Here is a 72,089-nt window from a genome sequence, read left to right on the forward strand (position 1 = left end):
GCCCCACCAATTTGGATAAAGTAAGAAAAAGATATAAAAAAAAGTTGCAGAAACTTGAAGGGTTAAGCTAAGTTACTGAGAGAGTTAGTGTAAGTTGCAGAGAAAGTAAGGTTGAAGTGCAGTTCAGGGTGAAAAAAAAAGAAGGAAAAAACAGCAGGAAACTAAAGAAGAAAAGAGATAGAAAGAAGAGAAGGCTAGAGAGCTAAAGAGAGATTAAAGGCAGGGGAGGAAGAGAGCCTAGGAAGACAGTACCTGGCAACAGAAGAGAATTCCTGGCTAAAGATCAGTGTGCCTATTGTAAGAAAAAAGGGCACTGGGTCCGGGACTGCCCCAGGATAGAGGGGAATCCTACCCAGTGTTTTGTGGATACAGGGGCCTAACACTCTGTGGCCAATGGCCAAGTGGACCAGTGTCCATCAAAAGACCTTGGGGTCAGGGGGCTAAGGCAATAAACAATATTTATGGACTACCCAAAGAACAGTGGACCTTGGCTTGGGCCGGGTAACCCACTAGTTCATGGTCATCCCTGACCTTGCTCATGAGAAATTTGCTCTCCAAAATGGCTTGCATGGGCTAAAATGTCTGGGTGAGGCCATGTGTATGCATATCTGTAGACTGTGTATGTGGAGTTTAAGATCCAGACTGACTCTGTCTCAGTGCATCAGTACCTGTTAAATGGAATATCCCAGAGGATGGGACCACTGGTCATCTTACATGAACTAGATTCTCCACCGGTTGGGGGCAATCTGGTCACCTTGCTGCCCAATCCTGACCTGGAGCCACGATAGCACAAGTATCAAGATCTGATAGAAGCCCATGGGTGGAGGGAAGACCTCTGCAACTGACCAATTGACCCCTGCTGAAAGCCAAGGCTACCATGTCTACAGACGGGAACAGTTCTCTTCATGAAGGTCAGAGATGAGTGGGTGCTGCCATGGTGAACAATACAATGTCATCTGTAATGGACAAACCTCTACCCCCACAGCACAACAGCACAGATGCCTTTGCCATCTCTTGGATGCCCTGATGAAGTCAACAACTGTTAGTATTATTCTTTGCCCAGGACATCAGAGGGAAGAGATTCAGTGGCATGGGGTAATAACAAAGCAGAACAAACGGCTTGAGAAATCGGTATGCAGGAGCCTATCCTGGTTGCAGACCTGCAAGAGACAGCCACTGGGAACTGATATTGGACTAAGGGGTGGCCTCATTTAGCATGTACAACAGAATAAAAGACCCAAATTTCTTAGAAGAGAAAGGACAATGGCACACTTGAGGGAAAGTTATACTCCCCAGAGAACAAACTTTGCCAAATACACAAACGGACTCATTAAGGAGATAAGAAGCTTATCCAAATATATGTAATGGACTTTAAGATTTTAGCCAGAGAGGCAGTAAAAAAGTATAAGGTATGTCAACAAGTAAATGCTTATCAAGCAAACAGGGCAAAAAGACCTAAAAAGTTTAGTGAGGAGGCAAAGTAAAACTTCACTGAGAAAATATGGTTACAAGTATCTCCTAGTGCTTGTAGATACCTTTTCAGGAATAGATAGAAGCTTTCCTCATCAAGCAAGAGATGGCCTCAGTAGTTATCAAGAAGGTACTGGAAGAAATATTCTCCGGTTCGGTGTGCCCAAGATAATCAGGTCAGACAACAGCAATGCTTTTGTTGCCAAGGTAAGCCAGGGTGTGGCCAGATATTTAGAGGTCGATTGAAAATTACATTGTATCTACAGACCTCAAAGTTCAGGACAGGTAGAGTAAATAAATAAAACTCTAAAAGAGACTCTGACCAAATTAAATTGACCATGCAGACTGGCACAGATTGGATGGCACTCCTTCCCTCTTGCTTTCTTCGGAGCAAGAAATATTCCTTCCAGATTCAGTCTTACCCCCTTTGAGATCTTACCTGGGGCCTCAGCTCCTCTAACTGAATTAGATGATGTTAGTGAACCAACATGTCATAGTAATAATGATTTATATGCCAAGCAAAAAAACCTACAGGTGATACAGAAAGAAGTCTGGTCCCAGCATGCAGCAGCCTATGCCCGAGGACCCTTGAGACATCTCACCAGTTTCAGGTCGGAGACTCAGCTACATATGACAACACTGAGCCCAGACACTTGAGCCTCACTGGAAAGGACCATACCTGCTGCTGCTGACCACCCTGACAGTCATCAAGTCTCACCCCTCACTAGTCAAGTACTAGCTGTTGGGGATGGGAGCTGGGACCTAGAGAGACACTCAGATCTTCAAAAAGCTCCCTGGACCTGCACGTCAGATAAGTGGATACATCAGAGACGTGACTGGTGGGGTTACTATAATGCTTCTTGAGGAGTTTGCTTTAAAAACAAGAATTTTTATGTTTCCCCTGGGTTCCATCGAGATAGGTCCCCCAATTGCAGGTGTGGGGGTAGGCTTGATTTCTATTGCAAATGATGTAATATTGCATATGTTACTACTCATAACACTTCTTGGGACTGTGCCTCAGGGATCACAACCTGTATAAGTTTAGAAGTTCTAAAAGGCAGTCATGACCTTGGGGTATAGGTTCAGATAGTGTCCAGATTGGAATCCTGAAGCTAAAGACTTAGTAAGACCCAAAAAAGAGTTGAGAATTACTTTGACAATTATCTTAGGACTGAGTTTAGGTACTGCAAGGTCTGGTACAAGGATATCTGCTATTGCCCTACAACTCAAGGCTCATAGAGGATTCAGAACTGCCATTGACTTAGATATAAGAAGAGTAAAAAAGACTTTTTAGCTGACCTCCAAGAATCCCTAAACTCCCTCTCAGAGGTAGTCCTTCAGAATAGCAGATTAGACCGATATTCCTTAAAGAAGGAGGTCTGTGTGCTATACTAGAGGAAAAATGTTGTTTCTACCTAGACCATCCTGGGGTTTTAAAAGATGGAGGATTATGTGCTGCTCTCAGAGAAGAGTGTTGTTTGTATGTAGACCATTCAGGTGTACTTTTATAGGCTCCATGAGTAAACTTAGAGAAAGGTTGGACAAAAGAAGAAGAGACAAAGAACAACAAAGATGGTTTGAGAGATGGTTTAACAGATCTCCAAAGCTGACTACTTTAATCTCCTCATTAATAGGGCCCCTTTGATTTTACTTTTGCTTCTTATGTTTCGGCCATACATCCTTAGTAAGCTAGTTACCTTTATTAGAGAAAGAATGAGTGCTGTTCAGATTTTGATGTTATTCCAACAATATCATGCTTTACAAGGTCAAGAATATCAATATTATAAAGATACTAAAATTTAGTTCTATGTGTAGAACTAGCCACTAGAAGAAGTGGGGAATGAAAGAATTAAAAAATGCAGCCAAGAAGTCAGAAGTTTAGAAATGCTAAAATACTATCTCACCCCTAAGAAACCCTAAATACCTCAAATTCCAGACTCTACTCTCTGCCAGTAAGTAGGTAAAAGGTCACATTTCTTGAGCCTGCTCTCTGTATGGAACTAGGTGAAAGGGCATAAGATAGGCCCTTAAGTACTAGATCCTGGCCTAGTAAAATAACAGGAAGCTGCTGCCAGGAAGATAACAGGAAGCTTCTCCCAGGAACTAGCTGACCATAAAGTTAGATTACAATTTTGAGAACAATCTTGAGAAACAGGGAGCTTCTCCTTGTGATTTTTCATTGGTATTCTGGATATTTTCCAATGACGCCATCCCTACTCCATTGGGTTGTGGTTTCTTCCTTTAAATACCCCTTCTCCCAGCTACTCAGGGTCGAACTCCTCTACCTTTGTGTGGGATATGAGTCTCGACCCCAGTGCACTGGTTCCTATCAATAAACCTCGTGTGATTACAGCAAAGACGGTCTTTCGTGAGTTCTTGGGGGTGGGGGTCACGTCATCCCGAGACTTGAGGATCTCTGTGCTCCGGGGGTCTTTCAGATGCTCTACCTGTCAACAACTGCCATTACTGAATGAAAGAAACAGTACTGAGGGCAAAGTTTGCAGATCTTTTTGATTCTGGTATTTTGTTCAGAATAGCTTCTAGAAGTTATAGATTCCCACTTGGCTCCAAGCCTGGAACTTGAGCCGTCATAACTCAAACGGAGAATTAGCTAGTAGCAACTTGCCTTGATGAAGATTTCCTGCAGGCAGCAAGACTCCAAATCACAGCTCTTTGCTTCCTGCCATCATGGGCCATATCCTCAGTTTCTAACTCTTTCCCTTCCCCATAATTTTTTGTCACCACGTGACTTTTTCTCAGTCCAATATTTCACCTTATTTTTCACTTTGGGAACCTTAACATTACCAGGGATGTTACCACTGTTTGTAACTCTGAATCTTTCCTGTGCTCTGATGTTCAGGAAGCTGAGACAGCTGGACCCGGTTGTTGATGTAGTTGAGAAAAAGGCATTCTATTGGAGAGGTACCTTTGAACAGAATAAAGATCTGAAATGACAGCCTTTCAGATGGGCATGTCTATCACCTGCTGAGGCCTCTACCAGTTCACTATCTTCCTTAAAAGTGGAATTCTATCAACTTCTGCCCCAAAAATGACAAAATGAAAAAGAAGCCACTTCATCTCATGTCCTGCTTATCTTCAGCCCATTAGCCAGGCACTGAACATTAGGCACTGCATAGCAGTTAAGCAGCACTGGTAGTTGGTTTGCCATGCAGGTGATGCCTGCCATGCAAGATCTATCCCAGGTGGGCACTGTAATGTCTCCCAGAGTGCCACTCACAATACTATTAAACAATAAAAGGTGCTGTTCAAAGTTACATCCATTTTCATCGGAGATTTTAAAAATGTTTTATCTCGGGTTGGGGATTTAGCTCAGTGGTAGAGCGCTTGCCTAGCAAGTGCAGGGCCCTGAGTTCGGTCTCCAGCTCCAAAAAAAAAAAAAAAAAAAAAAAAGAAAGAAAAAAAGAAAAAAAATGTTTTATCTCTTGGTCCACATGCAACATTTCTCCGTTTTCCAACCCTAGCGCCTAATTCTTCAATTTTCTCGGCTGCACAGTGAGACATTATAGGATATCTTAAGCTTCATCAAGCCATTGTCCTTCATTGCTCCTGGGACTCAAGAGGAATTTGTTTCTCTGCTGTGAGCTTCCTGTCTCGATCAGTATAGCCTCACACAGGCATTATGAAAATGGAGACCAGAACAATTCTGACTGGCCATGAGCTGTCTCACTTTCTGCTGTGTGGGTGACCACATAAAAAGGCAATTTTAGTGTATTAATCCTAGATTATTATAGACTTTAAACTTAAGGGCAAAAAATTTATTATAATGTATCCTTATTAAAACAAAAGGCTGTATAGTGTTCATGAACTGTGAAAATAGTGTAAGAACTGTACATTGTGAGCTCTGGTTATTGTTTTCTTATACCTTATGAAAGTATATACAAATTATTAAAAACCTCATGTGCAGAGATTTGCCTTATTTGTATGTAAAAATGTAGATCAGTAACATAACTGTTTCTTGGAGCTTTGGAATATGTTATTCTGTATTCTTGTTTAATTCCTTCCTCTGATTTTTTAAAAATTGGATATTTTATTCATTTACATTTAAAATGCTATCTCCTTTCCTAGTTTCCCCTCTGCAAACTCCCTGTTCCATCCCCTCTTACCCTGCTTCTATGAAAATGAGCTTCCACCAACCCAGCCACTCCCACCTCATTGCCCTACCATTTCTCTACACTAGAACATCAAGCCTTTACAGAGTCAAGAGCCTGTCCTTCCATTGAAGCCAGATAAGGCCATTTCAGTTCCTCCAGTCCTTCCAATAACTCCTCCATTGGGGTACCTGTGATCAGTCCAATGATCGGCTTCAAGCATCTGCATCTGTATTGGTCAGGATCTGGTAGAGCCTCTCAGGAGCTAGCTGTATCAGGTTCCTGTCAGCAAGGATTTCTTGGCATTAGCAATGCTGTCTGGGTTTGGTGTTTGCATATGGTATGGATCCCCAGGTGGGGCAATCTCTGGATGGTCTTTCCTTCAGTCTCTGCTCCACTATTTGTTCCTGTATATCTTTTAGACAGGACCAATTCTGGGTTAAAATTTTAATATTTGTGGGTGGTCCCATCCCTCAACTGGAAGATAAGCCTAATCTCTGAATATGGACTCAACAGGTTCTCCCTCCCCTTTGTGGGGTATTTCAGCTAATGTCTTCACAGCTGGTTCCTGGGAGGCTCTTGCTTTCCTGACTTCTGGGACTTTCTGGTTGCTACACTCACTTCCCCATCCCCTATTGCCACACAACTTTGTTCAATTTCCTGACCTTCTGTACCTCTTCTCCATCTCCTCCCATACCAGATTCTGCCCCTCTTTCCCCTCCTCCTCCTTAACTCCTACCAAGTCCCTCCTCTTCTCAACTTCCCATGAGTATTTTGCCCCCCTTCTAACTAGGACTGAAACAACTAATCTTTGGTCTTCCTTTCTCTTGAGCTGCATGTGGTCTGTGAGTTGTATTGTGGATATTACAAGTTCTTTGTCTAATATCCACTTATGAGTGAGTATGTGTGTTCTTTTGTGACTAAGTTACCTCACTCAGGTTGATATTTTTTAGTTCCATTCATTTTCCTAAGAATTTCATAAAGTCATTGTTTTTAATAGCTGAGTAGTGCTCAATTGTGTAAATGCACCATATTGTGTGCATCTATTCCTCTGTTGAAGGACATCTGGGTTATTTTCAGTTTCCAGCTGTTATAAATATGACTGCTATGAACATAGTGGAGCATGCATCATTATTACATGTTGTAGCAACTTTTGGGTATATGCCCAGGAGTGGTATAACTAGCTCCTTAGTGGTATAACTATGTCCAATTTTCTGAAGTACTGACAAACTGATTTCCAGTTGCATATACCAACTTGCAATCCTACCGGCAGTGAAGGAATATTCCTATTCCTCCACATTCTTGCCAGTATCTACTATCTGAGCCATTCAGACTGTGTGAGGTGGATCTCAGGCTCCTTTTGATTTGCATTTCCCTCATGACTAAGGATGTTGAACATTTGTTTAGGTGCTTCTCCTCAATTCTCATTTTCTCAGTTGAGAATTCACTGTTTAGCTCTTTTTCCCACTTTTTTTTATAAGGTTATTGAATTCTTTGGAGTCACACTTCTTATGTTCTTTGTATGTATTGGATATTAGCCCTCTGTCAGATGCAGGGTTGATAAAGATCTTTTCCCAATCTGTTGTTTGCTGTTTTGTCCTATTGACAGTTCCTTTACCTTACAGAAGTTTAGCAATTTTATGTGGTCCCATTTGTCCATTGTTAATTTTAGAGCATGAGCCATTGGTGTTCTGTTCACGGAATTTTCTTTTGTACCCATGTATTCAAGGCTCTTCCCCACTTTCCCTTCTATTAGTTTTAGTGTATCTGACTTTATGTGGACGTCCTTGATCCACTTGGACTTGAGATTTGTACAAGGATGTAAGATTGTACCAATTTGCATTTTTTCATGCTCACCACCAATTGAACTAGCTGTCTTTTGAATTGGAAAATGCTGCCTTTTTTCCACCGGAAGTCTTTAGTTTCTTTTCCAAAGATCAAGTGAGCCTGGGTGTGTGGGTTCATTTCTAGGTCCTCAATTCTATCTACTTGGCTATATCTGCATCAATATCATGCAGTTTTTTTTTTAAATCACTGTTGCCCTATAGTAAAGTTTGAGGTCAGGAATGACGATTTCCCCCAGACGTTCTTTTATTGTTGAGAATAGTTTTAGTTATCCTGGGTTTTTTCTTATTCCAAATGAATTTGAGGAATGCTCTTTCTAACACCATGAAGAATTGAGTTGGAATTTTGATGGGCATTGCATTGATAGCCATTTTTACTTATTTTTTTAATCCTACCAATCTATGAGAATGGGAGGTTTCTCCACCTTCTGAGGTGTTCTTTGATTTCTTTCTTCAGGGACTTTAATTTCTTGTCTTCCAGATCTTTCATTTGCTTAGTTAGAGACATCCCAAGATATTTTATATTATTTGTGACTACTGCAAAGGGTGTCTTTTCCCTAATTTCTTTTTCACCCTGTTTTTCCTCTGAGTAGAGGAAGGCTACTGTTTTGTGTGAGTTCATTTTATATCCAGCCACTTTGCTGAAGTTGTTTATTAGCATGGATTAAGACTGGTCTTCAACAACAACAACAAAAACAACAACAACAACAACAACAACAGCAACAAAAGAACAAGAGAAATATAACATAAACATAGAAGCTGAACAATGTTATACTTAATGATAACTTGATCAGGGAGGAAAAAAGAAAAAAAAATAAAGACTTTTTAGAATTTAAGAAAAATGAAGGCACAACATTTCCAAACTTATGGGCTACAAGGAAAGCAGTGCTAAGAGGAAATATCATAGATCTGAGTGCTTTCATAAAGTAATTGGAAAGATAATACACTAGCAGCTTAACAGCACATGAAAGCTCTAGAACAAAAAGAAGCAAACATACACACAAGAGGAGTAGATGGCAGGAATTAATCAAACTCAGAGCTGAAATCAACCAAGTCAAAACAAAGTGAACTATACAAAGAATCAACAGAACCAGGAGCTGATTTTTTGGGAAAATCAATCTGATATATAAACCCTAAGCCAAAATAACCAGAGGGCACAGAATCAGTATCTAAATTAACAAAGTCCGAGAGAACAGAAACTGAAGAAATTCAAAAAATTATCAGTTCCTATTATAAAAGCATATATTTAACAAAACCGGAATCTAGATGAAGTTGATGATTTTTTAGATAGATAGCAGGTACCAAGGTTAAATCAGCATCAGATAAACCATTTAAACAGTCCCATAATCCCTAAGGTAATAGAGGTAGTCATTAAAAGTCTCTCAACTGAGAAATTCCCAGGATGGTTTTAACTCAGAATTTTATCAGACCTTCAAAGAAGACCTGGTACCAATATTCTTCAAATTAGTCCACAAAATAGAAACAGAAGCAACACTACCCAATTTGTTCTATGAAGTCACAGTTATGCTGATGACAAAACCACACAAAGGCCAACAATGAAAGTGTATTTCAGACCAATTTCCCTTATGAGTATCCATGTCAAAATACTCAATAAAATTCTTTCAAACCAAATCTGAGAATGCATTAAATGATTATCCATTTTGATCAAGTAGGCTTAATCACAGGGATGCAGGGATGGTTCTGTTTTCTTAACAAATAACAAATGGCTTATGGTCTAAGATTAAGAGGAACATTCTCCCATTGCCGGTGGGATTGTAAACTGGTATGAACAGTCTGGAAATCAGTCTGGTGGTTCCTCACAACATTGGAAATAGCTTTGAGGGATAAGTTATATCACTCTTGAGCATATACCCAAAATATGCTCCAGCATATAACAAAGACACATGCTCCACTGTGTTCATAACAACCTTGTTTAAAATACCCAGAAGCTGGAAAAAACCCAGTTGTGCCTCATGGAAGAATGTATATATAAAATGTGGTACATTTAGACAATGGAGTACTATTCAACTATTAAAAACAAGGACTTCAGAAAATTCTTAGCCAAATGGCTGGAATGTGAAAATTTCATCCTTTGTGAGGTACCATGGTCACACAAGAACACACATGCTATGTATTCACTGTTAAGTGGATATTAGCCAAAAAGAAGCTCACAATACCCACAATACAGCTTACCAGACCATTTGAAACCCAAGAAGAAAGAAGATGACAACAAAGTGTGCATGCTACAATACTACTCAGAATCAGGAAGAAAATAACCTTGGGACACAGAGAAACAGAGGGATCTGAAAGGGAGAGAGGATAGAGAGCAATAAAGTTCAGATATGGGAGGAGAAAGGTGCTGAAGTAAAGAGGGTCAGGTATTTGTAAGGATGAGAGTAGCAGTTGGGGAGGAAAAACTAGGTACAGCCACTAAAAAGTCCCAGATGCCAGGGACTCAGGAGGTTCCTAGGATGCAATAGGTAGGACATTAGCCAAAATACCCAACAAAATTAGATAGAACCTGTAGATACCATGTCTAGTGGATAGGCATGACTCCCAGTTGATGAATGGGATCACCCATTCACCTCAAAAACATTAATCCAGAATTCCCCCTATGTAAAGGAAGTGTAGGGACAAATAGTGGAACAGAGACTGAAGGAAAGACCATTCAGAGACTGCCCCACCTAAGGATCCATGCCATATGCAGACCCCAAACCTAGACACTATTGCTGAGGCCAAGAAGCACTTACAGGAGCCTAGTACAGCTGTCCTTTGAGAGACTCTGCCAATCCCTGACCAACAAAGATATGAATGCATATGGCCAAACTTCAGATGAGCATGGGGACCCCAATGGAGAAGTTAGGGAAAGTACTGAAGGAGCTCAAGAGTTTGTAACCCATAAGAAGAACAACTAATATCAAGTAACTAGACCGATAAAGCTCCCAGGGACTAAATCACCAACCAAAGAGTACACATGGGGTTGCCCATGGCCACAGCTGGACATGTAGCAAAGGATTGTCTTATCTGACACTACTGAGTGGCATGTTCCTTGGTCCTGAGGAAGCTAGATGACCCAGGGAAGGGGAATACTAGGGTGCTGAGGCAGGAGTGGGTGGGCAGATGGGAAAGTACCCTCATAGAGGCAGGAGGGAATGGGGAGGGTTAGTGGGTTTATGGAGGGGGAACTTGGAAGAGGAATAACATCTGATAAAATAAAAAATGAAAAAAAAATAGGGTTAGGGTTAGGGTTAGGGTAAAAATAAAAGAAAAAAATAAATATAAAAAGAGAAAAAAAGAAAAGAAAAAAATGAAAAAAAAAAAGAAGTAGACTTTTGATATAACCAAAGTAGCTTTTAAAAATGGGATACTGTTTCCCTCTGATTTTTGGAGTATGCTTTATGTGGCTCATTATGTAGGTCCAAGTTTAAAGTCACTTCCTTTAGAATTAAAAAACAACAAAAAAAGAACAACAACAACAAAAAACCCCTCTTCTTTACTCCCTTTTGGTTCCCCAATGACAAATATGTGGAGAAAATAACAAAGCTCTTAAGTTGCCACATACATTTAACATGGTGTGAAAGAGATACAGTTTATTACACTCTAGAGAAAGCTATAAGGTTTAGCATTTTGAATGATAATGACCCATTATAGACTCACATATTTAAATATCTTGCTTAGTCTGATAGAATGGTTAGGAAATATGAAGTAGTTTGGCATTGTTGGAGGAACTGTGTCACTGTGTGTATAGATGGGAAGAGGGAAATTTGAGGTTTTAAAAGCCCCCCTAAAGACTAGTAATTCTCAACTTTCTCTCTATGAACCAGACTGTAAAGCACTTAGCTATTACTCCAGCACCATGCCTGCCTACCTGCCCAGACTTCCTTCCATGATGACCATTGACTAATTAACCCTCTAAAACTGTAAGCAAACACCTAGTTAAATGATTTCTTCTATAAACTATATTGACTATGGCACCTCTTCACATGAATAGAACCGTAACTAAGGCAGGTGCTGTAGAACAACAAGGCTTACTTCTTGTGTGCAAGCAGATATCATCAGTAAAGGGAAAGCTGCTCAGGAAGAAACCAAAACAAAAAATTTGGTTCCAGTCTTGTTAGGCCAATTCTTTTACTTCTTAATATCTATTATCATACATTTTATTATCTGCTTGTAAAAATCCCTAAACTCGGTCATTTCTAATCCTACACATTACTATCTCAGGGTTATTTGTTTTACTTTTCATCTTTAATGTCTTTTATCAAGGGCAAATATATATATTTAAACTTAGAAAGTAATTGTGTATATTTAGGACTATGGCATCATAGCTTTATTCAGTCCCTACAGTTGAGTCCTAACCTTTGAAGAGAGCTTGAAAATAAGATCTGCTTTAGCATTGTGCCCTTTCTTTTTCTTCTATTTTAGCCATAATCTTACCAGATATTTACAATGCACCACAACCACTGCAACAGTCCTGATGCACCAAAGAATGATATACCAGACTCAAATAGTATACAACAGCAAAGGACATTCTGTATAAAGTAACATGGAAGGGTCTACCATTAACCAAGATGGTGATACCCAGGTGAGCTAATAGGCCCAATTTAAAGCAGATTAGAACAATTCCTGGGAGATGTAGGTAAATTTTATCTCAATTGATTGGCTTGATCTCTAGGGATATGGAGGTCTTTGGAATTGGCTAGGGCTCTGGGGACATTCCAGAATGCTTGCTGGAGTGGTAGGGGTTATTGTGGTTGAGGGAGGGTCAGAAGCTGTTTCTGGGGAAGCCTGGAAACTGTTGCTGACTCCTGGCTTTTGCCTCAGGCTAAGTGGCAGGGCAGCTTTGATTCATTGGCTGCAGTCTGTTGTTTTCTAATAACTGAGTTGCCTGGACTTGCCTATTTCTTGGAAATAGAGATCTAGGCCTCGTCTCCTGTACTGCTAGTTTGAAATCTGTCATGGAGCAAGCCTGTCTCAGTCCTTTCACTACCTTGAAGTCTTTGGTATCTTGGCCATGAATGTACTCTCTAAAATCTCCTTATTACACTTGTCTCATGTTTTCAATTTGTAAATTTTATGACCACTTGATTATGCAGTTATTGAGTCATTTAGTTATCTAATCATGTAGTAATTTAGTTATTTATTCCCCAACTTCTGCAAGATTCAAAAACTGTTTGTTTTTTTGTTTGTTTTATTGCTGCATCTAAGAATACTTGGCATATTAAATGCTTTATTCTGATTCTGTCTGTTTAAAGTGTTGGTACTTTCTACATTGTGTCGAGACCTGTGCTATCTCCTATAATCTGAAATTTGCTCCAGTTTGTGGAGCTTATTCAACCTTTACGTAAAAATTTCCAACAATTTTTTCTACCTAGTACAAAGTAATCCATTCTTTAAACTTAAACCTCACATGATATTTAAACACTGCATACCTCTTATTCTTTACATTCTTCCATAAGTCACTTGGCTCCTTAGATGACTTGCTCATAAATCACCATCTAAAAGCTGTAATTTTGGATATGTCAAATTTAAAAAAATTATTTAGTTTTGGCTCATAGTTTATTCTAGGTGTGTTGTATGTAGTGAGTCAGCAAGTTGTAGCAGAACGAATGGTAAATCTGTCCACTACCTTCGTAGGGCTCAAAAGATGAAGAGAATAGAAGAGATTGAGCCCCTTAGTGCCTTTAAGGTCATGCCAACAATAATTCAAGATCTTTTACTAGATTTCACCTTCTAATGTTTAACCAATTTCAAATAATGCAATATTGCACACAAAGCTGTTAATAGATACCATATGGATGGTGTTTCATATCAAAGCTTAAACACACTAAGACAATTTTTTATCTGCTTAGCTATAGTAGCTGGTACAAAAGTTTTTGCATAGGAGAAAATAAAAATATTTACATGCTCTAGAACCAAGATTTCACAAATGTATTGGCAGATGTTTTATGTTAAATATAAAATCAAGAGTAATGTAGTTTTAATTTGATAAACCAAATTGCTATACACAACAAGTTTTACATTTTTCTGAGAATTATATTTAGAGATATATCCTTATATTTGAAAATCATTAATGTGATTAGCACTTGAAGTAGCCAGTCACATATGGTGATTATTTTGACTTAAGCCTTCAGTCACTGAAACAGGAATTCTTGTTTCAAGACTGCATTATCACATTCCACAACAAAAACAAACACATTGCTATCAATTACAGAGCAAATCTATGTTGCTCTCAATTTGCTTCCTTCTTTAATATTGTACTTGTCTAGAACAGTATTTATTCATTCTCCCTTTCAAATATTGTTGTACATTGGTACTTCTAGATATTACTTATTATACCTAGTGTGGTATGTGCCTGTGTCAGAAATTATTACATTGGCTATTGATGAGGAAAGACTGCTGTTTTTTTCTTTCCTTCTTGTCATTTACATAATTTGAAAACTAGAGCTTGATTCAATCCTATCATTTCTACCCAAAGGAAATTACCCATTAACAATATTCTACTCCATTTTTCTGGTTGAAACTAGCTAATCTTATTTTAAAAAAGTGTTTTCACCAGTGTTTCCTAAATAGCTTTTCCAGTAGCAAAACAATTCATGAATGCAGGGTAGATTTTTCTCATTAGTTATTGCCACCAATGTTATAAAATTTGAAAACTTTTCACAGGATGAATTGTAGAGCTCTTTGATTACCTGAGAGTCTATTGTTTTTGGTTTTGTTTAAACCACTACTTTCCAAAAATGACTGCTAGATCCTAAACATACCTTGTTTGCAATGTTCCTACCGTCCTGATTTTATTAGGAACAGACAGTTTTCTTCCAATCTAAGGCACTATTTCAGGTACTACCATTTCCTACAGGTCCCAAGCCTTTACTGGACTTTAATCCAATGATACACAATTTTACCTTGCTGTCACATCAAATGTGTATGCTTATGTCCCTATTAACTTTCTTGGGCTACCATTTTCATTTTGTTATATGTCAATATCAATTCACAAATCTAAGAGCTGAAACATGTCATACACTCATTACTGATAGGCACAATGTTTTGAATCCAAAGTCTTTCTCAATACAGCAGAGCTGAGGACTACTGTGAACACATTTGCAGCTGTGCATCAATCCATGGCAACATTCCATAGAGAACTAATCAGTGCAAGCTGATCATTATGTCTATATTCAGCTCACAGTCATCACTCTTGTTTATACCTCTTGAAACAAAAATGGATCTCTTTGCCTGGAAACCTATTCAGGAAGTGAATTATTTATAGGAAATAAATTATTTTTTCTGTAATAAATCCAGCTGACTCCCCAATGCATCCCTAAAGTGCTTTTTAAACTTTTTTCTTCTCAACTGATTTTAAACAAGCAAAAGAAAGAAAGAAAGAAAGAAAGAAAGAAAGAAAGAAAGAAAGAAAGAAAGAAAGAAAGAAAAAAAGAAAGGAAGGAAGGAAGGAAGAAAAGAAAGAAAGTCTTATCAAGTCTTGTTTCTTAGGATGTCATTCATCAGAAATGCATAGATTCAGAGCTCAGAGGCAGAAAACTGATCTCATGGAATCTGGTTTTATGAAAAAAGCCAGAAAAAAAAGAGATGTCATTTCCCTCAGAAAACAGAGTATACTGAATTTTTAAGACTTTAGCTTCTGTCTATATAATATAAATTTAACTGCTGATCTTTAGTCCATATCAACAAAACATATAACAATCAAAATATCAACTTCAAACTTTCAGAAATGTTCACTTCTTTTATTTTTTTGAGATTATATTATAATTATATCATTTCTCCCTTCTGTTTCTTCCCATTAAACCATCTTTGCTCTCATTCAAATCCATCATCTCATTTTCATTAATTTTTGTTACACACACAGACACACACAAACACACAGACACACACACACACACACACACACACACATATATATATATATATATATATATATATATATATATATATATATACAGTCTGCCCAATCTGTATAATGTTACTTGTGTATATGTTTTCTATAATGACTATTTCACATTAGGTTGTTGGGAGTGATGCCTTAAAACTCTCCATGATTGATGTTAATGTTATAGTTAGAGTTAAATATGACTGGGTTCATGGAAAATCCCCATCCAGCTGTAGAAGACTAATACAAATCTGGTGGTCAGGATGCCCAGTGATATGACAAACCTGTGACCCTTCTGAAAAAACAGCATGCTGTTGACATCAACTGACCACAAGAGTACTGTGTCCTTGGCTTTCATAGATGCTTCCCACTTCCTCCTCCCTTTATTATGCCTGCTACGGTATAAATTCAACCTTAGGAAAAAATAAAATTGTAACCTTGATCAGAATCTTGGCGTCCTTCTTCGTGTCTCTTTTCCCCCATTCTCTCCTAGGTGGTCCCCAACCTCTGCTGACTGCCATGCATTGGGTGACCAGAGCGTGTGCTCCACCTGAAGAAGACTATGCCTCTCCCTACTTGTTAGTTGTTTCTAGTTCTCTGTGTAGGGTTAAGACCTCATGGGTTTTCCCATTCCACTTTACCTGTATTCTTGTCCTTGTTCAGACTATGTTGATTATTGGGAAAATTCCAATGAAAATTAATTTCTGGAACAGTGAGTTCTGCTACCTTCCTGTTGCCTAAGCAGTTGTACTTTCTTCCATCCTCTATCTCCCATTCTCTTTTTTATTCTCAGAGCTTCACTTCATCATATTTGTTTTTTTGCTGTTCTGAAATGGCTACTTCAAAGCTCTATCTTCAATTAGCAATCTGTATTGCCTTATTTTACATCATGTGACAATCGCACTGTGACCAGATAGATGGATATTACAGACTGCCTAAATCTTCCTCTGGGGTTGTTGATTAACATGGGTATTATTCAATGCAAATGGGCATATTGGATCAATAAATAAAAATGGAATTGTATGATAAAATATTGTTTAACTGACAAATAAATTAACGAATATTCTTAGAACAAAATAATTATCTGACTACTAAAAACTTACTTTTATGACAGATCTCTCAAAAATATTCTACCACAGGAAAATATCTATGAATTAATAAACAAATGACTAAGTGAAATAAGCCAGAAGAAAAAGACTGAACCATGACATCCAAGATACTAATATGTAGAAAAAATCTCAATTTTTTTCCTTAAAACTACTTTCTTCATTAACTTACACTTGATTGCTTCAGCAAAGAAAAATTCAATGATATTTGTAGATATACAACCTTTTCCTTGAATGTAGTTTAACTTTCCATTCTTTTAATATGAAAAGTCACATGACTAGCAGAAGGGCTCAGCAAGTAAAAAGACTTGGATTTAAATTCTATGCACCAAGTTCCACTCTTGGAACCCCACTTATTGGAAGGAGAAAACAGATATGCAAAACAGGTTTTTCTTTTTTTTAAGTTAAACAAAACTTGTTTAATTTTTTTATTCAGTACATTTTTGCATAGTTGCGATTACATGGTAAATATAAAATTTCATATTCTGGTTTCTTAAATAAGTTAAAAATTCCTTCCACTCAAATCACATAGGGAGGAACTATTACTTAAAAATCAATCCTCTGGAAAAATATTCTTTTTATTTGGGTGCTTTTCTTTTCCTTTTTAATTAGGTATTTCTTATTTACACTTCAAATGTTAATTTCCTTTCCCACTTTCCTGTCCATAAGTCCCCTAACCTCTCCCCTTCCCCTTCTATAAAGGTGTTTCCTTCTCTATCTACCACCCTTACTGGCCCCCCAACCCCCTAGACCAAGGGATTCTCCTTCCATTGGTGCGCAGAAAGGCCTTCCTTTGCTACACATGAAGTTGGAGCCTTGGGTCAGTTCATGTATACTCTTTGGGTAGTGCTTTAGTCCCTGGAAGCACGGGTTGGTTGGCACTGTTGTTCTTATGGGGTCGAAAGCCCCTTCTGTTCTTTCCATCCTTCCTCTAATTCCCCAAAGGGGGTCCTGTTCTCAGTTCAGTGGTTTGCTGCTAGCATTCACCTCTGTATTTGCTCTAGATGTGTCTCTCAGGGAAGATCTATAGCCTGTTCCTGTCAGCATATACTTTTTAGCTTCATCCATATTATCTAGTTTTAATGGCTGTATATATATGGGCCACATATGGGACAGGTTCTGAATGGCTGCTCCTTCAGTCTTTGCTCTAAACTTTGCCTGCTTATCCCTTCCTATGGATACTTTTGTTCCCCTTTTTAAGAAGGAGTGATCCATCCACATTTTGGTCATCCTTCTTCTTGAGTTTGATGTGGTCCATGGATAGCATCTTGGGTAATTTGAGCTTTCTGTCTAATATCCACTTATCAATCAGTGCATACCATATGTGTTTTTCTGATTGGGTTTTCTCACTCAGGATGATATTTTCTAGCTCTATCCAAGTGCCTATAAATTTCATGAAGTCATTGTTTTTGATAGCTGAGTAGTACTCCACTGTGTAGATGTACCACATTTTCTGTATCCATTCCTCTCTTGAAGGGCACCTGGGTTCTTTCCAGATTCTGGCTATTATAAATAAGGCTGCTATGAACATAGTGGAGCATGTGCCTTTGTTGTATGTTGGTGCATCTGCAATAGGTTTTCTGACCTCTCTCTCTCTCTCTCTCTCTCTCTCTCTCTCTCTCTCTCTTTTTATGGGGGTGTGGGTGTGTTCATGTGTATGTGTAGATTTAAGTCTGCATTTCACACCTCTATAGCAAGTTGAGTACCATCACCAACTACAGTCACTGTGTAGCAATATACCTATGATGAAAACCGAATGCCATCTGACTATAAAATTATCATTCTTTAGCTACCCTTTGGTTTGGGAAGTAAAAAGACACCAATTATACTATATTACCAGAATGTTCAACGAAGTACCTGTGAGTAATAACATATAGAGAATGAAATAAAGAAATTATATTGTAATTAGTGATTAGGATTATGTTGGTGTGTAGGAAGTAGCAGTGGCATAAGTACATAAAATGAGGAATGATGGAAGCAAAGAAAACTGTGAAGAGGAATTAAATAAACGTCGGAGTTTAGACTAAAGGTAAACTGAAATGACCAGGAATATGTCCACTCTCAAATAACTTCAAATGATGTAGAAGAGTTTCTTCTCTTCAGAGTTTGAGACACTAAGACTAGGGCAATCTGCATTTTTTGGAGAGGTAAATGATGACAGGATATGCTCATAGGTGGATGTGAACAACTGAGGGTGCCTGCTAACTTATCATGTGTATCACAAGAATAAGAAAGGTCTATCTACAGAGGGAAACAAGGACTGAGTGGGCTGGCTGTGAACTCCAGTCTTCACTGATTTTCTAATGTAGTTGGGTGACTTAGATGGGCCCTAGTGTCTCAATAACCTCACAAATATCAATTGCTCAGAGCTGTGACTGAAGGATGGGATGCTCTCAACCCACAAATGGCAACTAAAGAATCTTTTCTGCTTGTACCAGCAAGACTGTGGTACCTGTTCCCTATATTGACTACACTCTGTATCTGTTCAGTCCCTGGCTTACGTAACCAAAATTAAATAATATCAGGGAAGGAAATTTAATATCCTTAAAGGAAGAGAAGTGTTTGGGTACCTAGAAAAATGTAGGTATTAAACAGATAAAGAGTAGAGGAACAGGAAATGAAGATATTTGTGGTCTCAGCCATATTATCTCTTATCATTTATTTGTTTCTCACACGGAGTCTTGCACTAGCTGAAATTTAACATTAATTTCCTCATGTACTTGTGAGGACAATCACGAGTGCTGGCTAACTCTCATTGATTTATAATATTAGTAGATATTAGTGTTTTTATATTAAAGCGAGCAGAGAGATTAATTGAGGGAACAATTGTATATGTACACCCAGCCCAGACCATGCAGCCTTACTAACAGAGTTTTCTATCCCAAATATTCCCCTTCCTAGTTGTGTCACACTCATTGTTTACACAAAATCTAGAACAAAATTCAATTAAGTTATAAAATAGAGGTAAAGAAAATATATCATAGAGTAACTAAATTATGTCATGTAATTGCTTTCTCATGACTTTATATAATCAGTGCAATATCATCCTGTTACATATATTCCAAAAGATCAGAGAGTAGAAATGTAGCACACAGGTAAGCTTACCTCCCTCAATCCTCCTTCCCTACACTCTGAGCCCTGGTCACCCCACTGCCAATACCTGCTACAACAAGAACATCTATGGACCAAAATCATCCAGATGGCTAAAGGCCCTCAAAAGAACAGAATCAACAATAGCCAGGCCAATATGACACCTGCAAAGCACAGCTACCCCACTACAGCAAGCCCTAGTTTTCCTGAGAACTTGAAACATAAGGAAATGAATTTTAATCTAATTTTATAAAGATAAACAGAAAATTAATAAATCCATTAAAGAAATACAGGAAAATACTATCAAACAGATTAATGTCTTTTTTTTTCCCCAGAGCTGGGGACCGAACCCAGGGCCTTGCGCTTGCTAGTCAAGCACTCTACCACTGAGCTAAGTCCCCAACCCTCAGATGAATGTCTTTAAAGACAAACAAATATATCTCATTAAAGACATAGAGGAAAATATAATTAAACGGGTATAAATAACAAATAAACGGTGCAGGATCTGAATGTAGAAACAGAAGCAATAAAGCAACCACAAACTGAGGAAATCCCAGAAATGGAAAACCTAGGAAACAGAATAGGAACAATAGATGACAGCAACACCAACAGAATACAAGAGATAGAAGAGAGAATCTCAGGTGTAGAAGATACAATAGAAAAAATTAATGTATTTGTAAGATAAAATGGTAAAGCCAAAAAATTCCTGACAAATAATACCCAGGAATCCCGGGATACCATGGAAAGACCTTACCTAAGAATAATATGAATAGAAGAAGGGGAAGAGTCCCAGAACCAAGGCCCATAGAACATTCTCAAGAAAATCATAGAAGAAAACTTTCCCAACCTAAGGAAAGAGATGCCCATAAACATTCAATCTGCTTATATAGCACTAATTAGACTGGAAAATGTGGAGGAAATGTACAATTTTCTGCACAGATACCAGGTACCAAGTTAAATCAGTATCACATAAACCATCTAAATAGACCCATAATCCTGAAAGATATAGAAGAAGTCATTTGAACTCCCCAAACCAGATAAAGCCCAGGACCAGGTGGTGAATTCTATCAAAGAAAATCTAATACCAATACTCTTCAAACTATTTGAAAAAAATAGAAATAGAAGGAAGACTACCCAATTCATTCTTTGAAGCCACATTACACTTACACCTAAACTACTCAAAGAACCTACAAAGAGAGAGAACCTCAGACCAATCTCCCTCATAACTATTGATAAAGAAATACTCATTATAATTCTCAAAAATCGATTTCAAGAACACATCAAAACAATTATCCATCATGATCAAGTAGGCTTCAGTTCAGGGATGCAGGGATGGTTTAATACACAGAAATCCATTACCATAATTCACTATATAAAAAATTCAAAGAAAAAAGGGCCACATGATCATCTCACTTGATGCTGAGAAAGCATTTGGTAAAGTTTAACACCTATTCATGTTAAAAGGTTTGAAAACATCAGGAATTCAAGGCCCATACCTAAACATAGTAAAAGCAATATACAGCAAACCAGTAGGTAACATCAAAGTAAATGGAGAGAAACTTGAAGCAATCCCAGTAAAATCACGGACAAAACAAGGATGCCCACTTTCTCCCTATCTATTTAATATAGTACTCAAAGTCCTAGCCAGAGTAATCAGACACAAGAAGATGTCAAAGGATACAAATTGAAAAGGAAGAAGCCAAAATATTACTATTTGTGGATGATATGATAGTATATTTAAGTGACCCCCAAAATTCTATCAGAGAACTCCTACACCTGATAAAGAAATTCAGTAAAACGGCTGGATATAAATTAACTTAAACAAATTAGTAGCCTTCCTCTACTCAAAAGATAAACAGTTCCAACCATTTGCCTACAAATTTCATAAAGTCATTGTTTTTGATAGCTGAGTAATATTCCATTGTGTAGATGTACCACATTTTCTGTATTCATTCCTTCTGGAAAATATCATCCTGAGTGAGCTAACCCAATCACAGAAAGACATACATGGTATGCACTCATTGATAAGTGGCTATTAGCCCAAATGCTTGAATTACCCTGGATGCCTAGAACAAATGAAACTCAAGACGGATGATCAAAATGTGAATGCTTCACTCCTTCTTTAAAAGGGGAACAAGAATACCCTTGGCAGGGAAGAGAGGCAAAGATTAAAACAGAGACTGAAGGAACACCCATTCAGAGCCTGCCCCACATGTGGCCCATACATATACAGCCACCCAATTAGACAAGATGGATGAAGCAAAGAAGTGCAGACCAACAGGAGCTGGATGTAGTTCGCTCCTGAGAGACACAGCCAGAATACAGCAAATGCAGAGGCGAATGCCAGCAGCAAACCACTGAACTGAGAATAGGACCCCCGTTGAAGGAATCAGAGAAAGAACTGGAAGAGCTTGAAGGGGCTCGAGACCCCATATGTACAACAATGCCAAGCAACCAGAGCTTCCAGGGACTAAGCCACTACTTAAAGACTATACATGGACTGACCCTGGACTCTGACCTCATAGGTAGCAATGAATACCCTAGTAAGAGCACCAGTGGAAGGGAAAGCCCTGGGTCCTGCTAAGACTGAACCCCCAGTGAACTAGACTGTTGGGGGGAGGGCGGCAATGGGGGGAGGATTGGGAGGGGAACACCCATAAGGGAGGGGAGGGGGGAGGGGGATGTTTGCCCGGAGACCGGGAAAGGGAATAACACTCGAAATGTATATAAGAAATACTCAAGTTAATAAAAAAAAAAGGAAAAAAAAAAGATAAACAGGCTGAGAAAGAAATTAGGGAAATGACACTCTTCACAATAGCTACAAATAATATAAAATACTTAGTGTGACTCTAACCAAGCAAGTGAAAGATCTGTATGACAAGAACTTTATTCAAGTGTGTGAAGAAAGTAATTGAAGAAGATCTCAGAAGATGTAAAGACCTTCCATGCTCATGGATTGGCAGGATTAATATAGTAAACTTGGCCATTTTTCCAAAAGCAATCTAGAAATTCAAGGCAATCCCCATCAGAATTCTAACTCAATTCTTCATAGAGTTAGAAAGAGTAAATTGCAAATTCATTTCCAATAACAAAAAACAGAGTATAGCGGAAACGGAAACTATTCTCAACAATAAAAGAACTTCTGGGGGAATCACCATGCCTGGTCTCAAGCTGTATTTCAGAGGAATCTTGGTTAAATACCACATGGTATTGGTACAGAGACTGGCAGGTAGATTAATGGAATAGAATTGAAGACCCAGAAATATATCATCACATCTGTGGTTACTTGAACTTTGACAAAGGAGGTAAAACCATCCAATGGAAAAAGGACAGCATTTTCTACAAATGGTCCTGCTTCAACTGGAGGCCAGCATGTAGAAGAATGCAAATTGAGTCATTCTTATCTCCTTGTACAAAGTCCAAGTGAATCAAGGACCTCCACATAAAACCAGATACAGTCAAATTAATAGAACAGAAATTGGTAAGAGCCCTGAATACATGCAAAAGTTTCCTAAACAGAACATCAATGGTTTATGTTCTAAGATTAAGAATCACTGGGGCTGGGGATTTAGCTCAGTGGTAGAGTACTTACCTAGGAAGCGCAAAGCCCTGGGTTCGGTCCCCAGCTCAAAAAAAAAAAAAAAAAAAAAAAAAAAGAATCACCAAATGGGACCTCATAAAATTACAAAGGCCAGGGACACTCTAATTAGGACAAAACAGCAACCAACAGATTGGGAAACAATCTTTAGCAATTCTACATCCAATAGAGAGCTAATATCTAATATATACAAAGAACTCAAAAATTTAGACTCCAGAGAGCCAAATAACCCTATGAAAAATGGGGTACAAAGCTATACAAATATTTCTCAACTGAGGAATACCAAATGGCTGAGAAGCACCTAAAGACATGTTCAACAACCTTAATCATCAGGGAAGTGCAAATCAAAACAACCCTGAGATACCACTTTACACCAGTCAGAACGGCTAAGATCAAAAACTCAGATGAAGGGGGTTGGGGATTTAGCTCAGTGGTAGAGCGCTTGCCTAGGAAGCGCAAGGCCCTGGGTTCGGTCCCCAGCTCCGGAAAAAAAAAAAAAAAACTCAGATGAAAACAGATGCTGGCAAAGATGCAGAGAGAGAGGAACACTACTCTATTGGTGGTGGAATTGCAAGCTGCTACAACCACTTTAGAAATTAGTCTCGTGGTTCCTCAGAAAATTGGATATAGTACCTGAGGACCCAGCTATAACACTCCTGAACATACACCCAAAAAATATCCTCCAATATTTAGCAATGATATCTGCTCCGTTATGTTCATAGCATCCTTATTTATAATAGTCAGAAGCTGGGCAGAAGCCAGATGTCCTTCAACACAGGAATGGAACAGAGAATATGGTACATTTACACAACGGAGTACTCCTCAGCTATTATAAACAATGACTACATGAAATTCTTACACAAATGGATGGAATCAGAAAATATCATCCTGAATGAGCTAACCAAGTCACAAAAGAACGTACATAGTATGTACTCACTGACAAGTGGATATTAGCCCAAATCTTAGAATACCTAAGAAAAAAATCACAGACCATATGAATATCAAGAAGAAGGAAGACCAAAATGTGGATGCTTCATTTCTTCTTAGAAAGGAGAACAAAATACTCATGCAAGGAAATACAGGGACAAGGAGTGGAGCAGGTACTGAAGAAAAGATCATCCAGAGACTGCCCCACTTGGGGTCCATCCCATATACAGTCACCAAACCCAGTCACTATTGGTGATGTCAAAAAGTGCTTTCTGACGGAGCTAGATGTGGTTGTCTCTTGAGAGGTTCTGCCAAAACCCTACTTATACAGATGAAGATGCTTGCAGCTACTCATTGGACTGAACAAGAGACCCCAGTGGAGGAGTTAGAGAACAGACTGAAGGAGCTAAAGGGGTTTGCGACACCATAGGAAGAAAAACAATATCAATCAACTAGATCACAGAGAGCTCCCAGGATCTAAACCAGCAACAAATGAGTACGCATGGAGGGACCCAAGACTCCAGCCACATATGTAACAGAGCATGGCATTTTTCAGCATCAATAGAAGGAAAAGTCCTTGTTCCTGTGAACACTCATTTTCCCAATGTAGGGAAATGCCAGTGTGTTTAGGTGGGAGTTGGTGTGTGGGAGTGGGATCATCCTCATAGAAGCAGAGAAGGTGGTATGGGATGATGGGAAAGGAAATGTAAAAACATAAAATATCCAAGAATAATAAAAATTTAAAAATACAATACATAAAAAGACAATTAAATTCAAACATCTTTCCACAAGTCAAGCCTTATAAAAAACAAGGAAATCACAGACACTCACAGACACTCACACACACACACTCACACACACTAACATCACTAACATCCAAATTACAAAACATAACGATCATTGGTCATTGGACATTAATATCTCTCAACATCAATAAACTCAATTCCCCTATACAAAGATACAGGGTAACAGAACAGATATAAAAACGGAGTCCATCATTCTGCTGCATAAAGCAAACACACCTGAGCCATAAAGATAATAAAGAGCTAAAAAATTCTTTCACAAGCAAAAAGCCCCAAGAAGCAAATTGGAGTAGCCATCTAATATCTAGTAAAATAGATACTCAACCAAAATTACTCAATAAAGACAGGGAAGGATTACTTCATACTCATCAAAGGAAAACTCTACCAAAATGACATCTGCATTCTTAACACCTATGCCCCAAACACAAGAGCACCCATATTTGTAGAAGCAATATTGCTAAAACTTAATTTGCACATCAAACCCCACACTTAAAAATGGGAATGTTCAACACTCCATTCTCACTAATGGAAAGGAAATCCTGACAAAAACTAAACAGAGAAATAATGAAACTAAAATACATTGTGAATCAAATGGATGTAACCGGCTAGTACAGAATATTTCATTCAAACACAGAAGAATGCGCTGCAGTTCTAAGGAAGTGTTCATGAACCATGGAAAAAAAGAGGAGTCATTCTGATGTAATCACATCAAGGTGTTTTTCACAAGCTCTAAGTAGGCTTAACTCACCTATGACCCACAGTATTGTTCTGGTGTGGAAAGAAGGTGGCAAGTGAGGGGTGAGTGTTTCTAACCTAGTAAGCATCTAACTGAAGAACCTTTAGCATAATTAGCTGGTGCTGGGAGCCAAACCATAAACTTACTCCTGCTTTAGTCTGAATTGGTGGTTGTTAGGCAGGGGGTGGGCATGTAACCTGCAGGCACAAATTTATTAGGGATTAACCTGAAACCTGCTGCTAAATGCTGGATTTGTTGGGAAAGAAAAATCTGAGGTTGCAAGCCTTGGTAGTAGCCTGGAAACTGGAGCTCAGCTCAGGTTTTGTCGGGATTAAATTGAAAACTGAAGCTAGGTACTGGACTTTTAGTTTACTTTAGTTTAAACTTAGGTAAGGTTTCCTAAAATGGAGTGTGAACCCAAAGAATTTGGTCCCTTGGTGTCTTCTTAGCACTTCAAAAACTTTCTCCAAAACAGATCATATAGTCAGTCACAAAGCAATCCTTAGCAACACAGGTACTATGTTACACTCCACAGACCCAAAGAATGTAAACAATAAGGAAGGTGATGAAGCTTGAATCTCACTTAGAAGGGGAAATAAATAGTCATAAAAAGCAGAGGGAGAGAGGGAACTAAGAGGCAAGGGAGATAGGCAGGTAAGGGAGGTTCAGGATCAGTTGTAGGGAAGAACAGGCCAGACGGATGGGTGGATGGCCATGAAAATGAAGGAAATATGCAACTGATTGCGGTGAGGAGGGCATCCAAGATGAGGCAGGCCTAAGATAACGGTGGCACCCAAGAATTATTGGGGTGACCTTAGATATGATACACTAAATGTGGGATATGGGACCTGAAGAGTTCACCTCCTGTAGCCAGACAGTAACCTCAGTGGAGTAATAGATACATGAACTCACCCACAAAACTTTCAACACCAAATTTATCCTGTCTACATGAAATGAAGGCACAGGAGATAGAACACAGACTGAGGGAATGACCAAACCATAACTGGCTGAAATTGAGACCTATCCAGGGGTAAAATCTCTCACATTATTGTCGTGTCTTTCATGTAGGCTGTGAAATTATAAACTGTCATAATCTGGATCTTTGGTATTATTTAGGTGGATCACAGGCAGACCCCCCAGGTTAATCAATTTTAATTTTTCCTTCCCTTGTGTAATTTGTCTGCTGTACTAGTGAAAGTTAGTCTAGGGAAAGCAATGTAAGTATGTTTCTTTCTTCACTTCTCCCTGGCATATGAACTTTATAGATGTTAGCTCCCCCATTCTATTTGAGATGACCAATATTTCTCTTTCAGGGTTTCTATTGCTTTGCTTCTGCAATTTATCTTCTAAACTGTCTCTACATGCTTTCAGATTACCAGCTTGATACCTCAGTTTCCGAGATAAAAATTTAGGGGCTAAGAAAGAAAACTGTCCTTTGAAATATTAAAGAGAACTCTGCACAAACAGGATTTGGGGACATTAAAATTAGCTAGTGATAAAAATCTATCCAGATTAGCTAGTAATAAAAATCTATCCAGATGTTTCCTGCTGACACATTTGTTACCAAGCCAAATGGTTTCTTCATTATTGACATCTCCCCCACCTCTGCCTAGTGACTGCTCATGAGAAAGAACTTCTTCGAAAATTCCTCTTAGTTGATGCTGGCTCCATTACACTCCTATTCCATTTTCTCAGGCACAGCCTAAGTCCAACAGTTAATTCATGGCGTAAAGCTTAGATCTATCCTCTCAGTTGCTATAGCTTGAAAGGGTCATTGTAAACATGTAAAGCTATGGCTTCTTGAGAAACCTGGCTGTAGTTCATCTCCTTCCTTTATGCTAATCCTCCTTGGACCCTTCATGGCCCCATTTCTCACTATATGCACTGAAAAAAATTCTTGTCCTCAAATGACCAGTAATTCTTTTTCCAGGATGCAGTCCTAACACAATGTTGAAATGAATCTTAGCATACCACTACGTAGAAGGTAATTTTTGTTTTTCAGCTAAGCAGCTTTCCTAGTCTGGATCCCTTTCACATACTTTCTAAAGATATATTGGCTGCATTGTCATATGGATAATTCTTGTTATCAGCGTTACCCTGTTTAATGATAATTTGATGCTATTACAATCTAATCTTATTTCTGAAAGAAATGGCAACACAATTTTCTTTTCCTTTTCTCTTGTTCTTCTAGAGACTTCCCTATCTACATTTGGGCTAAGATCCTTGAAGAGAAAGAGACATGCACATTTTTTCTCTCATTAGTATTTCAATCCCAAGACATTAAAGATTTCATGTATATTAAACTGAAGTATGTTTTGGACATTAAAATAATTTCATTTGATTTTCACTAAACAAAGCTGGAAATAGTTTAATATCCTACCCCATATTGGTATACACAATTTCATTTTTCAAAATTTAATATATTTTCATAATAATTTACAAATGCTATCATTTTATCTAACAATTACTATTATTTTAACATTTTTGTCACCTTTTATTACAGGGATGGGTCCCTAACTGATAGCCTTCCATGCTCTAGCCTCTGAGAAGTTTGCACAGGTTTTCCCTACTCCCTTATTCTTAGAAGCAAACATTGCCAAAAAAAAAAAAAAAGCACTCTGCTTTTCAGTTAAGTATAAACAATAGTTCTTGCTATTGTTAACTTTCTCACATTTGGGTTTATTCTGATGGCATTTCAACAGCTTATCTAGAATTCCAGCTTGCTGTCTTTCTCTACCATTATCACATTTACCTCAAGGACCTAGAAGCAAAAGAAGTCACATGTGAAGTGTATGAAACCTTAATGCTCCAAAGAATATAGGAAGTCACAGAATTTTATCAATGGATAGGTGAAAGAAAGAGAAAACCTGAACCAGAGAAATTCTGGGGAAGGTACTAGACATTTCTGCAATTCTGCTTTGCCATGGTTTAGAGGCTATGAGAGTCAGAGACATGGACTGAAGTCACATAGTCATCAGCTAAAAGAAATGTTTCATCTTTTTATAGTACATATTTACGAAGACAAGAAAAGTAATACAGGAAGTGATAAAAGTGTTTTAGGATTTTGTTTTATTTGTGGTTGTAGAAGTACTAAATGTGGGGTACCAAAATTCTTATATAATTTAAAGAAGAATATTTATGTTGTTTTGATAGTGCCACAATACAGGTGGTACTTTACAACTTTCTGGTTTATCTGCTTACTGCATTTCCACACATTGTACTTGGCCAATATAACTAACAAAGTCTAAACCACTGCTTCAAATGTCTACATGGTATGCAAGAGTCAATAGCAGTAGAATCCTCAATTTACTGGAGAATAATCCAAATCTGTGTTCTGTTTCTGATTTATCCGCATGTGTTTATTACTTAGGCTGAACCACAGACACTAGGGTTTTCCTCCGACTAGGGCAATTTTACACAAAATTCAAACATTTACTTCACTATTTCAATATTCCTTGGGAATTATTAATTTACTCTATTTGCCCCACTGTAGGTATGAGAAGTAGGCTTCATTCTGAAGCAGAATATTTGACCAGGAGAAGGCTGACATGCATTTAGGCCATTAAAGACTGTGTAATGTTTGTTTGTCCCTGAAATATTCCACATGGATGGAAAGTTTGACTTCAATGACATTGTAATTTCACATGGAGCCCTAGGCTGAATAAGAATGAAGGGTAGTATCAGACCCTCCTGGGTCAACTCTGTGTTTGCCCCCTGCTGAGCCTTTCTGATGCATGTGGAAGCTTTTGTTCTTAAGAAGATCCTGGCCTTTGCTGTTTGAGATGGGCAGTAACACCTCAGTTCCTGGTTTTTGTTCCTGTTTTTATCCCAAGAATGTAAACTTGTTTTTCCGTGTAAATTTGTTTTTCCACTCAGTTTCCTGGGTTTTTCCACCTGGTGGACTTGGTTTATATATACTGTGAACCTCAGTAAAGCTTTGCCATTCACACACACAAATGACCCGAGTCTCTGTCTTTTATTAAATCTCCCAGGCCTATGCCTGATTCTTGGTACTGTGGCAGCGTGTGCACCATCAGGGTAGTTCACACATTTAAAATTGACTGTCATTTATAGCAAGAAACAGGTGACCAATGCTGAGCAAAAATTACCCAGACAAATGGAGTGTGAGAAATTCTTTTGAAAAATTCAACAGATACTACGTATTTAAGATACAAAATATTATGTGGTTTGGTTCAGGCCTTATCCTAAAATTATTTTCTATAAAATATTATAAATATAAAAAGGACATTTTAGATTTATGTTTCTGATATATTCTTTTGTAAAAATAAACCTAAATTCTTCCTGTTAGAAATTATTTTACAGTAAGTCATTGACTTTTGATAATAGATAATAAATTCAGTAAGTGGCTAGAGAAGGAATAGTGTAAGGTAAATTGTATGAGATTTTCCAGAAACAAATAATTGGGAAAGAACACTCCTTTTCACACTTGCAATTATTTTAAAATTATTTGTGTATTATGTGCATTATGCATCCTAAATTCTGTAAAGATATAAAAAGAAATAAGGCATTACCCTTAATTTTAGAGGGTGCCTAAGCAGTTGGAGGGAAAAAAAACACAGGTTAATTTTCTTCCTATTTGTCTATGAACATAAAAAGTGGGCATTTCTGTGATGTGAAACCTCGACCTCAATCCTCAACCATCCCATAAATGTTTCTTATCTCATAGTAAGCTTTTAATGATGATATTTTGAATGAGATGTGGTTCGCAAATCAGAGTAGGTGCCATGGTAACTTAGAGATAACCATTTCTGCTGGATCATTTTTGTTAGGTATAGAAAATTAAGTTAGTTAGAGAGCGTAAAAGAAAGAATGAAAAAAATGCATGAGAACCCTCTTGGAAGGTGTTTACCAAATCAGCTAATGAAATTTCTAGATTTAGGTCCACAGGATATAACTGAAAAAGGGTTACCGATGTCAAAGTTTAGCCCCGAATGAGTGATAATTTTCAACTTTCCTAAAATATGTGGAGATCTTGAAGAAGGATAAACATAAAGGACAAAAACCAGAGCAGTAGAATGTGTTTTTAGTTTATTTTGTATTTTTGGTGTTGGGGGTTTCCAGGAGTTTGGCACTGGAAATAGAAAACTAAAGTAATGGCCTTACTTGACTAAAAAAGAATAATGACCTATAGAAATTACATCATGTTATTATTAAATGTTTTTACAGGATTTTGATCAAATAAAATCAATAATAATTGTTTCTTTCCTATAGATTCCACATGCCTTACAACGACATTTTCTTATTTCATTAAGTTCTAAAAAAATAATAATCACAACAAAGTGTCACCTGTAAGTGAATGCTTGATATCCTTTTCATGAGACGCGATGTGCTTGTGTGTGTGTGTGTTGGATTGGGGGGGCGAGGGAAGGGGATACACATATATATGCTCACAAAATTACTGAAAACTGCAGTTAAAAAGAGGAAGAAAAATTATATTTTTTCGTAAAAAAAGGTTTCAAGTGTCCTCTCTTCACCAAAAATTAAAAAATAAAAAAAATTTATTTTAGTTTATCATATTAAATATATTTAAAAATTATTCACTATCAGTTACCACTATTTGAAAACCACATCTATGCAGCTTAAATAAAAGAGAATGTTACTGTTATTTGCTTTGTATATAAACAGACATCAGCATTTTAAAACAAACATGGTAATTATCTTTATTAGGTTATTAAGTTTACTACTTCCTTCCTGAAGCACTTGCATTGACTATAGTCAGCTTTGCCATAGGGAATAATCTTGGAGTATAGAGAAAACTAATTGAAAGACTGTCAAAGCAAAGTAGAGACCTGCATATGAGCACAGCATTTGCAACATGTCTATTTTGCCTTTGATAGTAAAATATCACTAACTTTAGTCTTCATAGCTTATATGAAGTATTACACTCATATTTTTATTTTAAAATGATTTCTGATTTAATGTTTATGGTTGAATCATATTTTGACATTAATTTTATGTGGGTAAGTATTACTCTGAATTACCAATGCAGTGAGAAGTTATGAAGTAAGGAAAAACTCTTATTTCAGCAAATGAAAAGGTGGCTCCAAGGATAATTAGAAATTATATAGGATATTGCCAGAACAAGTAGGTTAAGGGAGGTTCAAAGTACATCAGCAAACTCAAATGCTATCTGTCAGGGCCTTTACTTTCCTGGGATTTTCTAGCCTTGTGTAGTGTTTCTGAAGGGGGAAATTTGGTAAGCATTTCATAGAATGTGTTTTTAAAAAAAGATTTTGAACTGAATGCTGGGTCTTTGCCACTAGATCCCAATTAGCACTTTAAAAGATTCTCTAATTCCTTAAACATGAAGGCTTAGAATAACTTTATGAATGATAATCCCATCTCAAAGAAAACTATTTTTCAGTCGTCTTTAAAGCTACTTCTTAGGGACAAGGAATTGGTCATGTTTGGGAAAAATTTGTATCTGTATTGACATAAATAAACATTAATCTAGGAGGTTTAATTTCTTTCTCAGAAATGATGAGAACCTCTGAGAATGCAGTTCAGTGAAAAAGTGTCTTCCCAGAATAACTCAAGTCTTAGGTTCAATTCTTATCACTATGAAATATATAGATGATGAAGGATGGTATGTGGATTAATGGATTGATAGATAGATGATAGATAATATGTAGCTAGGTAGTATCTTAGTTAGGGTTTACTTCTCTGAACAGATACCATAACCAAGGCAACACTTATAAAGAACAACATTTAATTGGGGTTGCCTTACAGGTTCAAAGGCTCAGTCAATTATCATCAAGGTGGGATCATGGCAGTGTACATTCATGTGGGGCTGGAGGAGTTATGAGTTCTACATCTTCATCCAAAAGCAGACAGGAGAAGTCAGGCTTCTGGCTATTAGGATGAGTATATTGATGCCCATGACCACAGTGACACACCTACACCAATAAGGCCACACCTCCTTATAATGACACTCCCTGGGCCAAGCATATTCTCACCATTACAGGTAGATAGATGATAAATACATAGAAAATACACTTTTCTCTATCTTCAGGTTCCTTAACATATATACTTTAAAAGTTATCAGAATAATCTCTTTCTCTTTTCTTTGAAATGTGTATAAGTACTTTTGGAACTTAAGTAAAAACTACTCATGGCTAAAAAGGATTTGAAAATCATCCGTTGAAATGCAGCATCAGGGAAAATAACAACCTCATCATTTACTTTCTAGATTCCTAAATTAGTGCTTACCTTGTTTCAATATCATGGTCATAGTCTTGTCATAAAACTTCAATTCTTTTTATGTACTTTTTGTCTTTGACCACTGAACAGAGTGAATAAAATAACTTCAATGATCTTCCTGTCCTACTTTGCCCTCTGTTGCTATAAGTACCATAACAAAAGTCAACTTAGGAAAGAAAGTATTTATTTCATCTTATAGGTCAAGACTTTTATTCTGTCACATAGGGAAACCAGTACAGGAACTTAAGCAAGGAGCATAAGATAGAAACCATGAAGACACATTTATAACTAGTTTGTAACCAAGCTCACGATCAGCTACTTTTCTTATACAGTCCAGGTCTACCTGAATTGTGATGGTACCATCTGCAATAGTTTGGCCCCTCCTACATTTGTAATAGTAGCTACCATCCCAGAAATAGACAGTCCAACAGGTAAATTTGTTGGAGGTAATTTTTTAAATGATACCTTTTCTCAGTTTTCTCAAATTCACTTCCCCAAGATTAGTTACCATACACCTTGATTTAAAGATACTTTAGAATGAGCTGTATGATAAAAGATGTCTAAAATGCCTTCCATCTTTTGGATTAACCATTTTTTATCTTTCGACCCTGGAAGTGTAAGACAATTAAAACCTTTCTGTATTTCATGTTCTATGTATTACTTGTATCTTTGAATAAACACTACATAAAAGATACATTTCCTTATAAATATTCTAATGTAAAAACTTACTTATAAACATTTGGAACATGACGTAATTTCAAAGATAATAACAAATCTATTTTATCTGTAAAGTCAGTTATATATAAAATGACCAGGTCATCTTTCCATTCTAATTATGAGACTATAAAAAAATACTCCATCAACTCCATATGTTTTAGCAAATTGGAGGTCACCAAACACTTCCAATTCCCCAAGCTAAGATCCTCTTTTACAGATATCAACAATGCTATTTTGCCTTTCTCAAACTATCAAAAAACTGTCTCTTATATCCAAAGGGTCTGTATTTCCATGTCCATCTCTAGGAGAGAACATGTATAATTCAGAGGCAGTTCTAATGTTCCTGTCTTTTTATTTTTTAACTCCATAATAGGTAACAAGTAATAGTTTCTGAAAGCATGTGTATATGGAGTAACTTGAAATATGTTTATGAATAAAGTGCATGTTATAATCTTCCTGCGCATTTCTTTTCCAAGCAATTTATTGGCATATATTTGTTTCTATCTTATATTTATGGTGTTTTTCTATGGGCAAATCTTGAAAGTTCTTGTACACATACAGCCTGACACATTGAGAGATTCTATTCATATTATTTAAACACATGCAGGGTTTTCTAAAGAAAACTTACTTTCAAAGAGTATCTCAGCTTTAATTGTAATGCTTTGAGTGGAAATAAAAAGAAAAGACAACCTGAATGACCATAAAGACTATCTAGTTGGGAATAGCAATTTAGAAATCATTGCCTGTATTTTAGCAGATCTAAAGACATGAAGAGTGCTAGTAAGCTTTATAATTGAGAGAGAAGAAGCTTCAAACTTTTCATCTCAACTTTGAAAATGAGGGGAATATAAACAGCCCATTTTTCTAGATCATGTGCAAATAAATATTACTCAGCAGTAAGTTTATGGTAACAGTTACTGCTTTTCATTGTCTCAGACTCAAAATAAAGGAAATAAATTTTAAAGTGAATGACAGAAAACCAGAGTTTAACTTGTAGGCAATTGTAGGCAGTTTTATTTCTGATACTGTGATAAAACAGCTTCACCAAAAGCAACATAGGGCAGAAAGAGTTTACTTGGTTTACTAATCCAAGTCTCAGTCTACTGTTTCACAGACCACAGCAGAAACACTAGGATACAGTTACATCCTGTCAATGTTCAAGAGCCAAGAGAATAAACACAGCTTTTGTAATTTTTTTTTGGCCAGTTTTCTTTACTAATACCATGAATCCTGGAGGCCATGCTACATACAGTTGGAGGCATCAGTTAACTATTCCTACAGTAATATAGGCTCATAGTAAACCTACAGATCAACCTGACCAAGATAACGCTCCATCTGAGGTTCTCTTGAGACAACTCTAGGCTGTGGTAAATTTTAAATCTAAACTAACTCTCATAGTGGTTTTTCCTAAAATTTCAATTTCTTGCTGAAATACATGGATCCAAAACTTTATTTCTCCCTTTATCAATAGTTGCCTTTTTTCATTCACTCAGTTACTGTAACATATTATTTGTATGTAGTTGTTTGTTCAACATTCTTCAAATCAGCTAGACTCCTCAATTACAGTTTAGAATAACTTTAACATGTATGCGTATTATACGTTTATGGTATATTTAAAACAATCTCAGCAACATGAAACTTCCCTGTATTGAATGACAGTAGACACATGTCACCATGCATTTGGCTAAACCTGAAAAGTGCACAGCACCAACTGTGAGCAGCTACAGAACAGAAGGACTTCGATGATAATCATCTAGTCTGATTGATTGTGCAAAGCATAATGCTTGTGAGATATGCTGGCCACAAAGAGATTATATACGTGTAGAACAAGAGCTACATCGAAAAATCTCTGCAGCTTTTCTCAACTTTTGCTTTAAAATGTGTTAAACAATGGATACAATAAAACCCAAAACGAGAATACCTTTGTAGGTGTTGTAGTTATATGTCATTTTTCTACCTTAGAAGTCTTGTCCACTGTCTTTGCCTCTATATTTGAAATTAATTGAACCTTTTGATGCCACACAAGTCATTTCAAAGTGTAGTTTTCTAGAGAAAAACGCGTAAGAAAGTTGCCAATCTGCCTTAGAGATTTCAGCTGTGCCCTAGGAAAAAAGTAAGTTTCAAGCAGAACAAAACTAGCAATATAAACTAATGGGAAACTACATGAAGCCTAGTGTTTTTCTTTCCACCTTCTGAGTTCAATTGCTAACCACCAAAAGAATGGTAAAATAGTTCCATGTGAAAGAAAGAGTTTTATATGGATTGCAGCGGCATGATGAGAACAATGCTGCCTTTTCATAGGCTTCAACTAAAGAATGAATGTGCTGCCACTCAAAAGTAGTCAATGTAATTTCTCACAATAACATCAAAGGAGGAAAGCGAGCCTATTGGTGATCCCGTCACATATAACAAAAGCAGTAGACCAAATTCAATGTCCATTTTGGAAAGGAACTTTTAACAAACTTTGATTGGATAGTAACTTCTACCTAATAAAGGGGACTTATGAGTGTGTTCAGCAATGAACGACCAAAAAGAGCTGTGTCAAAGCAGGAGGCAGGAATGACCCTCCAGCTGCTGCTTTGATCCACATGCTTGCCTTCTGCATTTCTCTTTCTCTGTCTCTGTCTCTCCGTCTCTCTCTTTACACACATGCATGCACACACACACACACACACACACACACACACACACACACACACCACATCCTACTGTACCCAAGCACTGCTAGCAGTTTCAGTACAAGGTTTCGAAAAGGTATGGTATATGAAGTTAATTTGCAAAGCAAGCTGTCTTTTCACATGCCAGTAACACATCTTAGGAAATAAAATTACATTTAAAAATAATTCTGTGGTAACGTCAGTCTCTGATTTAGGAGTTTCCCCACAGTAATTACATCTGCTTTATTTCTATAATTTGCATGTATCAAATTCTTTCTGTAATATCTCTTATATGATTTAGTTTAAAATTCAAAACAATTTTAAGAAGAATGTAATACTTTTTTCCTTTTACTTCTTCAGATGACCAGAGTAAAAAGACTGACAGGGATTAAATATTGCATCAGCAAGCTAGGTTTATTCGCTCTCTACTAGAGTTGGCTTGAGAACAAGTTCATAATATGATATTAGACAACCAGATTCTAGAAATTATTTTTCTATAGGTCAACAAATTCAAAAAAGCTTTGGTAAATTGTATAAGCATTAAATTACTTTTATTTGTTATGAAGCAATATCATATCATTCATTACCATGTGAAAAATTGCTTTATTAAGAAAGGGTATAAAACTATTCCTAAGGATTAAAATGATGGAAATTACTATAAAATGTATAACTTAATTATGGGCATAAACAAACATATGCCATGATTTGCAAAGTTTTTATTGTATTATATTATTACATTTGTGTGGTGACATGAGATTAAGGGGAAATATTAAAAGATTAAAAGCTTAAAGAAACTTAACCGAAGTTTTAACAGCCCTACCCACCACTTTAGTCTTTGTTGGAATTGAATGTATCACTAAAAATTCATACATATAGATAGTGTCAGTTATGGTAAAGGATTCTGGCCAGCACAACAATAAACAGATAGACAAATGTAGATATTAGTGTGGTCTGTCCTCAGCATTCTTAATCTAGATTACTCATGTAAAATGTCCTTTTCCAGAAAAGCCATTGGAGCATGCTTTTGACATGCCTACCACCTGACCTTCTATGGTGGGTTCTATAACCATGTAGAAGACATGGTTTTAAATTTCTCTTTTTTTCCCCCACCCCTTAAATTTCTTTTTACTGTCTTTTTAGTCTTCTTGATTTTGACATAGTTTGTGCATATACAGAATAGCAACTCTCTTCAGGAACTACCTGATTTTTCCAGCACTGTGTAAGTTTTCAGAAGTAATCCAAATATCATCAGAATTGCTGTAGTGACATCCAAGGAGTAAATGATACACAATTAATAGTATTATTTTTTCTAGTTATTAGCTAGCTAGATTAACAGACAGCTAGATAGAGTACATTTGATCCCTGCTAAACCTATCAAAATAGTTTAGTACTAATTGTATGTATTATGCATATATATATATATGTTTAGGAAACTAATACAATAGGATTATGCTGATAAATGTGCATATGGAAAAATGAACTTTACAATGATCACTTTGACATTTTATTAATGAAATATAGAGAGCCTTTGAAAGATTTATTTATTAATATCAACAAGGACAGTCCTTACAGAGTTGACTCATGGACAATTAGTTTACGTTATTAGAGATGTCAGGACTAAAGCATCACCATTTGTAGCAAAAGGAAGAATTTTCCTCTATAGATTTTATTAATGAGTACTGGCAAAGAACAGTCTGCTGCCTTGCCCAAGACAGCTGGGAAATTTAGAAAGAAGAATTTTGGAATCACAGTTAAAACAACAACAACAAAACCAACAAGAGAACATGCTATAAGGAAACCTAGAATAAGAATACTAAAATCTGTATTTAAGATAATTAAAGGAATATGCCTTACTGAAAATAGTTTCTTATACAATATAATCTGATTATGGTTTTCCTCCCCCATATCCACTCAGATCCTCCCAAATTCTTCACCTACCCAAATCCAACCCCTTCCTTTCTCTTTGATATATATTTTTTAAATTTTGTATCCAGGTATATTTCTTTATCCCTTTAAGTTTTAACATTCTTTCTTTGTTCTGCACATTTAATATTCCATTATTATTATTATTCATGGGGAGTTTCGTTTCTGGACTGGTCTCTTTGGTTTCTTGTACATTTGTATGCATCTCCTACCTTAAGTTAAGAATTCTTTCTTCTATGATGGTTTTGGCAATATTTTCTGTGCCTTTGACCTGGATTTAGCTTCTTTCTCCATTCCTATCACTTTTGAGTTTGGTATTTTCATAGTATACCAGATTTCTTGAATTGTTGTGCCAGGATTTATTATATTTAACATTTTCTTTGACCAGGTTATCCATTTCATCTATTCTGTATTTGATGCCAGAGATTCTGTCTTCTGTCTTTTGTATTCAGTTAGTGAGTCTTGCCTCTGAAGTTCTTCCTTAAGTTTCTAAAATATTTTACTTCAGTTTGGATTTTCTTTCTTTTTTTTATTATTAACTTGAGTATTTCTTATTTACATTTCGAGTGTTATTCTTAATGATTCTATTTTCACTTCCATTACTTCAACTGCTTTCTTCATTCTGTTATATTGTTTGATTAAGTTTACATAGAATTCATTATTGGGTTTACTTTTTAACATCCTCGAACATATTAATTATAACTATGTTGAACTCTTAGTCTAGCTACTTTGCATTCCTCAGGTCCTACTGCAGTATGGTTCCTGCACTTTGCTGAGTACATATTGTCATGGCTACTATTGATTATATTTCGTACAAGTGTCTAGACATCTTTTTTGGGACTGAATTCAATTCAAATGTTTTTATATGACTTTGTAGGTCTTACCTTTCTTTAGTACATTTTTCATTCCTAGGTTTCTGTTGGTCAAAGAGGTCTAGATTTTAGGAGAGTGTGTTAGTTGTGGACTGCCTGCTAGAGTCTCTGTGAGGAGTGTATCAGGTAGGATATATTTCTAGATATTGTGAGTTAATAGGAAGGAATGGGGATTAGCTAATATGTTGAGACCCTGATAGAGTACACTGGAGAGAAAAGAAACTGGGTCTGTTATGAAGAACTGTGGCTTCAAGGTATGGAGGAAAAGAGAAAAGGGAATGTGTATAGGGAACATCTTTCTTTGTATTTTGGCATTTACATGAAAGACATGTGGATTTAGCCCCATAGAATTATAATCAATCCAAGATGGTTCTCTGAGTTAATTTATTCATTGTTACTGTTTAATAAGAAATGGTGCTATCTGATATTGAATACAGGAACACAAATAAAAAACAAATCTTATTTGAAATAGTTTGGATGTTTTTGATAAAATACACAAAAGACAATGGAAATATATAAACAACTAATAAAATATATTTGAAACAAATTTTAATGAGAATATAAGTATTTAAAGAAAATGTACATAACTTAGAATATGTTGTTGGGAAAATTACATAACACAAAGAAGAAGATATATAGATTAAGAAATAATTGATTTAGTTAATAAATATTTAACCACCACTGATTGAGTGTGGCTGTCTGTTAGATTCTATTAGTTACAAGCAACTCAGTTCTTCTTAAGCTGTCTTTCTGCGTGCTCTGGACTGAGCCATTTCACACCTTCTTTCTCTTAGGAATGCCTTTTTTGGAATCATTTTTATTGATTCATGATGTGAAATTACTCTATCCATAATGCCCCAACTTCTTTGTCTCATCTTGTGTGATATGGAATCCTCTAGACTGATGTGCCGATTTTCTGTTTTCCCTCTATCTTGTACCACTGTTCACTTTATTCACTATTGTGAATTTTGTCAAAGACTGTTTTAGAGGGCAGTTCCAGTATTATACAGGAGCTTGCTATCAACACACAGTCACAGGTCTCACTGCGGAAGTACCACATTAGGTGTTTTGTTTGACCACATTGTCAAAATAAGTTTTATTTTTATCAGCATTTAAGAAACATTGCTTCAGAATTATTATAAATCATGACTTTGATTAATACACTAAAATTTAACTTCTGCTGTTATGTATCTAATTTGCACGAATTGTTTTGACACTTTAACTATTACTTTCATAATAGCATATTCTAATTGTTTCATAAATAAAATTTCTTGTCCTTCTGATAAACCAAATATACAAGTTGAAGACTTTCACATTTTTAAAAATTTTGCTGTAATCAGATCATTTGTAAATGTTTGATGTTATCAATTCTAGAATTGTTTAATAAATATTTAATAATTTAACTATTCATTTTAAATATTTATTTTTTGTAGTTATGTGTTGTTGTAAAATTATAAAAAATAAAAGTCTTTTTACCCACTCTAGGTCTGGCACTGCAATGCCCCCAGATACCTGATAGACATCTTAATCTCAGTCATCAAAGCCTCTCACCTGCTCTGCTCCATTCCATATCACACTGCCGAAGGCCTCTCTCTGAGCCTGGCAGCAATCTCTCTATCCATCCAGGTCCCAAGACAGGCTGCCACCATGGCAGAAATATACAACCTAATTCCGTGGCGTCTCAGTGTACCAGCCATCACCTACTTTCTTAAACTTAAATCACCACGTGAAAAAACACACAACACAATAACCGCTGATCCAATTGATAAGATATAATTGCCCACCTAAACATACAAAGTCCAGTACACATCCATCCCTTAAGAACATTCATACCAACCTGTAAATACACAGATTGGAATCTTAAGTCAGCCTATATGTTGTCCCACAGTCTCTCTGCAGCCTTCTCTTTCCTCCTCCTCTTCCTCAATTTTTTTTCCTGACCATCCTTCCTATTTGTCCAATGACAGGTCTCGTTCTATCCTGTACTGGCCCTCGCCTGTATTTTATATATTAAATGGGGAGAAAGTTCTAATGAAGTCACCTGAGTCCTGAGTACATGGCTAGGCAGACATCCTTGGGGCAGCAGAATTAGCATTAAAATACAGATAACTCCAGGGCAAACCACAATAGTTATGTCTATATCTCTCAGGCTATGTATATGTATATCCATATATGAGTAGATGCCACAGAGGCCAGAAGAGGACATCAGATGCGCTGGCTCGGGAGTTACAGAAAGATGTACACCACCATGCTTGTTCTGGGAATCAAACTCAGAACCTCTGCAAGAGGATCAAGTGCTCTTAACCATATGTTATCTACCAGCCATGACGATTTTTTTTAATGTTTTTTTCAGTTTGTTTTTTAAAGACAAGGTGTCTTTGTGTTACAGAACCCTGGATGTCCTGGAAGTTACTATTTGGACATGGTTGGTCTCACACTCACAGATATCTGCCTGCCTCGGACTTCCAGGTTATACATTATCATGCCCAGCTCTACTATTCAGTTTTAAAGTAAGATATTTTGTAGCTGGATTATATCATTGTATGTTATTTGTTGAAATGGGCACGGAGTGGACACTAGTCTATCTTATGAATAAATTCATGTTTTCTCTTTGAAATATTTGAGCAATTTCTACAAAGCTTAGTAACTGGCCTGTCATGGCATTGTGATGAATATCAACATAAAGGTTAAAATCTAATCAGCACTCAGAATACAAATAATACTTAAAGATTTTGAATTCAGTAAGTTAAATATTGACATTGAATCAAGTTAGTATTTTACATTTATAAAGCCTCTTCATAACTCACATAGGAAAAGAGACTCCAGGTGCTGGCATGCAGAAGAAGAAAATGGAAGAACTGGTAACTGATATGTAGAATCAGTGTGAATGTCTGATATGCCAAAATCTTTCTGTGATACCATTATTTAGCAGCGCCCCATCCCAACACACACACTTCACATTTATACCTTCATGGAATTTGGGGACAAGTTGCTTTTTATTACCTCCTCAATTCTTAGTATTTAGCCTCATGAACTCCTCTAAAGAACAGTCTCAACACATACTTAATATTTTCTATTCATACACTGTTAACTGTCATATCCCTGACATTTTTTCTTTCGTGATATTGGCCTTATGTAATATCTCCTCCTTTTCATTTACCTTTATTTCAATGGTCTGTAGGTGATGGGGTGGCATTTTTAACACTGTGTGTCCTATTAATAAAAGATAATCTATTCTCTTAAACTGTATCTCTAGAATTAAATGCAACTCACAGACTATATTGTAAATTAACTTATCTTGAATTAAAGCTGTTTCCTCTTCCTACTTACTGTTTGTGACAACTGCTACATCAGAGATGTAGATATTTTATTTTCTAAAGACATTTCAGAACCTAAAACACATACTTCCTAAATATACACACTTACACACATACACACACTCACTCAGTCAAATTATTGTATTATGTAACTTCATTGAGCCTTACAAATCTCCCAAATCTTAGCTTCAGGATATAATTTACTGATATGTCCCATAGATGTAGCTAATTACAACTATGCAGATTTATTGTAAATAGATTATTTTATAACCAAGTATGAGAATGAATAGGACCGTTTCACCTTGTTTTTAAATTTCTGATCAGTTTTCCCCTCACATTGAAATCTGAAAGAATAATAAATCTTCCTGATATGTGTTTGTTTGATCCAATCCCATAAAAGTCTATGTTCTAATATAAAAGGGTAATTCTAATGTCTATCATAAAAATTCAGAAATGTCAGGCATCCTTCCTCTACCAACAATCATAATTTGTCTGCATCCTGTGGACTAAGAAACTAAACAACCTTTGAATACTTACATTACTGTGTGTAGTGTAGAAAACACCAAACATCAGTTAGAAAAGGAAACTTTCTAAAAAAATCAACAAATCAATTCTTCTTTGTATTGCAAAACATGTTTAATAACAACTATCTAATAGGTTATTGCCAATGAATTTAAATTTGGAAAATTGTGAAGAGCTATGCTTTTTAATGTGATGATTGATAGTAACAAAGATTACTATCAATAAGAAGTAATAAGATGTTGTCTTTTACTCCCAAGGAAATCTTCAGCATCTTTACTTCTACTTACACAATTATCATGGAAGAGTAGAGAAAATTAATTAGATAAAGCCCCAGGTGATGCCCCCAAATCATTCCTCAACTTTTACCGCAGACATATAACTATTTCCAGGTTAAGAACACCTTATTTTTTATTTTCTTTTTCTTTTTTTTCTTTTTGGTTAATATAACATCTTTTTTATCTTTATTAACTTGAGTATTTCTTATGTACATATCGATTGTTAATCCCCTTTCCAGTTTCCAGGCCAACATCCCCCTAACCCCTCCCCCTCCCCTTCTATATGGGTGTTGTCCTCCCCATCCTCCCCCCATTACCACCCTCCCCCCAACAATCACGTTCACTGGAGGTTCAGTCTTGGCAGGACCAAGTGCTTCCCCTTCCACTGCTGCTCTTACTAGAATATTCATTGCTACCTATGAAGTTGGAGCCCAGGGTCAGTCCATGTACAGTCTTTAGGTAGTGGCTTAGTCCCTGGAAGCTCTGGTTGCTTGGCATTGTTGTTCATATGGGGTCTTGAGCTCCTTCAAGCTCTTCCAGTTCTTTCTCTGATTCCTTCAATGGGGGTCCTGTTCTCAGTTCAGTGGTTTGCTGCTGGCATTCGCCTCTGTATTTGTCATATTCTGGCTGTGTCTCTCAGGAGAGATCTACATCCGGTTCCTGTCGGCCTGCACTTCTTTGCTTCATCCATCTTATCTAGTTTGGTGGCTGTATATGTATAGGCCACATGTGGGGCAGGCTCTGAATGGATGTTCCTTCAGCCTCTGTTCTAAACTTTGCCTCCCTATTCCCTGCCAAGGGTATTCTTGTTCCCCTTTTAAAGAAGGAGTGAAGCATTTGCATTTTGGTCATCCTTCTTGAGTTTCATGTGTTCTGTGCATCTAGGGTAATTCGAGCATTTGGGATAATATCCACTTATCAATGAATTAAACTCTGAAGTTATGAAACTAGTACGTATTTTAATAGTAGATTTTTTTTCTTTTGAGACATGTTCTCATACACCTTAGTTGAGGCTTAAACTGGATTTGAGGCCAAATCTGACTTTGATTAGTGATCCTTTTGCCTCCATCTTTCAAATTCCATGATTATGAGTGCACCAACAGGCCGGGCCAAACTGGGCTGAGCTTCACACAAAATCATAAATATAAAACAACAGAAAGGCCAAGTTTTCTACTGTTTAAAGAAAAACAAGATGAAAATAGAAAATAATGTAATAAAATTATTCTTTATAAGTACAAACAGATGGCTTTTTTTTTGCTTGGTATATAGAGTTCTGCAAAGAAGTTTTACTTTTGGGATCAACTAAGTTCAAAAGTTACAATCCTTATCAGAATTTTGCTCCTTTTCCTCTAAAGTTGAGCAGCAAATGGTTAAACATTAAGAAGTTCAATTCCATACTGCAAGCAAACACTAGCAGAGATGTTGTCCTGGTCAACATGTATAAATTTGCAGAAATTCTAAAAGATCTAAAATATCTTGAATATATTAGTTAAAATTTCCTATACCTAAAAAAAAGATGAAGTCTGTGCTAATTAATATTTGGCCTATTCATTTTTTAGGACAAGGTAAGTTTGAATAACAGAATAAGATCATGTATTATAAAGGTATTTTTATTGAAATATTACATGAAAATCAAACTCAAAGGATAATGTGCATGCCCACTTGATGTGTCTGTGACTAGTTTGCATTTTTATAACCTGGGACAATGTCAGCAGTATCGCTGTTAATAGAGTGAGTTTGTTATGAATTACAAACTTCATAAGTGCTCATGATCCACTAAAAATTAAGTGCATATGTTATCTATTCCTAGAACAGAACCATCAGGGCATGGGCCTCCACAACTGTCAATGGTTGAGGTGGGAACCAGCCCTGTTTGTATAATAGTGTACATATTCTCAAGTTCCTCCTTCAAGGAATGTCCTCTCTGCCAATGTTAATGACTCTATGATAATTGGAGGCAGCACAAGTCTGGAAAGCTAGGATATGTTTATGTCTTTACCAAAATAGTAAGTGCTGGGACCTTTAGGCAGCCATAAAATCTGTGGAAAAGAACTCCAGAAACTCCAAAAACTTGAAAATATATAATTTCTCAACTATGTAAAATATAAGGATACAACATGAATTGTATACAGAGCTTTACAGATCTAAAGGAACATAGGCAGCTGTACTATGAGTCAACTTGACAAGAAACTAAGGAAAGAGATAAAGAGATTTAGGGAGGGGTAATAACAGGAGATCCCATACAGTTTAGGTTTTTGTTTATGTTTACAAGGACAGGCAGATTCCTGAGTTCAGGTTCAGCCTGGCACAGAGAAAGATTAGGCCCAGGAATGAGCAAGGTTAGGCACAGACACCGCCACAGACATGGAAATTTCAGGGTGGGTTCCCACCTAGCTAGCTTATCATCTATGCTTACTACATGCAAGTAGATCTCTGAATTATTTTGCAATGTAAAAATAAATGATCTTACTGTCTCTGAAGAATCAATGGGCTGGGATCATGTGATGTTAATTTATAGGATAATCAAAAGTGAACCTGGGGTAAAGACTGAATTGATATGTAAACAAAAATCCTGGGATTTTGAAATGCAAGGAATGAGCTATTCAGATAATTTTTAGAATAGCAAGAGAGAACTGCTTGGAGAACTGGATTGAGCAGAACATAGAGGGAGCATCTGGAAAGCTGTCTCTAGCAGAACTCAAGGTTTGACTTCAAGTCATTTGTTTCCCTGCTTTCACACACCTCTTCTCTCAGAATCCCTCTACAAGCAGAGGCTGGTTCATGGCATTCCCTAATTTCCACTTCACTTGATAGTTGTTTTCATCTTGGTAACTTACACAAATGAGGGAAAATAAAATATTTTAATAATGAGTAATACATAAAATAACAAAAGAATATTTTTGCCTTTTGTGAAGCTCGAGGAAACAGAGCCCACCTGACATCACAGATTTCATGGGAAGAGCAATTGCACTGTCCTCAGTGCCTGACCAACTTGGCAGACACTCCGAGAAACATTTGGTGAAACAGCACCTTGTTAACTGCCTCGAGGGATTTCATATGCCTTGGCAGTTGTCAAATTCATGACCCTCTCAACAGATCTGTCCTCAAATACTTTCTGGTGATGATCATGCTAAATAAATAAATGAGTAAAAATAAAATAAAATTGAAGTCTCTTTCAAATTTCAGCAATCTCATATAATTAAATGGCAACTATCTCCAGCTACTGAATGATTAGCAAGTCACAGAGTCAAGTAACTAAGAACAATCTGTTTATCATGTCGCTTGTTGTAATCAGAACCATTTCTCTGTTTGCGCATATATGGGCTCACTATACTGAATGGAGGCAAATGGAGGGGACTGAGCTTAAATTAGTGAAAAATCTACAGAATATATGTTCTAGGACTCAAAGTTTAACAAGCAGAACACATATGAAACAAAATTGTGCATTGTTACCCAGTGGCTTCATAGTTGTGTGAACCATGGAAAAATTAAATCTGCTTCAGGGCATCATTGCAAAATAATTCAAAGAGGATGAATGTTATTGATCTAATTCACAAAGAGTATCAATACATGTAAGTTGAGAGAGAAAAGAGGTTATTCAAACTGACACACTAGCCTGTACAAAAACAAGTATGTGGGAAGGGAGACAACATTCTGGGAATATGGTAAGATCAGAGTAGAGACAGCAGAATACATTAATGACATATGGAATATGGAAAAGAAGACTGTGTGTGGCTCAGTGTACACATGCTTTGTGTACCTTTTCTGTTTTTAGATTGTAACCCATAGAATATACAGAGTAGACAAATTGGTTAAAATGATGTGGGGCCTGGAGGCTCATGTATGTGTGTCCATCTCTTGGAAGACTGAGAAAGAAAGATTACAATGAGTTTAACAATAGACTAGTATAGACTGCAGAGTAGAACAATCTCTGCAAAACAAAAATGAATTGATAATCCATAAGTTAAATATTCAAGTGATTTAAATGAGTAGAAAAGATAACTAAGCAGTCTGAATGATAAGATAGAATTTACTGGAACTTATATGTCCTAGAAATGCCACTAGACTACTGGTTACTCGTTTCCATTTTCCGTGACCACACACTTTCTTCTTTCTTCATCTCTGTGAGTTAACCCTATTTTCTTCTACCTATTCCCGCACTCTCTTTTGATATGTTCATTCTTTTTATATAGTCCTAATTGGATGACATGTTCTTAAAATCAACAACTGTATATCCCAATGAGGCATAGCTCTAGCCCAGTAGTGTAGTCTTGTTGACTTCTCCACTTAGACAATCCTTTTCTTTCACTACATACTGTACTTTTGTCATTATAGGTTCCTTTTCTATTTGCAACCTTGTGATAATCTTCTGCTCATGGAATTTCCCTTCCTTTGATTGTAGAATTTTTGTTTCTGTCTACTCTCTTGAACATCCATTAGCATTCATAGACTGCTCTGGATTAATTTTGTCCCTAAATATTAGACATCTTTTTATTCACTTGCACAGTTTTCCACTGCCTTAGTTAGTTTTCTTTTGCTTTCTTTTAGTAAATTCTCATACTAATGTATGCCTCCCTTTTAATGTGTGCTAGTCAACAAAAGCTAGGCTATCGTATAGAAATATGTGAGCCCTAAAAATTTAGTAATTTAACACAGAAATTACATGATATAGAATAGTAGTAGTTTGATACTACTTAGAAAATGCCCTTATTTGAATCCTATTATCAGAAGCTTATAACTGTTAAGACCCGAATTCCAGAAGGCAGGATTCCAGTTTATCTACAGTACTGAGATAGGATACAGATTTGCCACATTCACTGACGTGAAACCTAGAGAGCATTATAGCTAGGAAGTTTAGATACTGAGTTTATAACGTGCAAGATAAAACCTTATTTTAAAAGGACACATAGTTTTATTTCCAAATTTCAAACTCCATATTGTAACTATGTGATAACATTGGGGATGGTTTTATATCACACGTGTATTTAAACTATTCTTTGTGTTCTTTTATAACCCATTATGTGATGATTGATCAGATATTGGAAGATGAATATTTAGACTTAAAGAACTACCTAACCCTTTGCTAGAAATTGTATTCTTCGAAACTAGAACTCTAATCAAGTAGAGCATTATGTTCAGTGAATAGAAAATAAAAAAAATATTGGGTCAAGGCAGTCAGAACCTGCTTCTACCTCCCACTCTCAGAGACTATTGATGATACAATATCACTCAATAGCTGCTGGTTTAAAGCACACATTTTATTTTACAGGAAAACATCAAATTCCATAGAATGCACCCCAAGGATTTAAATCTAGATATATTGATCTTCAGTCCAAATCTAGGAAAAAAGTTTCAGAAGATATAGCATGACACAGTTCCAATTACCTTGTGTTCCTAGATTTTTATAGTCTCTTTTTTTTCAAATAATTTCATGAATTTAAACCAAGTTAACATCCATAAAACATTTTGAGTAAAACATAGTTATAATATGGTCAAGAGCAAAGTGATGTGAAGGAAACAGTCTCAAGGAAAACAAAAATGACAAAACAATTCTCACTTTTAAATTTGGTAAGTGACCAAATACCACCAAGGTGGTGGTTATTGTCCACAAGGAGCTGTGCTGTCTTAAAAGTTACTTAGACTCTTGTATCAACAAGACCATGGTTGTTAATGGCATCAATGGCAGCAAATGAAACCAAAAGTATTATTTTAATATATAATGACTACTACCATAATGAGTTTTTCTATTGGACCATTTTGGATGTGGCAGTGAAGCTCAGAACAATGGCTGCCAAGTCATCACTAGTAATGTAGAACATCTTTTAGCATTTTAGTGTTTGCTTTTTTGTACACATTTAATTCATTGACAAGTGTCTTATAATAACTCCTGAAATTAAGTATCACAAAATGGCAATTGTTTCAAAGCTTAAGTGGAACAAATAAGCTGACCTGCTGTGAGTTTTCCTGAGAGGTCCATGTGGCCAGCATCTGATGTTGCCACCAACAGTTTGTGATTACTCTAAGCATGCCAGCTACAAATGACCTCTCTTTCTAGGGATATGGATATTCTTTAATAATTTTGATTTTCAAAACTTTAAAGGATACCAGTCTTATCTGCTCCTATTCTTTATACTACCCTCATTTTTATTACAAAACTAATTACATCTTTGAATTTAGCTTTTGTACCTGTGACAATTAGACTTCAGTCCAATTTCAGCCCAGAGTGACTTCTGTTCACTTTAGATATGGGAGTTTTAAAAATATTGCCGTTAATACTATTTCAAACTTCTTAGTCTAAGTTCTTCACTGTCTGACTAAATATGTCATTTTTAGTCAAGTCTTTAATGGCAATTAAAGCTTAAACCTACAGTCATTTATAAGTTCCATTGTCCTCATATCTCTTAAAGAATTGATATTCTACACAGGCCAGTTGAAGTAAGTAGTACTCTTAATCGTTGTCTTTATTTCAATTCTTTTAACCTCCAAATGTTCTACCTTACTCAGGAACAAGAAATTTATATGCACTAGTAAGTTAAAAGTCCTAATGTAATATGATTAAGCAGGATTGTCAGGATAGATAAAATCTAGTTGTGTAGGTCCTAAAAATAGACCCAAGTTACATAGTAAAGGAAATGAAGGTGGAGTTGGGCAATATTAATACTTTCGAAGGTAGAAGAATAAATGTAAATAGTGTTTGAAATTTAAAACTGGCAGTGAAAAGAACATCCTCTTCAAGCCTCCAGAGGCACCAAACCTGCCAACAGTTGGCATTTACGCAGTGAAACCTCTGAGATTTCTAATGTATAGAATGTTAAGATAATATATTTGTGCAATTTAAAGCCACAAGTATTATTATCATGATTTGTTTCTACAGTAATAAATAAGGAATCCATAATTCTCCTCAGAGGAGAAAATTAGTCAGTATTAAATCAGACCTGAAAGGATATTTTATCAATGCCAAAGGAATGCTGATAATAATTTTCTTTATAGAAGTTATTACTTTTTTATTTTTAATCAATTAGTTAATTAATAACTCTCTCTACTCTCTCTACTCTCTCTCTTTCTTTCTGTGTGTGTGTGTGTGTGTGTGTGTAGAGTTAGTGAGTATGTGTGTATCTGACCATGCACATGCCGTCTCATGCATGTGAAGGTCTCAAAGCAATTTTCAAGAGTCATATCTCTCATTTTACCATGTGGGTCCTGGGGACTGAGTTGTGATTATTAGGTTTGGTGTCAGGTATCTTGACCTGCTGGGCTCATCTTGCCATCTGGAAAGCTAGAATTATGTCTTTTAAAAGATTAATGATTCTCCAAATCAACAGCTTTACTTCATGCGTATCTATAGAAGATATCAGCACCATATCCAAGTTTGAATATTATATTTCATGAGACATAAAATTTCAGATAAAAATGTTTCATAGAGAAACAGACCATCTCTAATAGCAATGTACACTACACAAAAGTGTTTTTCTAGAGATAAACACATTCTGTATAGCAGCAGAATTCATAGATAGTTCCTGTTTGCTGCTCTGAATATTGAAAGGCTGAGGGAAAAATTTACAAAGATTGATGAATTTTATTGCTCTAAAAACCTGCCATCTATGTGTGTGAGTGTGTAGTATGCCATTGAAAGGAAAAAAACACTGATATAATTTATTGACATTATCATGATTTGTCAGATGTCCTCATGATTTTCCCCACCAATGCTTTGTATAATCTGTGCATGTTACCACAGCACAAAATTAGACAGTTTCTCACTGTTATAATGGAGATAATGGAGAATTTGGATTGTCCACGGATGACTTTTATGTTCTAGGAAGCTTTGGAGAATACAGCATCTCTGTATTTGACCTTCATTCGCTGCTGTTACTGCCTATGCATTGAGTTTATCTATAGGTTAAAAGCTACCAGGAGAAGCAGACAACACTTACGTGGGTGCTGAATTGTGGTTCTTCACTGAGATTCATCTGACCCTCTTCTTTGCACCTGCTCATTATGAAAACCCAGTCTCTCTTCTGAATAAATTCTTAATGTGTTAATTCTATGGCTCTGATCTCAATTCTGCCAGTAGTTTAGTCTATATAAGCTTGGCATTGTGTCAAGCAACCAAATAAATAATCTCTGAAATAAGGGATTAATTCATTCCTAAAATGAGATTTCTCTCAGTGGTGTACATTCCTCCTCAACTATGTCTCACTGAAGAAGAATTTATAGTTGTGATCAGAGGCAGGATGAAATGTCCACAGCTTACAAATAGTAATGGCCATCCACAAATATACCATTATTTAATATTTTAAGTCACAAGGGAATGTTGATGACAAATGAAAGTGATGTGTTTCCTAAGATAATTCCTCTTGGAATCCAGATACATGTCCTAATAGCATTCTGTAACTCTTGCACATAAAGAACCCTCTCAGTTCAAAGTTTAGAATATCTATTACATATATGTCAAAGAAAGAGATTCTGTTATGGAACAAACCACTATTGTAATGATACCTTTCTGTAACATATATAATCAACTATCTTTTACTTCTTCAAACACTTGGAGAAAAGCCCCTTACTTACAAATTTCAAATGCTTTTGTTTTTAAACTCTGACGAATCAATTCACAGTGTTATCTTTGAATTATCATCTGAAGACAGAAATCCATTATTTCAGTATTTTCGTTGTTTTCATGACAAGTGGATAGTGAGCACATACCTTACAACTTGGGAAATGTTTTCATGTAAGATGATTTATACATAAATCTTAATAAAAATTTTCTTTGAAATATTTACAATTTTTCAAGATTTCTCTCTCTCAGAGAGTTAGGATTTCAGAATCTCCTGCCAGCATTATTTAGCATTTCATATTTGATTGTCTTTATGTATCTCCTTTGTCATGTTTATGCTTGTCATCAGAGTGACAAGAATAAAGACAGGGTAGGCCTAGGCTTTCCTTCACTTTGAACACTCTTGAGACTTGGGGCCTAGCAGTTTTATTACAAAGGAGAAAAGAAAGATAAAGTGTGGTTAAGGCAACTAATTTGTTGTTGTGAGTCAAATCTTGAAATGTTACTGCATAAACCATGATTGGATATGCTGTGGTAAATCTTAGGGCTCTGCTGGTTTTATTCTAGTCAGTCTTTCTTTCTTGGGATGGATTTGAAAAAATCTGAGCATTTATCTTCTGTATTTGTGCCCTCACCTATATTTCTGAGTCTGGTTATTTTGCTTTGTAGACATAGGAAGGTAAAACATTTCTTACAGAAAAATTTGTGGCTATATATCTATATAACATTTCTTAAGAGCTCCTTGGATATGGTTTCAAATGACAAAATAATACTAACATTCAAATATTATATTTGGACAATAAGCAAAATTCTTGAAGCCAAAGAAAGCAAATTGATTTTGTCTAACTAATACATTTTATGTATCAATTAATTACTCAGATTACTAGTTGTATCTATTACTTTTGAAAAATCCATTTGCTTACTTTCTTCTAGCTCAGTAGACACAATAGAAATAGGAGTTATTTACTATATTAAAAATTAAAGGAAATCTAAAGGAAATCTGTATCTATGATTTCTATCTGTCATAAAACAAAAAGTACTGAGTTAAACCAGCCTCAAAATAATGCGAGATACTGTTTAAGGAGTATGTGATAGCTTGATGAGATTGACAAGTGGGCATAAGCATGTACTGCACTTACATGCATATGTACATAGGGGATTTGTGTGTATGTGTGTGGGGGGGAACTGGGAAAAATGATAACATCTGAAATGTAAGTAAATAAAATAACTAATAAAAAGTGAAAAAAAAACATCAATCAATAAAGTTAAATACATAGTAAACTTTGAAAATAACTATTACACCATGGATATTGTGACTTATTGAATTCAAGAAGGATTTTGATAAATTAACATTTCTTTTAAAGTCCCCTATCTGTTACCACAACCCTTGGCTCTATGAGGGTGCTATGTCAACTGCTCACCCTCTCCTACCTCAGCATTTCTTACTCTGAGTTATCTGAGCCTCCGTGGGATCAAATGGTTCCCCTCCTAGTTATGCCTGAAAAGGGAATCCTCTGTTCCATACCCAACTGGAGCCATCTGTTCCAGCATGTGCACTCTTTGGTTGGTGGTTTAGTCCACTGGGAGTTTTCGGGTGTCTGGTTCTTTGATACTTTTGTTCTTTTTATGAATTTGCAAACCCCTTCAGCTCCTACAGTCCTTACACTAACTACTCCATTGGGGTTTCCTTGCTCAGTCTTATGTTTGGCTGCCTACATCTGCATCGGTATTGACCAGGTTCTAGGGGAGTCTCTCAGGGGACAACTATACCAGACTCCTGTCAGTAATGCTTTGTGGCATCAGCAATAATGTTTGATGCCTGTAGATGGGATGGTTCCCTGGATGGAGCAGTCTCTGAATGGCCTTTCCTTCAGTCTCTGCTCTACTCTTTGTCCCCATATTTGCATTGGACAGGAGGAATTCTGGATAAATATATTTGAAGTGGGTGAGGAGCTGTGACTATCCACTGGATATGATCTCTACATGTTTTATCTCCCATTGTTGGGTATTTCGACTAATGTCCTCCCTAATGGGTCCTGGAAAACTATTGAGTCCCTGAAATCTGGGACTATCTACTGGCTACTCCCAGTTCCCCCTCCCCAGCTGCTACACACCACCTTTCAAATTCCTGAACCTCTGTACTACTCCCCCATCTCTTCCCTTATCTTAAATCCTTTATCCCTCCCCCTCCTCTCTAATTTCCATATCCCTCTGTCCCTCTTCCTGAATATAATTTTCTTCCACTTTCTGAATAGGACTTTAGTATCTACACTTTGGCATGATCTTCTTTCTTGTTGGGTTTCATACGGTCTGTGAGTTGTATTGTGGGTATTCTGAACTTCTTTTTGGCTAAGATCCATTTTCAGTGAGTACATACCATGTGTGTTCTTTTGGGACTGGTTTACTTATGCAGGATGATATTTTCAAGTTCATTTGACTGCGAATTTTCTGAAGTCCTAGTTTTTAATAGCTGAATAGTATTCCATTGTATAAATGTACCATATTTTCTGTATATATTTCTCTGTTGATGGACATCTGGGTTGTTTTCACCTTTTCAATATATAAATAAGGCTGCTATGGACACATTTCTTAAGTGCTTCTCGACCGTTCGGTATTCTTCAGTTGAGAATTCTTTGTTTAGCTCTCTACCCCATTTTTAATAGGATTGTTTGATTCTCAGGAGTCTAACTTCTTGAGTTCTTTTTATATATTAGATATTATCTCTCTATTGGATGTAGAATTGTTAAAGATCTTTTCCTAATCTGTTGGTTGCCGTTTTGTCCTAAAAACAGTGTCCTTTGCCTTACAGAAGTTTTGTAAATTTATGAGGTGCCATTTGTCGATTCTTGGTCTTAGAGCATAAGCCATTGGTGTTCTGTTCAGGAAAATTTCCCTGTGCACATGTGTTCAAGGCTCTTCTCACTTTCTCTTATTTTAGTTTGGGTGTATCTGGTATTTTCACATCAATATTACTGAAAAAAAATGTGTAGGTTCTTGATCCACTTGGAATTGAGCTTTGTACAAGTTGACAAGAAGGGATGGATTTGCATTCTTCTACATGCTGACTGCCAATTGAACCAGCACCAATTGTTGAAAGTGCTGTCTTTTCTCCACTGGATGGTTTTGGCTCCTTGTCAAAAATCTGGTGACCATAGGTGTGTGGATTCATTTCTGGGTCTTCAATTCTGTCACATCGATCTACCTGCCTGTCTCTGTACCAATACCATGTATTTTTTTTTTTAATCATCATTGCTCAGTAGTATAGCTTGATTTTAGGGATGGTGATTTCCCCTAGAAGTTCTTTTATGCTTGATAATGTTTTTTTGATATCGTGGGTTTTTTGTTACTCCTTATAAATTTGAGAAAGTCCCTTTCTATCTCTGTGAAAAACAGAGTTGGAATTTTGATGGGGATTGTATTTAATCTGTAGATTGCTTTTGGTATGGTTGCAGTTTTTTATATGTTAATCCTGCAGATCCATGAGCACAGGAGACCTTTCCATCTTCTGAGGTCTTCACTTTCTTTTATCAGAGACTTGAAGGTCTTGTGATATGGGTCTTTAACTTGCTTGGTTAGAGTCAATTATTTGTGACTATTGTAAAGGGTTTCATTTCCCTAATTTCTTTCTCAGTCCATTTATCCTTTGAGTAGAAGAAGGCTACTGGTTTATTTGAGTTAATTGTATATTCAATACCTTTGTTGAAGTTAATGTCTGTAGGAGTTCTAGTGTGGATTTTTTTTGGGGGGGATCACTTATGTATACTATCATATTATTCACGAATAGTGGATTTTGACTTCCTCCATTCTAATTTGTATCCTTTTGGTCTCCTTTTGTTGTCTGATTGCTCCAGCTAGAACATTAAGTACTATTTTGAATAGATAGGTGGAGAGTAGGCAGCCTTGTCTTGTCCTTGATTCTAGTGGGATTGCTTCCATTTATCTCCATTTAGTTTGATGTTGGTTATGGGCATGCTATGTATTGCTTTTATTATATATATGTGTGTAGAACTTGAATTCCTCATCTGTACAATATTTTGTTCCAGGTTTTTTCAGCATCTAATGAGATGATCATGTGGTTTTTCTTTGTTTCAGTTTATTTAAATAGTGAATTACATTGATGTTTTTCCATATATTGAACCATCCCTGCATGCCTGGCATGGTGAATGATTATTTTGATGTGTTCTTTTATCCAATTTGCAATCATTTTATTGAGTATTTTCACATCAATATTCCTGAAAAAAATTGGTCTGCAGTTCTTTCTTAGGTCTTTTTGTGGTTTAGGAATCACTGTAACTGTGGTTTCATAGAATGTACTGAGTGCTGTTCCTTCTTTTTCTATTTTATGAAATATTTTGAAAAGCATTAGTATTAAATCTTTTTTAAAGATCTGGTAGAAGTGGAAGGGGGAGCCCTTGGTCCTGCCAAGACTGAACCACCAGTGAACGGGATTGTTGGGGGAGGGCGGTATTGGGAGGAGGGTGGGGAGGGGAACACCCATAAAGAAGGGGAGGGGGAGGGGCTAGGGGGATGTTGGCCTGGAAACCGGGAAAGGCAATAATAATTGAAATGTAAATAAGAAATACCCAATTTAATAAAGATGGAGAAAAAAAAAGATCTGGTAGAATTCTGCACTGAAACCACCTGGTCCTTGGTATTTTTTGTTTGGGGAACTGATAATTTTTTTAATTCCTTTGGTTTCTGTTATGTCTCTATTTTTCATGTCTAATTTTGTTAATAGGATACTGTCTCTGTGCCCTTTGGTTAGTCTGGCTAACAGTTTATCTATCTTGTTCATTTTCTCAAAGAACCAGCTCCTGGTTTTGTTGATTCTTTATAATAGTTCTCTTTGTTTCAACTTGGTTGATTTCAGCCCTGAGTTTGATTGTTTCCTGCCATCTACTCCTCGTGGTTGCATTTGCTTTTTTTTTGTTCTAGGGCTTTCATTTGCTCGTAAGTTGCTAGGATCTGATCTTTCTGATTTCTTTTTGGAAACCTCAGAGTTATGATATTTCCTCTTAGCTTTCATTGTGTTCCATAAGTTTGGATATGTAGTTACTTCATTTTCATTAAATTTTAAAAGGTCTTCATTTCATCCCTGACCAAATTATCATTGAAAAGGTAGTTGTTCAGCTTCCAGATTTTAGATCTGAATCTTGCTTTTCAGGTATGTTGGGGTATCCAGGTCTTGGTATAGTAGGAGAACTGAGTCTGATATTTTCAAGTAGCATTGGATTCTGCTGTTCATAGTCTTGCACTTTCCTCTTACCATATGGTTATCTCTAGTGCTAACTGCCCTTGCTGTCTTTTACTGGAGTTTGTCACTCCTTTGATGCTGTGTCAGAACTCCTCAAAGTCCAGCTGTCTCTGTAATCCTGTGATTCTCGGATCCTGTGTTCCTATGATCCTGGGTATGTCAGAGCGCCTGTGAGTGAAGCTGCCTCCAGTATCCTGAGAGTCTCATGTGTCTGAGCTCCTGAAACGTTATTGTGTTAGAGCTCCACGAGTTAAGCTTTCTGTGGGTGTTGCACAAGTTGGTGCAGAACTAGAGCCCTGGGTCTTTTCTGGGTACAGGAGCAAGCCAGAATGAAGCTGTGCCTCTGGTTGGGAAGGGGTTCATGCTTCTCTGGTTCCTGTGGGGGTCTCAGTTAAGAAGGGTGTTGGGCAGATGTTGTGGCTTCAACTGTGATCTTGGGTGTGCCAGAACACCTGGGAGTTAAGCTTCCTCTGGGTGTTGTAGGCGTGGGTGCAGAGCCTGTGCTTGGGTCCACTCTAGGCCCAGGTTTAAACTGCAATAACGTGCTTTTGAATTTAGTTTAGTATTACAGAAGTCAGTACTGAAATTTAATTTTGTTCTTTAATAGACATAGAAACTAACACATTACCTGTGCTAAAGATGAAAGCATGGCTGAAAGAGAAGGAGTAGGAGAAGCAATGTGTCTTTTAGTAGATGCTCAAGTAATTTTTTTTATGTACATAGACAAAATATTTTTCCTGTCCAGCATTCAGTTAATCTAAGTTGAAAATCAAAAGTTGTATTTGTAACCAATTTAGGAGGTGATAAATTTTCAAGAAAAAGGAAAATATAAAGTATTTATAATTATTTTTAATTTTATTTATAATTAAAAAATTATAAAATGATTCATAAAATTTATAAAATATAATTTCATCAAGTCAAAATGTTGAGGGCTGTCAGTGCTAGAGAAATCTGAGGAACTTGACAAATGGTTGTCTTTGTGACAGGACATGACCATCCCATACATAAACTCATAGTAGCTAAACTTCTAGTTATCTGCAAAATATAAAACCAGTAAAATGGTTTTCTTGTGGCTTTTTGTTCAGAAAACTGAGGTCGAAGGAAGGGAAAAAACCCGCATTGTGACAGATTTAAAATACCCAAGAAGGTAAAAAAATTATGCATGAAAAAGGGAACTCAGAGTCCACCTCCTTCCAGTAGATAGACAGGACCTCAATAGGGGACACAGTTACATCCCATAGTCAAAATTCCTGACCCAGAACTCTTCCTGTGTAAAAGAACTGCAGAACCAACAGTGGAGCAGAGACTGAAGGAAAGACTGTCCAATGACCTGCCCAACTCGGGATCCATCTCATTGGAGGGCAACAAGGCCTGACACTATTACTGATGCTATGGTGTGCTTATAGACAGGAGCCTGACATGGCTGGCTCTGAGAAGTTCTACCAGCATCTGACTGACATAGACACAGATTAAAATGAGGAAGGACGGTTAGGTATCATAGGCAGGGAATTCTTGCTAGGCTGGGTACCAGCATTGAGACAGGTTCAGATTGGATATGAATTTAACAGATGAATTTATGATGAAACCTAGAGGGAGGCATGGATAATTTAAGCAATAAATACAAACAGTTATTAAATTCTCCCTGCTGGACAATAAAGATGTTTTTATCTACTGGTTCTTAGAGATCAATGAATGACTCACACAACAAATATAAAGCCTCATATGACAGTTTCAGGTAGGAAGAATGTCACTGACTTTGTGGTGTTGGGATCTCAGGTTCTTATGAGCTATGAGAAAGGCCTTTAGCTGATGCATGAATCAGTAATACCTGATCGCAGTCCCATATCCTTACTTTCCTCACTCACATAACTCCTTACCAATCCTCTTCTCCCATTCTTCTCTGAGAAAGGGAAACACCCCTCTCTGTTACTATCCCGCCCTAGGATATCAAATCACTGTAGGACTAGGCACATCCTCTACCACTGAGGGCAGCTAAACTCTGTTGAGTTGCTTTCGTCCAGGTATTTCTTTAAAAAATGAAAAATCCAGAATGCATAAAAGTGACATTGTGAAGCAGAATAGTTGCTGTGATTAACTTGATCTTGAAACTGGTACAAGGAAGGAATGCAGAGTGTTTGGAGCCCTAGATAGAGAAGACCTAGAATGTTAAAAGCAGAAGTTAAAGGGACTCCCTGTTCAGAATTTAAAAGAGAATAATCCCAAGAGAAATGCTGATGATGGAGGTCCGGTTCCTGAGATATCAGAGGGACTTAAAGACTGTATTGAGAACTGGGCTAAAGGCCAATCATGTTTAGAAGTCTGGTAATAAATCTGCTTTTTATGTGCAAATCTGAGTGAGGCTGAATTGAAAAATAATGTACAGCATTGCATGTCAAAGAAAATTTCAAGTAGTAGACATTAAAGATGTTATATATTGTTCAACATTGTTATTGAGTTTGATAATGAGATTCACATAAAGAACATATTTAAAAAGGATAGATAAGGAAAAGAGAGCAGGGAAGTTGGATGGGGAGAAAGCATGTTTAATTGTGAAATAGGTACACATGTTACTCTTTACAATTTTGTATACATTTGGAATTTGTAATGATTATGTATACAGTTTCAGATCACAAATACAAAGTTTTAAAATCGTCTGATGGCATTGCAAGACAGACTATGCCAAACTAAATAGTTCAGCAAATTAAAAATTAGCAGTACATATATTTTTTGGTTCCATAGAGAATAGTGGTCAAAGCAGCACCACACACAATCTGAAGAGACAAAACCCCCAGAAGTTCACAACTGGTATCTGTTGGCTTAGAACTGACGGTATTAGAGCTCCATACAGCACACACAATTCCTGATGCTTTGATACACAGTTGATGGCTGTTTTTGAACAAATGACACAGAATATTCAAGTGCTAAGTCTTGAGGATATTCATACATATTCACAACTAAGGAATTCTACTTGAATATTGTGATAACAATTGAGGGAAAACTCATTGGATTTCTGAAAAAAGAAGAATATTTAGCCTGTGTGACCGCCCCCATATTCTTCATACCTTTTTTTCTATTTCCTAAAGGAAAATGTACTTTAAGGATTGGAAACGTATCAGTGTGCAAGTCTTACTGTCAGTTTCCATCTTGATTTACCTATAACAAGAGGAAATTGATTGGCTATTGTAGGCCAAACAGGGTTGCCTAGGGACATAAGAAAGATCCAAGCTTTCATCAAACATTATAGAACATTACTTTCTTCCTCATTCTGACCCTTGTGTTATTTTATAGTTTTTTCTACCAAATCTAAAAACCCTCTAATGAACTAGTAAGATATCTCACAACGACCAGGATACAAAGCAACTATCATGATGGCAAAAGCTCTTAAAGCTTAAAAAAGATTTCCAAGACGCTTAAATTCTTATTCAAGTATCAGCTGCTGGACACAAGACCTCAGTAACCAGCCAAGTCACCTGACATTCATATAGGTAATCCCAAGGATAGAAGTCTCCCAGCCATAACTCATGTTGCAGCTGCCTTTGAGTCACCTGTGTTTTTGTAAGTAATCCCACATCTGTGCACCTATAGGTATATCTCTCCTCCCCAAAATTCTAAATATTTTTGAGCTATTGTCTATGTCTTATCTGCTATAGATGAATTGTGTATTCACATTGTTCTAGGGAAAGGCACACAAATGTGTCAACAGGAATTTGGCATTATGACATATTAGGACAGAAAAAGTGGCAAACTTACACTGTATTTAAGTAACTCTTTACCTTCCTTTGCAACAGTTATGGGAGAGAGAAGAATGTTGGTAAAGTGTCAGATAATCATAGAAATTAAAAATATTCTGCTCTCAGATGAATTAACTTAATATCTCACATAGAGCATTATAGGTCCTATTATCTATTGCATCATATCTAGCACTCGACAGTTTTTTTTCTTGGCTTGGAAAAAAAACCCAAGGCCTAAGAACTCTGTCTTAACACATTCTTGACTTATCCTAATAAAATCTTTAACAAATTAGCAACACAAATCATATTCCATAAATATTTGAAATGAAATTTTATTTTGAAACTCTGCTGCTACATATTGGTTGATACCTATAAAGTTACATGAATAGATATTTTGTATTTAAATAATCAGAAATAAAAATTTTAATAGTAATCTACCCAAAACCAGATCAATGAGATTAACTTTTAATTTTCTTGGGCAATAAATCTTACACTATAATTGCTAAGGTGAATGAATTTTATTTCTAAACATAAACATCCTTGAAAATAAAAAGGGGGATAAGTGACCATAGCTATGCTTCACATTTAGTGAAAGCAATATTTGAAGAAGTAATATCTGACAAGGTTAATATATGCAATTTACTCTGAAGGTGACTGTTATTCTCAGTAACTACAGATATGGTTCATGTAAAATCAAAGAGATCAAGAGATACTGTGGATAAATGAAGAAGTTTAACTGGCACAAATGACCAAAGGACAAACCAACAATAGAGAGATGGAAATGACATCTTATAGAGGAAGCCTGAGATTTGGAAACAAGGGTTAAGTTAGAGAAAGTAGAGGTCATGAAATACAAGGCACAGAATATTAAAGAAAAATCATTGGGGGGCTTAATAATTAAAATATGCTCTTTGTGGGAGTATTGTACTTTTAGTTTTGACATTTATGTATATATCATTTTATTAACATACATTGATTATAGATATTAAATAGGTTCAGTGTAATACTTCAATACATACCAAAATAGTGCATTAGTGAAATCTGCTGTGTGATGGATATATGATATGTTTTTCATTTTTTGTATGTGAGGGTATGCACATACACACACACTTGCATGCACACACACACACTCAAACACACCCACCCCCTCCCTATGTGCGCATACACACACACACACACACACACACACACACACACACATGCATGCACACACATGCACTCAAACACACCCTCCCCCTTCCTATGGCAAGAACATCGAGTTTAGAGGATAACGGTCCAGAACCAGTTTTTTCCTTCCACCATGTGAGTTCCCGGACTGCAGCTTGTGCTTCAGTCTCTGCAGTGGCCACTTTTTACTGGGAGCTGTCTCAGCACCCTCTTACATGGGGTTCTGGGGGTCACTGCTCTACTTTTATGTCTACGAGTTTTTCAAAGTATTCAGATATTTTTTCCTTTGACAACATCAGAATGTCAAGATTTTTATTTATGCATTATTCTGTTGTTAATATCCACCATGTTGGATATAAACATTGGATTCATTACAGTTCTTCATATTCCCATAAGGACACTAAATAAAAATTAAGAGCTGACAGAATTTACCACCGGATTCCTTTGACTGTGGAAGTAATGATAATAATTCAATTGCAAGAATAATACTACATTTTTTGCATCTTAATAGAGAACAAATGAGCAGACTCAACATAATCAGCGAAACAGAAGAACAGTCAAAAACTTTTTCCTGATTTGTCCCAACCAGAGCCACCTGCTGTAAGCCTTCACTGCTCAGAAACATAAAGGGCTTCATATTTTGCAATAATCATCACATCTTGTCATCAGAATACTTCTAATTATAATAAAATAAAATCCCTGCCAATTTTCTGCAATTTACTTAATATTTTGTCCACATTACAGATGATGTTTTGTAGAAAAGATTATTTGTTGTTAAAGAAGACTGAGAAAGATAGGTGAGATAATTGGTTAGCAGTTTTGAAACTTTGTCTCCACAAGGAAGCCCTAGTCATTATCAAAATCATTACTGATAAAGGTATAAGGTGCTCAACTTATATTGGATGGAACACAACTCAGAAAATTCAGCCATCAATAGCAGGAACACTCACTGTTAGAGTTTCGACACTCACTATGGCCTTTTAAATTATGAGCTTTTTGTCTCTGGAGTCTACCCCTGATAACATAGCCAGCTGCTGTGATATCTTCTTACAAGCTACATGAAAAGGTTTATCTTATTTATTAAAATATTTTGCTTACTTTAAAAATGCAGCTAGGTTTCAAGAACTGTTCATACTGTTTTTTCTTTGAAAAATACTTCTCTCCTTTATTTCTGATTCCTTGTGGGCCCTTCCTACCACTCACAATCACTGTGATATGAACAATAATGTTGTCTACTTATTCCTGTAGTGACCACAGCACATTATGATTCTTAATTCCTGAATGAGTTGTGTGACTAGGGAACTGTCTTTGATATAGTAAATATTCTCTACATGTCTATAAATGTGTAAACAACTTATAATAATGGTCTTCATTTTCAAAGTAGATTTCCTCATTAATCCTTTCAAATGAAATCAGGTTAGTATGAACTCACAAAGGGCTTTACTTTACAACTTTATAAAAATGTTGTTTTAGATAGTGTATTACCTAGTCACATAGAAATATTCATTCCTCCAAATGCCATCTAACCCAAGTCAATTACAGCCCCTATAGGTTCGAATGTTTATCTCTTCTGCCTTTGCTATTCTTTTATTTGTTGAAGTTTTTTATTTACATTTCAAATGTTATTCTTTTCCGGGTTTCCCATCCATAAGCCACATATCCAATACCCCTTTTTCTATAAGGGTGTCCCTCCTCCCCAACTGCCCGCTCTTCCTGCTTCCCTACCCTGATATTTCCCTACTCTTGGTAGTCCAGCCTTGGTAGGACCAAGAGCTTCTACTTTCACTGGTGCCCATAAAGGCCATCCTCTACTACATATTCAGCTAGAGTCATGGGTATGTCCATACGTAGTCTTTTGGTACTGGTTTAGTTCCTGGGAGCTCTGGTTGGTTGGTATTGTTTTTCTTATGGGGTTATAAGCCCCGTCAGCTCCTTCAAACCTTTCTCTAACTCCCCAATGGGGGACCCATTCTCAGTTCAATGGTTTGCTGCTAGCATTTGCCCGTGTATTTGTCACGCTTTGGCTGAAACTCTCAGGAGACAGATATATCAGTCTCTGGTCAGCATGCACTTCTTGGTTACAAAAATATTGTCTCGGTTTGGTGGCTGTGTGTGTGTGCATATATATATGCACACACACATACACACACACACACACACACATATATATATGTATGTATGTATGTATGTATGTATGTATGTATGTATGTATGGATGGATGTATATGGGCTGGATCCCCAGATGGGGCAGGCACTGAAAGGCTATTCCTTCAGTCTCTGATCCAAACTTGGTCTCCATATTTCCTCTTATAAATATTTTTATTCCCCCTTTTAAGAAGAGGTGAAGCATCTGTACTTTGGTCATTATTTTCTTAAGCTTCATGTGGTTTGTGTTGATTGATATTTGTCCTAATGACACTGTCCTTTGACTTACAAAAGTTTTGCAGTTTTATGAGGTCCCATTTGTCAATTCGTGATCTTAGAGCATAAGTCATTGGTGTTTTCTTCAGGAAATTTTCCCCAGTACCCATGTGTCCGAGGTTCTTTCCCACCTTTTCTTCTATTATTTTGAGTGTATCTGGTCTTATGTGGCGGTCTTTGATCTACTTGGACTTTAGCTTTGTACAAGGACATAAGAATGGGTAAATTTGCATTCTTCTAACCGCTGACCTCCAGTTGAACTGACCTCATTTACAGAAAATGCTATCTTTTTCCCACTGTATGGTTTTAGCTGCTTTGTCAAAGATCAAGTGACAATAGCTGTGTGGGGTCATCTCTGTGTCTTCCATTCTATTCAATTGATCTACCTGCCTGTCTCACTACAAATACCATACAGTTTTTAACACTATTGCTCTGTAGTACAGTTTGAGGTCAGGGATGGCGATTCCCCCAGAAGTTCTTTTATTTTTATTTTTATTTTTTTTATTAACTTGAGTATTTCTTACTTACATTTCGAATGTTATTCCCTTTCCCAGTTTCCAGGCAAACATGCCCCTAATCCCTCCCCTCCCCTTCATTATGGATGTTCCCCTCCCCACCCTCCCCCCATTGCCGCCCTCCCAACAACAATCACATTCACTGGGGGTTCAGTCTCAGCAGGACCAAGGACTTCCCCTTCCACTGGTGCTCTTACTAGCATATTCATTGCTACCTATGAGGTCAGAGTCCAGGGTCAGTCCATGTATAGTCTTTAGGTAGTGGCTTAGTCCCTGGAAGCTCTGGTTGCTTGGTATTGTTGTACATATGGGGTCTCGAGCCACTTCCAGTTCTTCCAGTTCTTTCTCTGATTCCTTCAACGGGGGTCCTATTCTCACTTCAGTGGTTTGCTGCTGGCATTCGCCTCTGTATTTGCTGTATTCTGGCTGTGTCTCTCAGGAGCGATCTACATCGGGCTCCTGTCGGCCTGCACTTCTTTGCTTCATCCATCTTGTCTAATTGGGTGGCTGTATAAGTATGGGCCACATGTGGGGCAGGCTCTGAATGGGTGTTCCTTCTGTGTCTGTTTTAATCTTTGCCTCTCTATTCCCTGCCAAGGGTATTCTTGTTCCCCCTTTTAAAGAAGGAGTGAAGCATTCACATTTTGATCATCCGTCTTCAGTTTCATGTGTTCTAGGCATCTAGGGTAATTCAAGCATTTGGGCTAATAGCCACTTATCAATGAGTGCATACCATGTGTGTTTTTCTGTGATTGGGTTACCTCACTCAGGATGATATTTTCCAGTTCCAACCATTTGTCTATGAATTTCATAAAGACATTGTTTTTGATAGCTGAGTAATATTCCATTGTGTAGATGTACCACATTTTCTGTATCCATTCCTCTGTTGAAGGGCATCTGGGTTCTTTCCAGCTTCTGGCTATTATAAATAAGGCTGCTATGAACATAGTGGAGCATGTGTCTTTTTTATATTTTGGGGCATCTTTTGGGTATATGCCCAAGAGAGGTATAGCTGGATCCTCAGGCAGTTCAATGTCCAATTTTCTGAGGAAACTCCAGACTGATTTCCAGAATGGTTGTACCAGTCTGCAATCCCACCAACAATGGAGGAGTGTTCCTCTTTCTCCACATCCTCACCAGCATCTGCTGTCACCTGAGTTTTTGATCTTAGCCATTCTCACTGGTGTGACGTGAAATCTCAGGATTGTTTTGATTTGCATTTCCCTTATGACTAAAGATGTTGAACATTTCTTTAGGTGTTTTTCAGCCATTCGACATTCCTCAGCTGTGAATTCTTTGTTTAGCCCTGAACCCCATTTTTTAATAGTGTTATTTGTCTCCCTGCGGTCTAACTTCTTGAGTTCTTTGTATATTTTGGATATAAGCCCTCTACCTGTTGTAGGATTGGTAAAGATCTTTTCCCAATCTGTTGGTTGTCGTTTTGTCCTAACCACCGTGTCCTTTGCCTTACAGAAGCTTTGCAGTTTTATGAGATGCCATTTGTCCATTCTTGATCTTAGAGCATAAGCCATTGGTGTTTTGTTCAGGAATTTTTTTCCAGTGCCCATGTGTTCAAGATGCTGCCCTAGTTTTTCTTCTATTAGTTTGAGTGTGTCTGCTTTGATGTGGAGGTCCTTGATCCACTTGGACTTAAGCTTTGTACAGGGTGATAAGCATGGATCGATCTGCATTCTTCTACATGTTGACCTCCAGTTGAACCAGCACCATTTGCTGAAAATGCTATCTTTTTTCCATTGAATGGTTTTGGCTCCTTTGTCCAAAATCAAGTGCCCATAGGTGTGTGGGTTCATTTCTGGGTCTTCAATTCTGTTCCATTGGTCTATCTGTCTGTCTCTGTTCCAATACCATGCAGTTTTTTATCACTATTGCTCTGTAATATTGCTTGAGTTGAGAGATAGTGATTCCCCCTGAAGTTCTTTTATCGTTGAAAATAGTTTTAGCTATCCTGGGTTTTTTGTTATTCCAGATGAATTTGCAAATTGTTCTGTCTAACTCTTTGAAGAATTGGATTGGTATTTTGATGGGTATTGCATTGAATCTGTAGATCGCTTTTGGTAAAATGGCCATTTTCACTATATTAATCCTAGTTCTTTTATTTTTGAGCATAGTTTTAGGTATTCTGGGTTTTGTTATTCCAAATGAATTTGCAAATTGCTCCTTGTAACCCTATGAAGAATTGAGTCAGAATTTTGATAGGAATTGCTTTGAATCTATTGATTGCTCTTTGCAAAACGGCCATTTTTACTATATTCATCCTGCCAATCCATGAGCATGGGAGATCTCTTCATCTTCTGAGATCTTCAATTTATTTCTTCATAGACTTGAAGTTCTTGACATACAGATCTTTCACTTTCTTTGTTAGAATTACACTCAGGTATTTTAGGTAATTCATGACTATTTTGAAGGGTGTCATTTCCCTAATTTCTTCCTCAGCCTGTTTATCCTTTGAGTAGAGGAAGGTTACTGATTTTTTTGAGTTAATTTTATACCCAGCCACTTTGCTTAGTAGTTCTCTCATGGATCTTTTGGGATCACATAAATAGCCTATCTGCAATTAGTGATATTTTGACTTCTTCCTTTCCACTTTACATGCCTTTGATCACCTTTTGTTTTCCAATTTCTATGGGTAGGACTTCGAGAATTACATTGTATAAGTAGGGAGAGAATGGGCAGCCTTGTGGAATTGCTTCAAGGTTCTCTCCATTTAGAATGATGTTGGCTACTGGTTTGCTGTATATTGCTTTTACTATGTTTATGTATGAGTCTTGAATTCCAGATCTTTCCAATAATTTTAACATAACTGAGTGTTGAATTTTGTCAAATGTTTTCACAGCAGTTAAAGAGATGTTCATGTGGTTTTCCTTGTTGAGTTTGATTACAGAGTGGATTACGTTGATGGATTTCCATATATTGAACCATCCCTGCATCCCTGGGATGAAGCATACTTGATCATGATGGATGATTGTTTTCATGTGTTCTTGGATTTGGTTGAGGAGAATTTAATTGAGTAATTTTGCATCAATATTCATGGGCTAGTTAGGTATGAAGTTTTCTTTCTGTTTTGGGTCTTTTTTTGGTTAGTTATAAGCATAATTGTGGCTTCATAGAAGGAATTGGGTAGTGTTCCCTCTGTTTCTATATTGTGGACTACTTTGAACAGTATTGGTATTAGGTCTTCTATGAAGGTCTTATAGAATTCTTTACCATACTCATGTGGTCCTGGGCTTTTGTTTTTATTGGGAGATTGTTAATTACTGCTTCTGGATTTTTTTTAGGAGATACGGAAATGTTTAGATGGTTTATCTGATCCTAATTTAACTTTGGTACCTAGTATGTGTCTAGAAAATTGTCCATTTCATCCACAATTTCCAGTTTAGTTGAATATAGGCTTTTGTAGTAGGATCTGATGAGTTTTTTGAATTTTATCAGAATCTGTTGTTATGTCTTCCTTTTCATTTCTGATTTTGTTAATTTGGATACTATCTCTGTGCTCTCTGGTTAGTCTGGCTAAGAATTTATCTGTCTTATTCATTTTTGCAAAGAACTAGCTCATGGTTTTGTTGATTCTTTGTATAATTCGTTTAGTTTCTACTTGGTGGATTGAAGCCCTCAGTTTGATTCTTTTCTGCTGTCTACTCCTCTTTGGTGTATTTGGTTCTTTTTGTCCTATTTCTTTTAGCTATGTTGTCAAGCTGCTTATGTATGTTCTCTACAGTTTGTTTTGGAGGCACTCAGAGCTATGATTTTCCTCTGCCTTCATTGTGCACTGTAAGTTTAGGTATGCTGTGCCTTCATTGTCATTAAATTCTAAAAAGTCTTTAATTGCTTTCTTCATTTATACCTTGACTAAATTTTCATTGAGTAGAGCATTGTTCAACTTCCATGTGTGTATGAACTTTCTGTCATGTTTGTTGTTATTGAAAACCAGCCTTTGCCCATGGTTATCTGATAGAATGCATGGAAATATTTCAATCTTTTTGTATCTGTTTAGCCCTGTTTTGTGATCGATTAGATGGTCAATTCTGGAGAACTTACCATGAAGTGCTGAGAAAAAGGTATATTCTTTGTTTAGGATCTAATGTTCTATAAATATCTGCTAAATCCATTTGGTTCATAACTTCTCTAGATTCTCTATGTCTCTGCTTAGTTTCTGTTTCCATGATCTGTCCATTTATGACAGTGTGGTATTGAAATCTCCCACTATTTTTGTGTGAGGTACAATGTGTGCTTTGAGCTTTAGTGAGGTTTCTTTTATGTATATAGGTGCCCTTGCATTTGGAGCATAGATATTCAGGATTGAGAGTTCATCTTGGTGAATTTTTCCTTTCATGAATATGAAGTGTCCTTCCTTATCTCTTTTGAACTTTTGCTTGAAAGTCAATTTTATTCTATATTAGAATGGCTACTCCATCTTGTTTCTTCGGACCATTTCCTTGGAAAATTGTTTTTCAGCATTTTATTCTGAGCTAGTGTCTGTTGTTGCCTCTGAGGTGTTTTTCCTGTATTCAGCAAAATCCTGGGTCCTCTTTGCATATCTTGTCTGTTAGTCTATATCTTTTTATTGGTGAATTGAGTCCATTGATGTTAAGAGATATTAAGAAATAGTGATTGTTGTTTCCTGTTATTTTTGTTGTTAGAGGTGGAATTATGTTTGTGTATTTCTCTTCTTAAGGTTTAGTTGCAAGGATATTACTTTCTTACTTTTTCTAGGATGTAGTTTGCTTCCTTGTGTTGGGCTTTGCTGTTTATTATCCTTTGTAGGGCTGGATTTGTAGAAAGATATTGTGTAAATTTGGTTTTGTCATGAAATATCTTGGTTTCTCCCTCATTGTTAATTGATAATTTTGCTGGATACAGTAATCTTGGCTGGCATTTGTGTTCTCTTAGGGTCTGTATGATATCAGTCCGGATCTTCTGGCTTTCGTAGACTCTGGTGAGAAGTCTGGTGGCATTCTGATAGGTCTACCTTTATATGTCACTTGATCATTTTCCTTACTGCTTTTAATATTCTTTCTTTGTTTTGTGCATTTGGTGTCTTGATTATTATGTGAAGGGAGACATTTCTCTTTGGCTCTAATCGATTGGAGTTCTGTAGGTTTCTTCTATGTTTATGAGCATCTCTTTCTTTAGGTTAGGGAAGTTTTTTCCTATAATTTTGTTCAAGATAGTTACTGGTCTTTTAAGTGGGGAGTCTTCACTCTCTTCTATACATATTATCCTTAGGTTTGATCTTGTCATTGTGTCCTGGATTTTCTGGATATTTTGGGCTAGGTGCTTTTTGTGTTTTACATTACCTATGATGTTTGTGTCAATGTTTTTTATGGTACCTTCTGTCCTTGAAATTTTCTCTTCTATCTCTTGTATTCTGTTGATGATACTTGCATCTATGACTCCTGATCTCTTCCCCAGGTTCTCTAACTCCAGGGTTTTCTCTCTTTTTGCTTTCTTTGTTGTTTGTATTTCCATTTTAAAATCCTGAATGGTTTTGTTTAATTCCTTTACCTGTTTGGTTCTGTTTTCCTGTAATTCTTTAAGGGATTGTGTTTCCTCTTTAAGGCGTTCTACTTGTTTACTTGTGTTGTCCTGTATTTCTTTAAGGGAGTTGTTCATGTTCTTCTTAAAGTCCTCCATCATCATAAAATGTGATTTTAAATCTAAATCTTGCTTTTCTAGTGTGTTTAGATATCTAGTATTTGCTTTGGTGGGAGAACTAGGCTCTTTTAATGCCAAGTAGTCTTGCTTTTTTTTAAATTTAATTTTCAATTTTTTTTTATTAACTTGAGTATTTCTCATTTACATTTCGAGTGTTATTCCCTTTCCCAGTTTACGGGCCAACATCCCCTAACCCCTCCCCCTAGTCTTGCTTTCTGTTGCTTAAGTTCCTGCACTTGCCTCTTGCCATCAAGTTGTCTCTGGTGTTAGCTTGTCTTGGTGTTTCTGAGAGTGGTTTCACCTCTTGTAGGACTGAGTGTTACCATTCCTGTATACCTGTTTTCCTGTTTTCTTTCAGCTGTTTCCGGGAACAGAGTGCTCTGCTCTCATCTGTGTAGGGACACCTGGTGACTGTCTTTCAGCTTTTGGAGCAGGCAGGAATTGGTAGTATCCTGCCCCTCACTGTTCCTAGGTCCCTGTACCTAGGGAGCACAGATGGCACTAGGTGATTTCCTCTTGGTTCAGGAATCTGTTCATAGGGTAGTCTTCTCTGGTTTTTCAGGGGTGTGTGCACTTCTGAGGGTCCAGCTCTTTCCCTGACAGGATTTGGGGGCAGGGATCTCTTTGCCCAGTTCAGTTCAGTTTAGGGCATGGACCAGAACCATTGCACATCATTATTAAATTGCAAATGCATTAAGTTTTATAAGGATAGTATAAAATTGCATTTTCACCAAATTACTTTTCTCTATAAAATACACAAATGTATATCACTCAACTGACAGTGTACTCTGCGTAAAATCTGTGGCATATTTTAGTAGATATTTTATATTAGATGTATGCTGTTTTATAGTAAGCGCCCTGCCTTAAAGATTTGTGACTTTTCATAGGAAGACACAACAAATTTCAATTTACTCCCAGGTAAAGTACAAAAGCTCATACAAAATGAAGATTGCACAGTAGAAAACAAAAGAGTTCGTTGGAGTTATTAACTGGAGCATGAGTGAGCAAAGCCAGTTCTATCAGTTACACCATCATACTCAGATGGGAAGCTGCTTCCCTGCGGCACCACATTTAGCCTTTACTAGATTCTTCCCTTCCAGGAATGATTGCTTATCATGTTTAAATCATGTTAAGATGACTCTAAGCTTTCTCCTCTAAAACCATTCAGGATCCTGCCTAGGGATTAGTACTACCCAGAATGCCATTTACTACATTATCAATAAACTCCATCCTCAGTTCAACTTCATCTAGAAAATTGTTCAATAAGTTTGTCTTCCCAGAGGAACCTAGGGTGTAACCGGTTGACAGTTAAAACTAGACAATGCAGTGACTGCTGGCAGAATTAAATGTATGTACTCTTCAGAATCATGAGAAGAATCCATTTTCTTATCAAAGCAGCGTTTTAAGTTTAACTACGGTCATGATGTCTTCCCTTGTAACCTGTGTCATTAGGTAGCATCCCAAATGATCCTTCATATCTTTCTGTCTCTATTTCTTCCTATCTCCTACTCTGTTCTCTAGTCAGTTTAGCTTATAGCATATTCTTTTACTCTGTTCTCATTAGTTCTTTTATCAGAGATTTGTGATAATTTTTGACATTACATAATCCAAGATAAAACTTTCATTTCAGGATCCTAAAAACTTTTGTTGTGTTCCATCACATTCAGGCCTGAGATTCTATCTCTAACACCTTGCAATTAATCCTTTAC

This window comes from Rattus norvegicus, chromosome 8 (assembly GCF_036323735.1).
Source record: "Rattus norvegicus strain BN/NHsdMcwi chromosome 8, GRCr8, whole genome shotgun sequence".
Taxonomy (NCBI): domain Eukaryota; kingdom Metazoa; phylum Chordata; class Mammalia; order Rodentia; family Muridae; genus Rattus; species Rattus norvegicus.